The sequence below is a fragment of the Alosa pseudoharengus genome, unplaced genomic scaffold (genome assembly GCF_046254945.1).
Source record: "Alosa pseudoharengus isolate Yale_2024_CS ecotype anadromous, Long Island Sound unplaced genomic scaffold, YU_APseudo_1.1 YU_APseudo_1.1_scf_11, whole genome shotgun sequence".
NCBI lineage: Eukaryota > Metazoa > Chordata > Actinopteri > Clupeiformes > Clupeidae > Alosa > Alosa pseudoharengus.
Window position 1 is genome coordinate 17,976,620 of NW_027468576.1, and position 70,688 is coordinate 18,047,307.

At 44.5% G+C, this 70,688-nt stretch overlaps 4 protein-coding genes across 5 annotated transcripts in view; 3 read left to right on the top strand and 1 right to left on the bottom strand.

Moving 5' to 3' along the window:
* Positions 1–3,493: 3,493 nt before the first annotated feature.
* exoc1 (exocyst complex component 1) lies at positions 3,494–23,452 on the top strand. Of its 2 annotated transcripts, XM_076278209.1 has the most exons (19): positions 3,494–3,646; positions 4,153–4,287; positions 8,095–8,225; positions 8,327–8,486; positions 9,628–9,815; positions 10,686–10,913; positions 11,518–11,650; positions 12,218–12,327; positions 14,107–14,256; positions 15,086–15,194; positions 16,784–16,828; positions 17,844–18,016; positions 18,356–18,457; positions 18,679–18,755; positions 19,375–19,603; positions 20,113–20,296; positions 20,748–20,947; positions 21,501–21,695; positions 22,523–23,452. In XM_076278209.1, exons 2-19 carry the CDS (start codon positions 4,164–4,166, stop codon positions 22,673–22,675), a joined length of 2,691 nt encoding a protein of 896 aa, XP_076134324.1. In that variant the 5' UTR covers positions 3,494–3,646; positions 4,153–4,163; the 3' UTR covers positions 22,676–23,452. The 2 variants fall into 2 exon arrangements, with proteins under 2 accessions (XP_076134324.1, XP_076134325.1); XM_076278210.1 differs by lacking the exon at positions 16,784–16,828 and having other exon boundaries at positions 15,086–15,192; positions 17,842–18,016.
* A 388-nt stretch (positions 23,453–23,840) lies between these two features.
* Positions 23,841–28,347, top strand: chst14 (carbohydrate (N-acetylgalactosamine 4-0) sulfotransferase 14). Its single transcript, XM_076278211.1, has 2 exons — positions 23,841–24,250; positions 26,093–28,347. Exons 1-2 carry the CDS (start codon positions 23,960–23,962, stop codon positions 26,918–26,920), a joined length of 1,119 nt encoding a protein of 372 aa, XP_076134326.1. The 5' UTR covers positions 23,841–23,959; the 3' UTR covers positions 26,921–28,347.
* A 459-nt stretch (positions 28,348–28,806) lies between these two features.
* On the bottom strand, positions 28,807–47,558 carry cep135 (centrosomal protein 135). Its single transcript, XM_076278212.1, has 25 exons — positions 47,032–47,558; positions 46,370–46,518; positions 45,976–46,166; positions 45,462–45,629; positions 45,036–45,265; positions 44,712–44,840; positions 43,640–43,855; positions 42,214–42,279; positions 41,559–41,709; positions 40,731–40,969; positions 40,319–40,474; positions 40,052–40,195; positions 39,630–39,707; positions 38,707–38,858; positions 37,568–37,683; positions 37,160–37,314; positions 36,513–36,568; positions 36,001–36,169; positions 35,357–35,467; positions 33,630–33,815; positions 33,028–33,237; positions 32,482–32,684; positions 31,102–31,206; positions 30,685–30,843; positions 28,807–29,489 (listed from the first exon to the last, which is right to left on the bottom strand). Exons 2-25 carry the CDS (start codon positions 46,480–46,482, stop codon positions 29,468–29,470), a joined length of 3,525 nt encoding a protein of 1,174 aa, XP_076134327.1. The 5' UTR covers positions 46,483–46,518; positions 47,032–47,558; the 3' UTR covers positions 28,807–29,467.
* An 18,863-nt stretch (positions 47,559–66,421) lies between these two features.
* Positions 66,422–70,688, top strand: part of cracd (capping protein inhibiting regulator of actin dynamics) — a 5,747-nt gene continuing 1,480 nt past the window's right edge. The window contains exons 1-5 of the mRNA XM_076276796.1: positions 66,422–66,478; positions 66,804–66,983; positions 67,293–67,490; positions 67,810–70,198; positions 70,453–70,649. Of these exons, the coding sequence (XP_076132911.1) occupies positions 66,437–66,478; positions 66,804–66,983; positions 67,293–67,490; positions 67,810–70,198; positions 70,453–70,649 (3,006 nt within the window). The 5' untranslated portion in view covers positions 66,422–66,436. The remainder of the gene's footprint in view (positions 66,479–66,803; positions 66,984–67,292; positions 67,491–67,809; positions 70,199–70,452; positions 70,650–70,688) is intronic.

Below are 70,688 nucleotides of genomic sequence, written 5' to 3' on the forward strand. Positions count from 1 at the left end.
TGATTTAATGACATTAAATAATGTACTAGTTTAGCTCACAAGGGGGATAGTGGCCTATGCCAATGGTTCTTAAACTTTTTGTTCCCCCAAATGCAAATGCAAATCCCCCTTCTCTCCAACCGGCAAAAATTTGTTTTACTTTGGAAAATGCTGCGAGAGGCATTGGTGGCAGAGGTAGAAAATGTGTTCTTTCATAGGCTATGTCAACACCAAAGTATACCGTCAATGGCAGCCTTTAACAATCTGATTTATTATTTTACAATGGATAACATTCAATGTATAACTGGCGCTCCTGTGACAAAAGAAGGCTGCATTGTGTTCTGTCACTGGTAAGCTCACACAGCATCTTTAAGCTGATCATTGCAAGAGGCACAGCCTAAATATTTGCATAAACAGAGCATCCACTTTCAGAGGAACATTATGGAAACACTGTAAATTGTAAGCCTACATCTAGGGCTACTGAATATCCCAGTTCTATGTTTGTTTAAAAACTTTTAGTAAAATAATTTCGCGACCACTCCCATAATTTTGGCAACCCCCAGTTTAAGAACCACTGGCTTATGCCATTATGGTTTAATTTTCAATAAATTATACATAATAATTTTCTGTGCTCTGCCATTTTATGTTATTATTTCATATCAATTTCTACCAATAATGTTCTGTAAAGCTGAAAATTAGAAAAATCCTGCCTATAATGAGAAAGGTTTTTGTTGTGCCCAGTTCAAGTGCTGCAATAATCCTGCTTCGTAACTGGCATGTTCTCTTCATAGCAGATGTCTTGAATCTGTTGATCTGTTGGTTAGGCTATGTCATATTTGTAACTCTCAATCTGTCCATTTCTTTCAACAAAACTCGCCAGAAGTCCTCATTTTTCAAAAAAATCTTCTGGGGAATTAGGCTTGGGCGATGTCACCTAAATTGGCATTTGACTATGTGTACAGTAAAACATCGTGATGGACGATGATATCGTCGGGGGCGGGGGGGGGGGGGTTTCGTGTAGTAAACAGCCTATAGGTATGTCTGTACAGAAATACATTTATAATGTTCTACATAAAAATAAAAAAAATGCTATTATATAGGCTATACGGCCTGATGAAAGTGGACAGCTAAGAGAGACATACTGACCAGGCTACGAAGTTGTGTGGAAGATCTAATCCAAGAAAATTGTTGTGAAAGACGGATAGACAATCAATCTGAACACTTGCGTGTGCACCAACCAGCGGAATATTACACATTGACAGACATCGCTGGACCCAGCAAAAAAGCTACTTAAGACTACTATGTGGTCACTCATTTAAAATATTAGTACTATGCAGCATCCCACGTTATCAGGCTACCGTCTATGCTGACTATAAGGGCGGCGGGAAGTGAAAGTGAAGGGCTGCAATCGCGCAGTCCAGGCTATAGGAGGGCGAAGTAAAAACACTTTTACAAATAACGAATCCCGATTACCACTCCGCTGCTGTCTGGGACTTTTGCTAAATGCATGAAATACAAGCCTTACAGTGAAAGACGGATAGGCTACCTTCTGATCCTATAATTAACGAAAGAAATGGTTTATTTTAACACAGAGAAGAAGGACGCATTTGGCGCTCGCTGTAGCCTCGCAAAAATATTTGAGCGCTAGAATGTCGTAGCCTAGTCGTAGCCTAACAATAATAAATCTATATTTTCTGCTAAAACATTAGGCTACATATTACGTCCAATGTAGGCTACAGGCCTGCGAGACATGTAGGCTACTAAAGGACAATTAGGCTACACATTCCCGTCACAGTCAGGAATTATTTGAATAAGAGGGTAAGTCTTTTATTTTACAAGACGGTAGACTAATACGTGATAACTGTTTGGCTGACAGCCTTTAAAGTAGGCTCAATTTCATTTTCAGGGAAAGGTTTTTTTTATGTTTTAGCCTGTTACAGCAAGAATTAGTGACTGGCATGTGGGGGCGTGGCATCACGATGGTTGCTTTCCATCGTGATGCCTGTCAACCATCACGATGGACGATGATATCGTCCATCGGCACAACCCTATGGGGAATTAGATAGGATGATACATTTGTTTTACCCATAATTCAATTTCTTATATTTGTTTTACCTATTTTTAATAGGGGGAGCTTTTAATCAACTGGGACCTGAGTACTAAATTTGCGCTTCTACATGAAAATGTTGGAATGACAATAAAGCTTTGAATCTTGAATCTTCAACTTTCTGTGACTAACACCCCCACTGCTGGAAAATGTTGATAGGGGAAACAATGATTTTAGGCCTACTAATTGTGCCACGCCCCCCCCCCCCCCCCCCCCCCAATCTGAGCAGTCTAGATGGGCCACAGATGAGCCTGTGGGCCACAAGCTCATACAGTCACTTAAGACACAGGTTATTTGTTTTTCTAAGAAGCGCAATAACCCTACAATACAAGTTACTCTTTATGGGCAATCAGTTAAGCAGGTTCAAAATTTTAGGTTTTTAGGTGTGTGGATGGACTATAAACTGACATTTAGAGATCATATTCAGAAAACTGTGACCAAGTGCAAGAAGGCAGCCACTGTTATGAGATGCCTGGTAGCAGGGGCATAGCACAAGATCCTGGGCCCCTGCATAGGCAGTCCTGATGGGCCCCCATGTTCCTCAACCCAAGTAAAATAAAATATATTCCAGACTTTTCAAGGGCCCTCTCTCCCCTTGGGCCCCTATAATCAGTAGAGGTTTTACCCCCAGTCAGACACCCCTGCCTGGTAGGAAGTGGTTGGGGGGCTAGCATGAACTCTCTTATTTATGCTGCCATAGTCAGATCAACATTGGATTATGCATGCATTGTATTTAGTTCAACTGCAAAATCTCACTTGCAAAAGCTTGACCTGGTCCAGGCACAAGCCCTCCGTCTGTGTTGTGGTGCAGTCAAGACTTCTTCAATCCCAGCTCTCCAGGTGGAGGTTGGGGAGATGCCTTTATCTCTGAGACGTCTACAGCTTGCCATGGTGTATTGGGTAAATCTGCAGGGGCATATTATTAAGCATGATCATCCAACCAAACCTGTGTTGAACTCTAGCTGGGAACATGGAAGGAAACAATTTAGCAGTTTTGGATGGGTGGAAAACAGTCAAGCTGAGAAACGGGTCTTTTAAAACTAAGTCACAGCTGTACAGTGGCATTACCTGTTATTTCCCTTAGGAGGGCTCTGGGCCTAAGCGTCTAATTCCGATTTGAAGCTCCACCCAAACTGTGATGGCGGTCAATAAATTTAAAGAAGAAGAAGAAAACTGTCACTTATAAGTTATAAAACAGCTAGCCTATCATATGTTATATTTCTATCTTTGCTGGAGGCTTGCTATAGACTCCTCTCTGGCAAATTCTACTATTCTGCGTTTTTAGTTTAGCCAGAGAATGTCTAATAAGTTTAGCACTAATTATTTTCCTTCTCTTCTTTTGCTTCACCATCCCAGAGCCGACTCGACGTGATGGCGTCATGTGATAGTGTCTCCGGAAACAGGAAGTAGCAGGGCTAGGACACAGGACAGCTGTCTGCACAAAACAAAAATCATGAACTTACACTAAAGGGCTATTCTGTAAACATAATTTTAAATGGACGAGAAAGAAAATACAAAGTGTAATTAATACTGAGCTAACTGGTCGTCAAAACATTTAAGGTAAGTTGACTGCGATCCAAAAGCAAGCATTTTCCCGTTCTGTCGGATAGAAGACACCTCCCTTTTAGCATAGCCCGTTGCAAAATGCTTCGCTTTCTCCCCAGCTAGTCGACTTCATATAGTTGAACTGCAGTGACTGATAAAACAAGCAGTTTATAGTAAATATCAAGTTCCCTTGTACTTGTGAAGTAATGTGCATTTCTGTTATTTGAGTGTCAAGCTCTTGGGTAGGCTAAATGATTGAGGCCATCAAAATGCTTATGCGTCTCTCGCTAGTTAGCTAACTTCGGACTGGTAAATAACAGAGCTTACTTCTGTCAAACATCGGCTACGTCAGTGACATATTTTTCTTTTGCCCGCATGTTGTAGTCAAGTTGCAGAATATTAAACCATCTCTCATTGAAAGCATCGTATTCTGTTTCTTATAATTGCGGTAAATGTTAATGGCGCTCGTTTTCAGACAGTTTACATAGTGTCAATCCCCCCCACCCACCTCCGTTTTACAGATACGACCAAAATGACAGCGATCAAGCATGCCCTCCAGAGGGACATTTTCACTCCCAATGATGAGCGTCTTCTCAGCATTGTCAATGTGTGCAAAGCAGGCAAGAAAAAGAAGAACTGCTTTCTTTGCGCCACAGGTAAAATACCTATCATCTTAATCAGATTCTCTGCTGGCCTATATTAACGTCTTATATGGGAGAGATATATGGTATGTAATGTTTACCTCTAGAGCCCAGATTTATCATAGGCCTACTTTGCTTGACAGCAAGAAGTTGTCCTGGAAGCTAAGAGTCGTTCCATCTCCTTTCACCTTTAATCCCAGTTGTGTGTGTGTCTGTGTGTGTCTGTCTCTATGTGTGTGTGTCTGTCTATCTCTTTCTCTGTGTGTGTGTGTGTGTGTGTGTCTGCCCCCCGCCCCCCCCCCCTGACTACACACACACACACACATACATATATAGCCTACCATACATGTACACTAAAAAAAATAAAACATTGTATATTTACAATACATTAGTGTCAGGTTATGGCATAATGATATATATTTTGCTGCATCTGAAGGACCCTCTCCTGAGAGGATAGCCATTTTTTCATTTTTGTTTAGCTCTTTGAAATTTGGGTAGGTTGTTTTAAATTTTAGGAAAAAGGGTTGTCTTCATTTTTCATACTTTTCACAGTATAGAAGAAAGTGCCCCTCAACCTTCCCTGTCTGGCAGTGACCACATGTTCCTTCTTTTGGCATCCAGGTCTTTCTATGCCTACCAGTTTCCACTGCAAGGGTGTGGTCACTGAGCCTGTACTTGGTCAGGATATGCCTCTGCTTTGTATCTCTGACAGAGATGAGATGCTCTGCCAATTTATAATCTCTTTTAATGGTTAGATAGAATTTCATCCTACTTTGGCTTGTAGTTTGGTTTCTCCAATGTTCCAAATAATCTTATTTTGCTTGTTTGATGATTTTATTGACACAAATTTGTAGTTTGGAAGCAGAACTGGTCTGAGCGTATTGTGTATTAGTTGTTGTTACGGAATTAGTGAGCTTCAGTACCAGCTGGCACAGGTCACTCTTCTGGGTTCAGTTCCTAGGTTTTTAATGCCTCAAACTGGAGAGTGTTTTTGGGACTAGATTTCAGGTGCAACCAGAATTTTAGGGATCTTTTTTTGAATAGGTATAGCCAACGGGTAACGGCCTAATTCTGCTCTACATGCGTTGTTGGGTGTTTTAGTTTGAACTTTCAATACAGTTCGGCAGAATTCGTCATGTAGGGCTTCTGTAGGATGCTTGTCCCATGTGGTGTAGTTCTGCATACTGAATGGACTCCAAACCTCACTTCCATATAGCGCAATAGGCTGTATTATACTGTCACATACTTTGCACCAGATACTGACTGGTATATTTATATTGTAAAATTTGGATTTGGCTCTGCGGCCTTTTTCTTTTAGTGCATTCACTGCCATGCTGAAACTTACTAATGCATTAATGACCAGACCGAGGTAAGTACACTGCATTGTGTGTAGGATGGTGCTACCTAGGGTGAACATGTGTCTGTGTTCCTGACATCTGGGTTTTTATTTGGCAAATCATGATTTTTGTCTTTGAAAGATTTACTGTCAGGGCCCAGGTCTGGCAGTACTTCTCTAGCAGGTCTAGGTGCTGCTGTAGGCCCTGTTCTGTTTGCGACAGGAGTACTAGGTCGTCTGCAAAGAGCAGGAATTTAACCTCTTTTTCTTGAAGGGTTAGTCCAGGGGCTGCAGACTTTTACAACTGCACCGCTAGTTCATTGATGTACTGTAGATGTTGAACAGAGTTGGACTCAGACTGCAGCCCTGCCTTACACCACGTCTCTGTGGGAAGGGTTCTGTTTGTTTTTTGCCAATTTTCACTCTGCATTTATTGTTTGGATACATTGACTTGATCATGTCATATGCTTTACCCCCTACACCACTTTCTAAAAGTGTGTAATAATCCTTTTTTGAAATCAATAAAGCAGGTAAATATTTTTCCATTTTTTGTGTCTTTTACATGTTTATTGATAAGGGTATGTAGGGTGTAAATGTGATCTGTTGTGCGGTGATTTGGGAGAAAGCCAATTTGATTTTTACTCAGGGTATTGTGTTCAATAAGGAAGGTTTGAATTCTGTCATTCAAAATGCAACTAAATGCCTTCCCCAGATTACTGCTCACACATTTACCTCTGTAATTTTTTGGGTCCAATTTGTCTCCACTTTTATGAATTGGGGTGATAATTCCTTCTTTCCAGATTTCAGGGAAACAGCCAGAACTTAGAACGAGATTGAACGGCTCTCTGCAGCTCAGGTGTGCTGTATTTAATGGCCCTTTCCATTAGACTTGTAAATCATTGTACACCCACCCGTACAACATGTACGTTGCTAAAGGAATGCGTTTCTCTTGAGCCACGAGGGGCATTAGCAGGAGGCTAGTCATTGTTATTGTTTTGTGCTACATGTAGCCTCTAGCTAAACGGCTGGAAAACAAATTGTTACATTGTATTGCACGCACAGCAAGACCGTGCAATGCATGAATTTGTGACCGGATTGAAGCAGCAATGTAATCTAATGTGTAAGAGCATTGCATCAACATTAAAATGACCAACAAAAATACATGTCATCTCAACTACGGACGCAGTCATGTTTGTTGTAAGGTTGTACGTCCACCTCGGGGTACCCTCAAGTACTCCGAGGTAAAGGGGGCGTGCCTGCGTGAAATGCCGCAAGAAAGCAGGGTAATTTACACTTTCCAACTCGGGCGACGGATTTACAAGTCTAATGGAAAGTGCCATAAGCATCTCACTCCTGATGCTATCAGGACCACAGGCTTTATTGGGTTTTAGGGATTTTAATCTTTGTGCCAATTCTTCACTCGAGATGGGGTAATCGAATGGATTTTGATTGTTTTTGAATATTGATTCAAAGTTTTGTGCTCAAAGTATTCCACATCTCCCAGAACTGATTTCCCAGAACTCGATTTCATACAGTAAATTGTTGGTGTAGCTTTGCTTTTTTCTTTTGATTGTTTGTTTGTAGCTTTTCAGGGTTTTAAAATATTCCATCCTCAAGTCTGTGCTGTGAGGATGGTGGTGTTTTGAGGTTTGACAGTTGTTTTCTGCCAATTTTACATTCTGTGTCACCATTTTTCATGCTTTGTTTTGTTTGTTTTTTGGCTGTCTTTTTGTTGTTTTTAGTTAGACCAGCCTTTTTTGCAACCTTGTGAACCCTATTCTGCTAGGGGGATATAAACAGCGCAGAGATAGGTTGTTGATTTGGAGATACCTATGGAATCATGCAGTTTCAGCCAGATGCGATTTACAACTGAAATGTGTTTGTCAAATTTGGTTTTGCACCACACCAAGATACCACCTGAATCTCTGCCTCGGTGTGTTTTTCTAGATTTTACTGAGGGCACTATAATATAATTATTTGGTGGACATTGAACTTTTTCTCGACACCAAGTTTCAGTGAGTATCAAAACACTTGAGCTACACCCCTGACATGTCTGGATGCTATTAGTAACAGATATTAACTGTAGAAAATGTGAAGGCTACAGGTGAGAGTTTTCCAGATATTGCTGTTTAAAAATGACTTTCCAGAGTATGATGCCTAAAAAATGTCCATACCCCTCATTCAATATTTTTAATAATGACAAAACTTTTAACAGTTGTGACTTATACATTTTGGATTTTTCTTATTAAGAAGTGTATCTTTTTTACTAGAATTTTTCCAGGAAATTCTGAGATGGTCAGGTAGGAAGATTTTTTAGAATTTTTGGCATCTTGGCGAAGGTGAAAGGAGACGGAATGACCCCTAAGCAGTTTTGCATTCTTTATGTAACTTAAGCCATGCACAACCCAACAGGGACAAACAGCTTGTTCTATGACAGACACACTCCGTTTCCACTCTCTGAATCCACTCTCTGTCTTGCATTGCAGTCACCACAGAGCGACCGGTGCAGGTGAAAGTGGTCAAGGTGAAGAAGTCGGACAAGGGGGATTTCTACAAGCGCCAGATGGCATGGGAGCTGCGGGATCTCACCGAGGTGGATGCCAAAGATGCCAACAAGGTCTGAGGTCACGGTTCAGAAAGATCCCGCACATTATATCTCTATGGGCCTATCTGTCATTCATTTCACCTCTGTTGCGTGTGTTGTTTTAAATCTTCCAGGAAAACCCGGAGTTTGACCTGCACTTCGAGAAGGTGTATCGATGGCTGGCAAGCAGCACAGCGGAGAAGAACTCCTTCATCTCTTGCATCTGGAAGCTCAACCAGCGCTACCTCCGCAAGAAGGTGGAGTTTGTCAATGTCAGCGCCCAGCTTTTGGAAGGTGGGACATGCCCAGACTTTTGAAATGATATTTACTGTAGACTATGTCAGGAATGACAGGCATAACACTAGTTAGAGAAGAGTTACATAAGGAAGCCCTTATAGTGCTTTAACCTAACCTGCTACTGTGTTTTACAGGTGCTGTATTGCACCTTGAGCAAGTTTGATTTAGGAAATTCCAGAATTATTCTCCTCTATTCATTCATTCCAATACTACAAACTTGCTCTTTTTTTTCCCCCTTTATTCTTCCTTTAAATAGGGTCTCTCTGTGGCTCTTGTGCCTAACATCTGCCCTTTTCAGCTTCATTTTAGACTCTATTGGACCTTTTTATTCTGCATTGATTTGTTACGGGTTGCTCAGACACCCGTTCCTCTGTAAAGTTCAGGGGCGGAGGGGGGGTTGCATGATTTGTGCTCTGTCAACAAACTCATTGATGGCTCTAAAAAGGCATATCTGAACAGAGGCCCTAACCATTTTTTTAGCCAACATTGTTGCACAAATCAGGGTGAACCAACATATTTCAAATTTTCTTCCTGCAGTAGGCTCTAAGGCATGGCAGACACCTTAACGCTTCAGATATTTCCTGTTGTTTGTTGTGTGATGTTGCTGAATGAACTGAAGCATGGCTCTGTGTGGCTTGTAAGGCTTAATCTCTGTTCTGTACTCTTCTCTCTAAAACCTCTCACTGGCCAGAGCTTCCTAAAGCTGAAGGTTGGTACTGCAACTCTTTACTTTTCCCTCCGTCATTGCCCCGCCAGACCTCTCATACTCCCCCACTGCACTGCCTCTCCCCGTTTCCATAGCATCTCCATGTCCGGCCATCTGTCCTAAACCACCCGTTCACCGACCACACCGCACGCCATACAACCATAACAGCACTGTGGATGATTGTTTTGTGAGGGCGTGAGTGGTAAAGGTCTGTGTGTATGGATCTTGGTTGTTGTAGCTTCTGTGCAATGTGTGTATTAATTGTGTGCGTGTGCTTGTGCTTGTGTGTGTGTGTGTGTGTGTGTGTGTGTGTGTGTGTGTGTGTGTGTGTGTGTGTGTGTGTGTGTGTGTGTGTGTGTGTGTGTGTGTGTGTGTGTGTGTGTGTGTGTGTGTGTGTGTGTGTGTGTGTGTGTGTGTGTGTATCCCCCCCAGAGTCCGTTCCGAGCAGTGAGAACCAGAGTGTTGCGGGCGGCGACGAGGACGCCCTGGATGACTACCAGGAGCTGAACACCCGTGAGGAGCAGGACATCGAGGGCATGATGGAGGTGTGCGAGTACGCCATCTCCAACGCAGAGGCCTTCGCTGAGAAACTCTCCAAAGAGCTGCAAGTGCTGGATGGGGTGAGTGGAACAAAAGCCCACCTAGACCTGCTGGCATGAGCAGCAACCACTGGCAAAGGTGATGGCATCTGGGTAAAGCCATCACATGGTGAAATCAAAAATGATTTATTTCTGCTCCGTTTCAACCCGCTTTGGTGAAATTTCACCAACTTAAGACTCCGACACACCATCCCAGCAACATTCCGGATACAGTCCCTTAGCAACATCCTAGATACCATCCTTGCAAAATCCTGGAAGTTGCGAGCGGGCATCACAAGGCGGCGGAATTTCACCATGTGATGCGTTTTCCCAGATCCCATTACAAAGGTGAAAAAAACACATCCAGGATAGTGGCGCACAGGCAAGTGAGGGTTTGAGGTGTTTGGATCAAGGATGAGAACATGGGGGCTGAATCCGCATTCAGTCAGAAAGGAGGAGGCAAGCAGTGTTCTAATGAAAAGATACCATGGGATGTTAATGAAATCCAGCGACTTGTAGCTGTTATGAGCCAAATAGCTCTTGGCAACACAAAATGTCATGGAACAAAGGTAAACTAATTTCAACGTTTGAGGCATCAAGCAATGGGCAGCAAGTGAATCACTGTAAGTTTGAATGAGGCTTTAGAGAGGGTAAGTGTTAGCTGTAGGAGAGGGGTAAAGAACAGGCCTAATAGGGATTATATAACTATGTATTTATGTAGATTTGAAATTTGAGTGGCTTTTGGCTGCTATGATTAGGCTGTAAGTTGTCATTTTCAATCTGCTCCATCTTAGCTCCTGTTTTTATTGACTCCTCTCTCTTACACTCTCTCTCTCTCTCTCTCTCTCTCTCTCACACACACACACACACTCTCTCTCTCTCCCTCCCTCCCATGGACCTGGCTCCCCTCAGGCAAACATTCAGTCCATCATGGCGTCAGAGAAGCAGGTGAGCATGCTGATGGATCTGCTGGACGAAGCCCTGAGGGAGGTGGACACCATCGAGGGCAAGCTGAGCAGCTACGAGGAGATGCTCCAGAGCGTCAAGGAGCAGATGGACCAGATCTCCCAGAGCAACCGCCTCATCCAGATCAGCAACTCCAACAACGGCAAACTCCTGGACGAGATCCAGTTCCTGGTGGTGAGGTGTTGCTCTTGAACTTGGGGGAGGGGAAGGGCAGGCACTTTTGGAATATGCTTGTAGGATGTAGACTCTCATTTGCTGGGTTTTTTCACTCTGGTTTGAATGTTAAAATGACCTAGCCAGTACCCTAGTGTGCATGATTTATTGCAAAGCTTGCTAGTTAATATGAACATGCATCAATCTGAGAGAAGTGGTCTTGCATTTATCAATATTATGTAGGCCTGTAGGCCTGTAAGCAACTGTATAAGGAAAGGGATTCGTAGCCAAAGGCTAAAATTGAACCCAGCTACAATTTGTAAGGTATCACCAATATCAAGTTAATGTTACAAAATGTATGGCTACATAAATTCTTTAAATGGTTCTGGTCAACAATTAAATATCTAAAATTTCACAATGGAGGATGTTTTAGTTGGCTAATTTTAGAAAGTGCGCTGCAGGCGCCTATGAGGCACCGCAGGCCGCAGGCTCCGTGTTGGAGACCCCTGTTGAAGTGTACTCTTTGATTCTCTGTTGTCCTACAGAAGCAGGTACAGGCACATTTGTCTCTTTATTGTTGTTTCCTAAAATATTTCCAGTATCTACAATCTTTGCATGTTTGCAGAACCACATGGACCTGTCCAGAGGACACATTCGGGCCCTTCAGGAGGGTGACCTGTCCTCCCCCAAAGGCATCGAGGCCTGCATCAACGCGTCGGAGGCCCTGCTGCAGTGCATGAACGTGGCTCTCAGGCCAGGTGTGTCTACCTCTCCCTTCTACTGTCTGTTCTCTCCCAACCCTTCAGCAGGGGAGTTTTGAACATTCTAACAGAAGATTCTAGACTGCAATAATGTAAGGTTCTAAAATTCCATGTAGAATTCGATGAACCCAGATATTCTTAGGCGGGGATCACGTCAGCCAGCGGCAAGCGGCAGCATCAGCAGCAAACGTAACGCAACGCTCAGACCATAATAAGTTTTATCTCGTTCCTAAGCAACACAAACGTTTGTCAATTGAATATGCTCACGTTGCGCTTTGAAAGTTGAACCAAGTTCAATGCTAAGTTGTTCAACGCTAGCGTTACGCCAGTGTTGCCACGGTTCCACTGCCGAACCATAGAGAACAACAGGAAACCTGCCGCTTGCCGCTGGCTAATGTGATCCCCGCCTAAACACCGGTATGACGGTACCGGCTGTTAAAGGATGTTTAAGGGTTAAACGGCCAAAACAACATGCCGATTTGGGGTTATGGTTGGGCTTTATAGTATTTGGCAATGGTGTGCTCACGTGTGTGGTCTGTGTTTGTTAAAAACGGCTTCCTGTAGGTCACGATAAGCTGGCTGCGGTCAAGCAGCAGCAGATGCTCTTCAGTGAACTGAGAGACAATTTCGCCCGGCGCCTCACCAACCACCTCAACAACGTGTTTGTACATCAGGTACACACACACACACACACACACACACACACACGTGTGACCTTTTCATCTGCCACCCACTGAAATGGTATATGAAGAGAGAGTATCGTCTTTTATAGAAGCTACATTCCTTCATAGCTTCATGGGTCACTAGCGCTACCAACCACCAACCAGTCACTCAGGTAATTTGACTATGTACAGTATCTGACCAATTCCACAATGTCCTGGGGCACTTCAAGAGGGATGAATTTAGTCTTGTTTTACAATGTAAGTGTATACATATTTGGCGCTTGAATGTTCCTTGTTTCTTCATTGGTTGTCTGTACTTCTGTCTTTCTCTTTTTATTGGCTGTTTTTCTTCTCTGTCCTGAATCTGATTGGTTACTTGTCTCCTGCTCCCTGTGTTTTGATTGGCCGCCTTGCCTCGCTCTGTTACCCCACATCACGCAACTCTGTGCTCTTTCTCTCTGTCTCTGTCTCTGTGTCCCTCTGTCCCCCTTGTCAGTTCAACCACTTCAGTCACTTCAAAATGACCATCCCTCAGTTCTATAGGTCCTCCTGTCTGTCACTCCCAGTGAGTACACCTGTCCAGCACCCGCCCCCTCCGACGTAACATATGATCGCACTTCCTCCTCGTCTAACCATGCCCACCACCCCAACCCAAACCCCTTCATTCAATGCCCTGGTTTCCCCTGAAGAGCATGGCTTGTGCTCATGAAGACCTAACTTGTTCTCCTCCATCTAAGGAACTAAAATATTTATTTAAAAAAAAGCTTTTTTCACCTGAAGTCTTTAATTAACCCAAACGTGCTACCCCCTCTCATCGTTGTCAACTCATTTTAGCACCATTGTAGCACCCCCTTGTGGCTGGGAGGTACAAAGCACTGCGCTTTTTTGTGTGCATTTCGAATGAGTTTAAGGTATGATTTGCGTGTGTGTGTAAGAGAGAGAGAGAGAGTAAGGTGTTTGCACTTGGGATGGGTTCGACGCTCTGCCTGTGCACCCAGCATGTTGCGTTCTAGCCAGGCAAGTGCACAAGACACCTGTGACCCAAAGACCCGAGGAGGACCCATCATCCCAGCACTGCTTTGTTGAACACACCCTAGCCCTCAGCTCTTGCTCTGACTGTGAACAGTACAAAGACAAGTGCTGAGAAATGAAACCATGTGCAGTAGGTTTCTATGATTATAGATGTCATAGGGTTCACTGTTCCCTTTTTAGTTGGTTGTCATCAGGAGGTTACTTTATGATATTGTGATGGTGTCTAGTGTGACTAATCAGCATCTTCCTGCACCAGATAAAGCTTTTGACCAAACCAGCTCTTTAAGTTTCATCATAACACCAATCCCTAGCCTTGACATGTAGTGTGCGTGTGTGTGTTTGTATGTGTGTGTGTGTGTGTGTGTGTGTTTCTTTGCATGTAATTGGTTTGTTTATGGATATGGATATGGATATCTGGGTTTGCTACTGGTTTTGGATCTGATTTGCGTGTATGTGAAGATGGCTGATGGCAAGGATTGTTTTTTTATAAAAAGGGCAGAAGCTTCTGCTTTCTGGTGTGTGTGTGTGTGTGTGTGTGTGTGTGTGTGTGTGCTGGTTTGTGTATTTGGTATAGTTGTGTGTGATGATGATGTTTGGGTTTTTTGTTTGTGTGTCAGAGTGTGTGTGTGTGTGTGTGTGTGTGTGTGTGTGTGTGTGTGTGTGTGTGTGTGTGTGTGTGTGTGTGTGTGTATGTGTGTGTGTGTGTCTACAAGCACAGGCGCCTGTTAAACCCTCCCCCCTCCCCTCTCCTCCCCCCAGGGCCACGACCAGAGCTCCACGCTCTCCCAGCACACGCCGGACCTGGCACTGCCCAAACACAGCCCCCTGCACCGGGACCTGCTGCGCTACGCCAAGCTCATGGAGTGGCTCAAGAACACCCAGAGGGAGAAGTACGACGGCCTGTCCAGGGTAAGAGCCTTCCTCTTCCTCATGGCCTCTAGCTCACAACCACCATCCTCATCCTCAAGATCGTCGTCATCTTCGCTCTCGTAGTCATCTTCAGATCCCCTACAAGCCTCAGATATTGCAGTCAATGATGTACACAGTTCATTTATAGCCATCACTATTAAACATACTTGCCATGGTTCGGTATGAAGTGCATTTCATCCCACACACCTACCTCCAATATGCTTTCAGAGCATTCAAAATGCTAAAAAAATACTTGACAAACCAATGGGCTACTTGCACGAAGGCCTCTTATATGCTTGTTTGTTTTCCGGTGAAGCCAGGTGTGTTTGAACCTGCCACTATGTAATTACTAATAAGTGTCACAGTCAACAGACCTAGTTGAGTGTTCAGCACCTGGTGATTCAGCATGTATCGATAAAGAAGGATTTATGAATGTGTTAATTTTTTTATTATTGCGCAAACAAGATATTCCGTGTCAGAGTGAAGATGTAAGGAGCAGAATATAACAGAAGATGCCGTTACAACATAGTTAATGCTCAACCGGAAAAACGAACGAGCGCACTGACAGCCTTTTTGTTAAGCATCCCATTTGAGCCGATGAGCTTCCCATTGCCTTATGAGCTTCCCATTGCCTTATGAGCTTCCCATTGCCTTATGAGCTTACCATTGCCTTATGAGCTTCCCATTGCATTATGAGCTTCCCATGGTTTGTAAACTTGGAAATAGTAGCACAACCGTTTGCCTAGCATTTCTCCTCACTTTGTGAGCAATGATCTTTTTCTTTAGTTGTTGCTAATGTTTTATATTTCCTTTGTTTCTCATATTGTAGACCTATGTTGATTACATGTCCAGATTGTATGAAAGGGAAATCAAAGACTTCTTTGAAGGTGCCAAAATCAAAATGGCTGGCACTACCAAGGAGGCGAAGGGGAAGTTCGGTAAGGATTTTAAAATGTGTGTGTGTGCGCGTGTGTGTGCGCGTGTGTGCGCGTGTGTCTGTTCACTTTGAAAGTGTTTGTGTGTAGTCCCCCTGCTATGACGTAAAGAACCCACTATAATGTGTCATCAGACGCTTTATGTTTGTGTGCTTTATGTTGCCATAAGTGGTATGAGTCAGTGTGTTTTTCTTTTCTTTTAACATATGACACATTGTTGTTCATCGTCTCATGCAGTCCATGTCTGTACTTTTAGTTATAAGTGCTGCAGTGTACTTATGTCTGTGTTAGTGAGTGAGACAGTAAGGCAGCTGTCTGTGTGCACTGTGCTACATGTCTGTAGCTGGGCTTCCATACAACGATTTATTGCGCTTTTTGAATATTTAAATCCTAAAGAAATCTTGACTTGAAATGTTTGAAATGCGCATAATGGCTTTTAAAGCAAATAAAGTCCAATTGATTGACCAGAGGAGGGTGGATTAGCTCACGATTTGCTAAAGGGGGTAATGCCATCGAGGTTGATAGCAACGGGTTTTAATCGCATTAAATTGCATTCATTGCAATTTTATTAGCCATTTCCATAAACATCGCCTTAAAACTTTAACAACCTCTAGTTTGTATCGGACAGCTGTTCATAGATCCTCCTTTGATTTGGAGTTTCCATTTCCATAACACAGCAGATGGAAGTGTTTTTTTTTGTGATTTTGATTTACTTTATTTATTTATTTATTTATTTTACAAATTGTTCTTAAACCATGCGACTGAGTGGGATGGAACCCCAGCTGATGTGTCTGTCTGTGTCTGTGCATTGTGCTGTGCTGACATGCCCCGCTTGGCTGCGATCAGGAGGCTACATGTATTGGAAATCTAGAATAGGAACGGAAGTGGGAGTAAAGTTGCAATATGTTGTTTTTGTTGTCAAAACAATTATCAATAAGTTGGACCCTGTACGATGATAAAAGGCCAAATCTCACAACGCCTGAGTACATCGCATAAATTGTATACATTATATACATTATATACATTTATTATAAATCTAAACCTACCTAAATATTCTCCTTTTCTCAATGCAAACTTGATATTGCAACTTTGAATACATCTAGCATTCAGATATTTTTTTACACAGGTTTCATTTAGACAGATATCACCATTACATTTGATATGACTTTCTCATACCCACACCCAATGTTTCTGTAATGCCACAACAGAAAAACCAATACATCCTTCAGCTGTCTGCAACCGTTTTACTGGGTGTTTGTTTTCACCTGCACTTTTTAAACAACTCTCTATCTCCCCCTGCTGGTAAGCTTTAGAATGGCAGGAGGTTTATTCTCTGCATGCTGTATTCAAAATTTCCGGTGCATCTTTCTTTTTCTATTATTACCCCTAAAAAAAAACTCAGAGGAAAGCAACCTTTTTGGCCACTGCAGCGCATGTCAGTGTTCGACCTATGACCTATAACCTTTTGACGCGTGTGTCCCCCCCCCACCCCATGCCTACCTACCCCTTGCCACCCACCCTTCCCCTCACTGCATGCCCTATGCCTAACGAGTCTCTGTCTCTGGTGCCTGCCTTTTCTAACCTTCTGCCAGCCACGCTTCCGCGGAAAGAGAGTGCTCTCAAACAGGAGGTCGAAAGTAAGTACCACACACAAACACGCTTCTCTCTCACACAGACACACACACACACACACACACACATACTTTTCACACACACACACACACACACACGCACACACACACACACACACAGGCTTCCGAACACACAAGCATGGTAAATAGTTACCGGTTTGATAAACACATTTAAATTCATCTCTACCCCTTGAATTGATGGTACCAAAGACAAATCGACTTCACTGGAGGGCTCTTACTGTAATTGCTTATTTTCTAGACAGAGTTATCACAGAAATGCAGAACATAACTGTCGTATATGCTTTATGTATTTGTCTCTGCGCCACACCAAATGCGCAGACTTTAGCCTGTAGAATTAGCCAGTGCTGCCAAACAAACATGAAATCACACACTGAAGTGTTTGTCTGTCTGTGAGACACCATAGATATTACTCACGGACAAAGTCTAGCTGGTGCGTACTCTTTATCTATGTAGAATAAGAAACCATCCCATACACCACAGGTTTACCAAATATAAGCATACGCAAACCAATTCTAAACACTCTGGGCCCTTCCTGTCTTTGATAACCAGATCAAAGGGCATGCTCTTAGCACATGTGGCTCAGCTGTCAGGCACAGGGTTCAGTCACGTGAATGGCAGACTAACATCAAAACACCTATGAACGTCAGGCTCTGTTTGCTTTCAACTATTGGCAGATACATAGAACACATCTCTACTCTATTGTCTTATTGGTTTTAATTGTAATGATATAATTATCTATAAACATAGTCGTTGCTTGCTTCTTTTGGTGATAGATGTTTGATGAATAGCCTACTGCAGCAGTTGATTGCAAATGGAGGGCGTATTTTCAAAGGTGTTTTCAATTAATTTGGTTATAGAGACTGAGCTAGCAATATCAGACAATGCTAGGACAAGCCTGGCTTTATCTGTTATCTTATATTTCTTAATTCTACTCTTGTAAAACCCACCTTCCGGGCTTCTCTCAGAGTGTGACTTGAGTTGTTGTTCTTCCCCACCCACGGCGTGGCGAGCCTGCACGGCAGTTCGGGTAAGCTGACGGGCTCCACATCGAGCCTGAACAAGCTGGCGGTGCAGAGCTCCAGCAGTCGCCGCTCCCAGTCCTCCTCCCTGCTGGACATGGGCAACATGTCCGCCTCCGACCTGGACGTAGCCGACAGGACTAAGTTCGACAAGGTAAACATACCATGCCGTGGCTTTGGTCTTTCTACCAGGTTTTCATACACATTGTGTGTGTGTGTGTGTGTGTGTGTGTGTGTGTGTGTGTGTGTGGTTGTTTGTGTGTTTGTGTGTGTGTGTGTGTGTGTGTGTGTGTGTGTGTGCGCCCATATTTGGGTCCAGAACTACAGTACCAGTTGCTAAGCATCCTTATTCTGAACATGTCTCATCATGAGTGGAAACTACCTGATATCTGTGAGTCAGTGACAATATGAGTCAGTGTTTTCACGGAGGCCATAAAGTGAATCGGTGTGTTCTGTGATGCACTCTGCCCACACTGTCCACTCCTCCCTGCAGATCTTTGAGCAGGTCCTCAGCGAGTTGGAACCTCTGTGTCTGGCCGAGCAGGACTTCATCATCAAATTCTTCAAGCTGCAGCAGCAGGTTCCCCTGGCCCAGGTGTGTGTGTGTTTCGGTTTGTCTGTCTATCTGTGTGTGTGTGTGAGCATGTGCACATACGGGAGTCCATTCCTGCGTGTGCGTTTGTGTGTGTGTGTGTGTGTGTGTGTGTGTGTGTCTGACTTGCATTTCTGGAAATGAGAATAAGTTAGGCATTAGTGTGTCCCCAAATTATAACCAATAATATTCCTCATTCGCACCACCATACGGCTCTTCTTTAGGCCGAAGTTGATGACACTGATGGAAGCGCTTCCTCCAGGGCCTCTGCCAATGAGCACAGGCACTCCATCTCATCGGAGTGAGTAACACGTACACACACACAGGAACACACACACACAGGAACACATTTTCGCACACATGTACACATACACACACACACACACACATAGAGGCACGCTTGTGCACACATATCTGAAGCCAAAGTGCCTCAGTCAGTTGCAGCCACCTCTAAGGCCGTTTGACTAGACACACACACACACACACACACACACACACACACACACACACACACACACACACACACACACACACACAGCTGGTCCTCATCACATATTATCTCCACACTTGGCCCAGCAAAATGGGATCCCACTTCCTTATGTCTCTGCTGGGTTCAGAACAGCACATATGTCTCCTCATATGTTTCTTGTTGTTGTCTTTCTCTGTTCTCGCTGGGGCGGTTAGCACAGCTTATCAAGGCTATCACTCTGGACTGCTGCCAGCTGTGTGTGCTGTGTACTACTTCTGTGTCAAACTGGACCATTATCTTTATGTTTATGTTTACTTATTCCAAAGCGAAATACAGCAATCACTGCTTTTGATGCAATTTAAATTTCATCTTTGTGTGTGTGTGTGTGTGTGGGGGGGGGGGGGTTGTTCCTACCTACCTGCTCCTCGTAACGCAACCTCTCCTCCACCAGGCGAGATATGGTGCGCCTGATGATGAACAAGATCTTCCAGAGCATCGAGACGGAGCTGAACAGCCTCATCGCGCTGGGCGACAAGATGGACAGCTTCCACTCGCTCTACATGCTGGTGAAGATGAGCCACCACGTGTGGACGGCCGAGAACGTGGACCCGGCCTCCTACCTCAGCACCACGCTGGGCAATGTGCTGGTCACTGTCAAGAGGAACTTCGACAAGTGCATTGTGAGTATCCTCTCCGTGTCCCTGCAGCATCGGGTCAACTAACAGGCTTTTGGCTGTATGGCTTAAGTGCAGACCAGTGCCACATATCCTCTTTTTACGATTGTTTTTAATTGTAAGCTTCATTGACCTTGACTGCAAAGCGCTTTGGTTGTTTTTTTAAATGTGGTATATATAAATAGATATGACTTCACTTGACACACAGTGTGCAGTTGAAAATGTGCTGGAGTTCTCAGTTCTCTAAAGACAAACCCTATAGCCTTCGCATATTTGTGTATTTGTTTATTAGTTGACTTTATTATTCACGTTCCCATTCGCAGTGTGCAAGTGTGCTAGTCCTCCTGGGGTGAAGTTAGTCTTTATTGTTGAACTCATTAGAAGTACCATTACACTGGATGACTGGAGCTACTTCCAGATGCAATGTGTGGTTACATTCCATGCCAGCATAGCATCTATTTCGACACCATTAGTCCTTGCTGTCTTGTCAGGGTTTTCTTTCCTCTCCTCCTCAGCAATTGCAGATCAGGCAGATGGAGGAGGTGAAGATCTCGAAGAAGAGCAAGGTCGGCATCCTGCCCTTCGTCACGGGCTTCGAGGAGTTCGCCGAGCTGGCCGAGACCATTTTCCGAAACGCCGAGCGGCGAGGTGACCTGGACAAGGCCTACAGCAAGCTGATTAGAGCGGTCTTCCTGAATGGTGAGGAAGATGGGCATTCATGGCAGAGCTGGACGGAGCTAAGCCTATTCTCTATGATTAGACATATTATTCATTATGTCATTTCACACCTATTTAAGTGCACAGTGTACATCTGTAAGTCAAGTACAGTGATTCAGCTGAAAACGATCAACAGTCACATTTGCACACGTACTGTGCTGCTCCCATATGGACTTGTGTAGTAAATATTTTCACTAGAAAAGATAAGCCTACTGGTTCTCGGCAGCATCGTAGGGTTTCGATTGAGATCTTTTGCATGTCTTGACCCCCCTGGCGTGTGCGTGTGTGTGCTTGTGTGTGCGTGTGTGTGCGTGTGCGTGTGTGTGCGTGTGTGTGTGCGTGTGCGTGTGCGTGTGTGTGCGTGTGTGTGTGCGTGTGTGCGTGTGTGTGTGTGCGTGTGCATGTGCGTGTGCGTGCGTGTGGCGCCCTGCAGTGGAGAAGGTGGCCAACGAGAGCCAGAAGACCCCGCGGGACGTGGTGATGATGGAGAACTTCCACCACATCTTCTCCACGTTGTCGCGCCTCAAGATCTCGTGCCTGGAGTCGGAGCGGCGCGAGGCCAAGCACAAGTACACCGAGCACCTGCAGTCCTACGTCATCACCTCACTGGGACAACCACTGGAGAAACTCAACGTAAGACAGAGATAGAGAGAGAGAGAGATAGAGGGAGAGAAAGGGAAGGGGAGATGTAGAAAAGAGCAAGGGAGGGAGGGGAAGATTAGCAACATCACAAGCCTAAATTAGCCTAAATAATAACAGTGCTTCATGACAGTGGTATTATAGAGCCTAAATAATAACAGTGCTTCATGACAGTGGTATTATAGAGCCTAAATTATAACAGTGCTTCATGACAGTGGCATTATAGAGCCTAGGTAATAACAGTGCAGTGCTTTATGACAGTGGTATTATAGAGCCTAAATAATAACAGTGCTTCATGACAGTGGTATTATAGAGCCTAAATTATAACAGTGCTTCATGACAGTGGCATTATAGAGCCTAGGTAATAACAGTGCAGTGCTTTATGACAGTGGTATTATAGAGCCTGATGGCAGATGGAATGAAAGACCTGCGGTAGCATTCCTTTTTACAAGATGGATGGTTGACAAATATAAAGGCCTAGTGTCTCATTGGAGTATTATACATGGAGTGACTGTTTTCTGTGTTGATTGCTGGTGTGTGTTTACAGCACTTCTTTGAGGGGGTGGAGGGGCGTGTGGCTCAGGGGGTGCGTGAGGAGGAGGTGAGCTACCAGCTGGCCTTCAGCAAGCAGGAGCTGCGGAAGGTCATCAAGGAGTACCCCGGCAAAGAGGTGAAGAAGGGTCTGGACAACCTCTACAAGAAGGTGGACAAACACCTGTGTGAGGAGGAGAGCTTGCTGCAGGTGAGTTCAGGGGACGTTTAGATACTTAGGGCCCGAGTTTGAAAGTAATAAGTCCCTGTGCACACTGACTTCTCCATTGGGCGGGTTCCGTTTGATGCATTTAGTTTAAAGGTATTGCTTGTCAATGCTATTGATTGGCTTAAACCAAACCTTTCATAAATCAAAGCGAAACTCTCACCAAAATGCACACAGGGTTTACTAAAAAGAAAGGTTTTGGACAACTCACTTCTTGACTAGCAAGATGGCGCGAGCAGAAAAACCAAGTGAGTTGTTCAAAACCTTTTTTTTAGTAAACGCTGTGTACACAAACAATGTTCTCAATGATCGAGTTCATGTGTAGAGACACTGGTGATACTTCGATCAAAGTTTCATGTTGTGTCGACCCTTCTTAGTGTTTAAAAAATAGAGATTTTGATGCGATCATGCATCAATAGTAGTGCCCCTAGGACTCCCATTCAAAAGACCATTTGATCTGAAAACGACAATACGGTCAAGCTTAAAAGTGGCGCTTCCGACGAAATTATGCTTTTAAACCTAGTTTGTATTTTGGCAAGAGTTACACTTTAACTTCTGTCTGTCTGCCTACTTAGTGCTGTTACACCACACCGCTTGCTTTTCTGCACGAGCAACACTGTGCATGCACTTCTATTTTTGCGATAACGTTCTCAAACTTGGGCCCTTGAGGTGACGGCTTAAGACATTTGTGTGTGTTATTTTTGTGATGTGTTCCTTTGCTTTGGGTGAATTCAATTATACAGGAAATTCCATGTCAGATACTGTATGTAACTTGTGGTGGAGGTTGCTGTAATGTCTCTTTTCTCCATTAGGTGGTGTGGCACTCCATGCAGGATGAGTTCATCCGGCAGTACAAGCACTTTGAAGGGCTGATCGGCCGCTGCTACCCCGGCTCTGGAATAACCATGGACTTTACCATTCAGGACATGCTGGAGTACTTCTCTAGCATCGCACAGTCTCACTAAATCTCACTTAGTCTCACTCACTCTTTCTCTCTCTCACACACAGTCTCTCTCTCTCTCTCTCTCTCTCTCTCTGTCTTCCTCGTGTATTGCATAACACATACAGAACACGCTCAATGCAAACACAGAATGGTGTGACCTTGAACCTCCTTTAAAGAAATGGAAGGATACAGGTTGATATGAGTTAAAGAGTTAGACTGTAAGTACTCTACTACATCTGCCTTGTATATACTTCAGTGTCTAATGAGTTTCCTGCTTTAGAACCCATTGTGTAAATTACTGAATGTTGTTGATGACCGTTTAATTTTTGTTTTGAGTTAACATTGATTGAACCCAAAATCTCTTGCAAACTGACTGAAAATGAGTGTGTGCTCATGTGTGTGTGCCTGTGTGTGCCTGTGTGTGTGTGTTTGTGCGTGTGTGTGTGTGTGTGTGTGTGTGTGTGTGTGTGTGTGTGTGTGTGTGTGTGTGTGTGTGTGTGTGTGTGTTACATTGGAACACTAGTTTTGTTCTTTCATCACTGCAGGAAAAATGCTTCAGCGTTCATTTTTTGTCACAAACTCTTCAGTTGATCGTATGGTTACTGATATTATTGTATCTTGGTGTGCCTGCACTGTAAATCAGGAAATGGACTTCATCTGCAAATCTCTCTAAAGTGACTGATTAAATATTGCTTATTCTGGTTACATCTTTTGCTTAGTTTTGTTATATGACCCTATGTGCTATTGCTAAACAAAATAATGCCAAATGTCAAATAAATAATGTCATATTTGTCTGTAATTTGTTATTTAGTGTTGTATTTTATTGCTGGTGGCATTTGTATTACATAAAATATGGATATTATTCAAAAATAGTATATGTTTGAAATAGTTTAAGGAGTTTGGATTTTCTGCTTTTAAGAAGCCAGTTTGAGCAGGCTGAACATTTTATCTTTTAAGACAACAGAATATCAATAGGTATTTGCATAATGTATTGGAAAAACTCCGTGTTTTGGTTTTATAATTATAACAGATTTTAGTTTTGAGATGTCAAGACAAACGTTGTGCGATTTGGCAGAGGTCGACTACTAGACAAATCATTGGGCAAGGTAGGTCCACGTCTCCTCCCACTAAGTCTGTCCACACACTACAAGTCCCACAATGCATTTTTTGTGAGTTTCCCCTGAAAACCCCATGAAATGCACTGAGAAAGTGGAGTTGCATCGGCGGAGTGAACGTGATGAAAATGTGTTAGACTAGCCTACTTCTTTTGTTTCCCCAAAAGGACAGGATAAAAACCGATACGAAGATGCCGGTGCGTAAGCAGGAGTTTGTGAAAAAGGGGGTCGGTGGACCTCGAGGCAGTTCGGTTATAAACTTTAGACCACTAGTAAGTGCGACGTCTCCGCGTCGGAGTTCAGCGGTCTTGCCTTCAGTGCTGACGTTCGCCGTTATCGTGGCGTCCGGAGGCCTTCTCTTGATGATAGAGAAAGGAATGCTGAATAATATGGAGACTCCGCCACCCCGAGGGAACGGCAAGAATGTAAACTATCTGCAGCAAGTTAGGCATCATGATTCAAATGCGGACGTGGAATCCCAAGTGAGTATATTTTCCATAATGATTTCCCCAGGAGGATTGTTTGCTTTAAACCGTCTCAGACAGATAATATGCTATACAGTTTTACAAGTAGCTCAGAGATCAAGTTGGTTTGTGTCAAGTGGTTAATGCAGGGTTTGAGGATGTGTTTTGACTTGCCAATCCGTTTCTCCGCATTTGGGTAGTAATTTAGGAATACATCATAACAGGTTATAGGTTTATGGACTTGCTTTTTCTTTAATCTATGTGGCATTATGTTATGTAAACATATGTGCCTGTAGGCTACACTAGATTGGTGAGCCTTCATAAAGTTTTAGCCAATTTGTGTGGATTTACTGCACACGTAGGCCTAATCCATGCAAATTCCCAAATTCACGAAACCAGTTCACAAACAGTTCACTTGTTTATTTATAAGTCTGGCTAGGAGGATTGGAAGATGTAGCCAAGCCAAAGCAGTGTTTGTAAGGAGAACAGTGTTTCTTTTACTGAGATGAGATGCAATGATGCACCTTGAATCATCCTGGCAAAGTAAGGTTGTAGTTGGTGGTTTTTCTAGGGGGCAAATTTGGTAATATAATGACTGGGGTAATAGATCAACACTACTTCATGGGTCTTCTGTGTATGATTGGGTATTTGAGGCTATAGTTTCCAAAAATGGCCCAGACCTGACAAACAAAATGCTGAAACATACTGTAAATCCAGAAATGTTGCCTGGTCAGTGAAGAGGTATTTGATACAGGATTAGAATGTGCTCTAAAAATGCTACTGATCACCTGAAAAAACAGAAACGTGTTACTACTTCATACATATATGGCCTATAGGTTGCCTATAGGTAGTTCAAAAGTTTGGGGTCACTTTCCTTGTGTTTGAGGGAAAGCAACATTTTTGGCCATATAACTAATACTAATCCAGAAAAGCATAAACGTGTCTAGTTTGAGGGACAAATACCTCACAGGTTTGACACTGGCAGCTTCATTAAATAGTACCAGCTAAACCCCATATCAACATCAAAAACAACAGAAGAGATGACTGAAGGATGCTGGCCTTCTAGGCAGAGCTGAGATAAAGCGAGGAGGAGGAGGAGGAGGAGGAGTGCACACCCAAGTAGAGGGGCTGGCCAGGAGGTTATCAGAATAAGGACGGAGTAGCCACACACTCTCTGATCTCTTTACATTTTTTATTCAAGACCAACGTTTCGGCAAACAGCCTTTATCAAGGCTTAAAGCAGAGTTGTAAAGAAAATAAAAATAAAACAAAAATAACACAGTCGGCAGAGGAAGACTGAAACAAGTTAACGTACAGGCAAATCTAAGGCAGATTACAAAGAAGAACATTTGTGAGATGGAGACCAAAATACTAGAGGAGTTTTTTGGAGGGGGCAAAGTGGGGAAATGTGTACAGGAAAAGGAATCTTGATGAAGATCTTGAAAGCTCTCACTAGTTTGCAATGCCATGGCACAGTGCTTGATTAGAACCAGTTCCCTCCAAAAAGAGGACAGTGATCCAAAGTATATCTCCAAACTATGCAAGAACCATATAGTGAAGAAGCAGTCATATATATATATATATATATATATATATATATATAGTAATTAATAATGAATTAATTAGTCGTTATTCTCAGTGACAATAAATTTAATATCTTAGGGGTGTTGACTAAACAAGGCATTTGACCATTTTATGACATTTCATAGACCCAACTGCTAATTTATAAACTGAGAAAATAATAATCAACAATGGAAACAGTGTTTAGTTAAAGCCTGAATGGAAATGTGTAATTTCAGGCCTACTGGAAGTTTTAAAAGATCAGCTCCAGTAACCACTGTCCCCCTCCTTGTCTTTCAGATTATGCAGGAGATCCGTAACCGCACCATCCGCTCCATGTGCAGCCAGAAGAACATGCCCCACAACGTGTGGTCGCTGAACGCCCTCCAGCGCAAGACTCTGCTGCAGCACATCCTGGTGAGCGAGGAGCACCACTTCCTCTACTGCTACGTGCCCAAGGTGGCCTGCTCCAACTGGAAGCGCATGCTGAAGGTTCTGAGCGGCGCCCTGCCCGGCGTGGACGCCAAGGGCAAGATGGACCACCGCGCCGACCTCCTCTTCCTGTCCGACCTGCAGCCAGAGCAGATCCGCCACCGCCTGCGCCACTACTACAAGTTCATGTTTGTGCGCGAGCCCATGGCACGCCTGCTGTCGGCCTACCGCAACAAGTTCGGCGAGATCGAGTCGTATCAGAAAAAGTACGGCGCCGAGATCATCCGCCGCTACCGCAAGGGCCGCGCCAAGGACACCAACATCGCCGGCGACGACGTGACGTTCACAGAGTTCGTGCGCTACCTGTTGGACGAGGAATCGGAGCGAATGAACGAACACTGGATGCCCATGTACAACCTCTGCCAGCCGTGCGCCATCACCTACGACTTCATTGGCTCGTACGAGCGTCTGGAGGACGACGCCGCGCACGTACTGGAAAAGGTGGGCGCGCCGCCCCACCTGCGCTTCCCAGAGCGCCAGTCGTGGTACAAACCTGTCACTAAAGAAACGTTACATTATTACCTGTGCGGCGTACCGCAGAAGCTACTGCGAGAGCTTCTGCCCAAGTACATTCTGGACTTCTCGCTCTTTGGATACTCCCTCCCCAACACAACCGCAGAGTACTGCAGACACTAAAGCAGGGACGGACAAACTTTCCTAAGTATTATTTTCAGGTGCTATTTTAATATGGAGCCCTGTTACACTCCCCACTGTATTATTTTATGTAAAGGATCGGGAAACTGACAGGATGTGGTTTAGATGAGGTTGAAACCACTATGTGAACAGGGAATAAGACAGACTCGACTCATCTCTGTTCAAGGATCAAGGACCCTAGACAACTCATGGGGAACCTTTTAAAAACCCCTCTGGATCCAGACCCAAGTGGCGTCTGTCCTTGATTCTGACCAGGTGGCTCTGTGTTACAGCTGGTCCAGGAACAGCTGTAATGTGAGGAACATGACGGGCCTCAATTTAATCTAATGTCCGGCAAAATGCAAAGCCAGGAAACGAGCAAAAGTGTCCCATGAGCTAAAGATGTTGTTTGGTGTGCGGAAGCATTTGAGCTGGTGTTTGTGCTTAGGATCTTGCTCATGGTACCAAATTATTAAATTAGCTTTAGGGACGTGTTAGACTTTGCATTTTGCCCATCATTTAACTTACAGCCCAATGAATCAGTAGATGGGACAGATGTTTAAAAAGACAGGAGAAAATAATCTGACGCACAAGTCGGACACAGTATTAGTGGCAGTGCCAGTATCTGGTGTTAAAGCTGCTGTAAGTATGTTAGCAGTTTCTGATGGCTTCTGCCATAAATTCACTTCGTCGTTTAAATGTGTTGAGCACACTCCAAATAACTGGATCAGCGGCTAGCTACATCACCTGTCCTGGATTGGTTCACATCCGGACTTACTTTTACCATTTACTTGCTGATTGAATAGCCTTTTTATAGTAATTATTACATGATGTGAAAACAGGTTTTTGTCATTGTATGGCTTACAGCAGTTTTAATTGTCCATCTTCAGCCTAGTTTGCAACTAGACAGCTTTAGTTTGCACTTGATTGAGGTTAACTTAAAGACTGTGCAACACATCTAAGAAATTATCTGTTGGTCTTAAATGTATCACTTGTAGCTGTTGCTGCAAGTAAATGCACTTTTCTCTGTCTGGCTACAGGGAACACAGAATACATTGTAATGCAAAAGAGCTCTTGGTTTATGATTATACAGTGGCAATCGATATTGTAAATATTGTAACTTAACAAAAATTAACCTTGTAGTCTACTATAGGCGTCACACCTCTGGACACTTCTTTTGATGATCATCTTTTGTGTGATATCTCCCAAGTCAAACATTTTGGAGCAGGGCCTGTGTTCCTGCGGTCATTCGTTATTTAATGTCACTCTCTCAGTGGACCATTGTCCCAACATCTGTGAAAAGCGTGAGTCTCTCACACCCAGAAACACCTGCATAGCCAGACCAGCTGGTAGCCAGGATACACACTGTACTCTTCTTCCACGCTTTCCCCACATCAAGTGAGATCCAATAAACACATTCCTGAATTTGACTGGTGTTATCTATGCTAAAGTTTACTGGAGTGGAATAAGCAACACTACTCAATTTTAAAGAGGCAGCATTTTGTTAGTAGTGTTGCTGGAAATGACAACAAAATCTCTGGGATAGAGGAGCCATTTATAATGTGGTCACTGCAGCCCCCCCCCCCCCCCCCCCCGAGAGGCAGCCAGCTCATTTGGTAGGAAAAAGAAATATGAGGATCAGCTTTGCAGGCTTGTCAATCCGACCTCAATGTAGCCCCAGCAGCATTCATGTGGAATGAATTTTGCAAGAACTGGCGGTGCCTCAGTTAAATACCCAAACACTGGGTGTTGCCAACCCGGCCCAAAAAAGCTGTGTGCTCAGCAGAAATGAGTTTCGCCAGAAGAAGCCTCTTCCTCGTCCTGACTTAGATTACCGTAGACAACGAAAGAAATAACCTTCTTGTTATAAAACCACACAGACTACAGGAAACAAAGAATGCTTTTTATTCACACAGAATAAATTAATAATAAAGATGATCCATAGAACCACTTCATGTGCACCCAGACAAAATAAAATTAAATAACGAACAATTCTGAAGTATTCAACTCCGTACTGCCATCTGATACAAACTGGCCAGTAGCATAAGGTATGGCAACATATTTGGTAAGTCATGCTATTATGCACACAGTAGCCAAATAAGTAGTATAATTAAAAAGCAAGACCCCAAAAGATTAGGATCAGTTCATTGAAGACGGACAGTTAAGTACAAATACGTCTAACAAATATAGAATTCTTATTTATAAAAGAAATACACATATTCACACTACTGTAGACAATTAGTGCCACTGCTTTGATTCCTTCAAACGACACACATAATTTGACATTCATGTGCAAAAGGTGATGCGCTCTAGTAGGCACTCGGCATGATTGAGCCACTGCAACCCTCCCGCTGAGCTGCCTTTCTGATGGAGTAGGAGTGGAGAGGCCTCCATCACCTCCGGAGTGGGTTTTGGTTGGCCACCAGAATGTGCCTCGTGTTTGGGTGGACAATCATGGCTTGGCGGGAGATCACTCCAGAGGGCCCCAGTTCCGCATTTCAAGTATAAATGTAACGTTCTCTTCGTTTCCTGAGGTTTGGCTCCTGGTTTTCACTCTTTGAAGCTCACGCTTCTGGGGGAAAAAGGCAGAACATTACAGTTTTTTCTGAATGCTTAAACACATTTTTTGTAACTATGGCTTTTTTTGCAAAACTCTACACACAAATGGCAAAACCACTCACTGAGTTCGCAAAACAAAAAGCACAAACACTGCTTTGCACTCAGTTTGCAATTTTGTAACACACACTTTGCACAACTGTAGGCACAATGGCTATTATTTACACTATTTTGCCAACTCTCTGGCACACTTTCTCATGTGAAAACTGTTTTAGATAATTAGTTCACTTTGCAATCAGCCTAAGCACTATAAATAAGCCACAGGTAATGTACAATGGGTACAATGGAGTGAGCAGGAAGAGTGAAAAGAGAAAGAAATAGCCCTTTTACAGACAAAAAAACAGTCTACATGTGGGGATATTGTCATGTCAGGTCTGGATACGTCATTCCAGAATATATTTTTCCCGGTGCCTTGGACTAGGACATTGCATGTGATGTAGACAGTATTTTGAGAGAGACGACCCGATGTAGACTGATTTGTTTTGTCTCAGTGAAATGCTATTTTGTGTTTTGACTTGGAAAAACACACTTGTGTTTGTTTTGATGTGTGTAAATAAACACTAATACTTGAAGTTTGGATCCCTGTATGTTTACAGAACTATGACAAAAGTATGACCTCAAACTGACATAGTCTACCTTGTGCACAGAGAAAGCAAAAGCCAGATGTGTTTTTTATTCATACCATCAGTGTGTAGTTGGCACATTGTGTGCTTACTATTGTGATGGCTTGTGTTTACTGTTAGATACGAAAACACCATTTTTACGAAGGTGTGAAGAGTTAAGCAAGGTGTGTTAGCTTTTGCAAGAGAACTACAATGTTTTGCTGATTGGGTGAGAGGTTTTGCCATTTGTGTGTAGAGTTTTTCAAAAAAAGCCATAGTTACAAAAAATGTGCTTAAGCAATCAGAAAAAACTGTAAATCAGATAAAAAAAAAAAAAGAGTTCAACAGTTTCTTTGTGCCTGAGAGGGAGATAGCTGTTTAAAATTATTTCCAAGATGCAAGTGCAACCGGTCAGTAAATACAATCTCTACAAGAGCCCCTGCTCTACAGAATATGTATGTAGGTCACTCCAAAAGGCACCTGGGCATTTACTCTGGGTCATGTCTTGTCCAGGAGGGATGTTTAGGTGGGAGTCTTCAAAAGGCTTACTTGTCTAGCGGTTTGTCGGCCGTTCGTTCAGGCGTGCGGAGGATGGAGGAACGCTCAGGGGAGTGTGGGCGGGGACTCAGCGAGGTGCTCAGAGGGGAGGAGCTTCTCAGAGAGGAGAAGGACACACCTTGCCTGCGCATCTCCTGCACGGCCCTCTCCCTGGGGGGACACAGGATTACTTCAAGAAATGTCAGGGCTCAAAGCAAGGAATATTACTGTGCCTGCAGTGATTAGAAATGGTCAGTCAAAGCTGCTATAATGATCTATTTTCAAATCTGACATCAGGCACAGTGGCTGAGAACTTTAGCACTGGAATTAGCAGACATACTTAACTAAATATTAGGAAATGTGCAAAACTAATGAGGTGCAGTGCATTGTGGGTAAGCAGAAGGGCTTCGAGGGGGGTGATGGACAGACCTCTCAAAGCGCTCAGTGGTCAGCTGTCTCTTCAGAACGTCCATCTCCGTCTGCAGCTGGGACAATTTCCCCCGGAGCTGAGAGACTTCCCTGGCATGACCCGCCCTGTACACACACACACACACACACACACACACACACACACACACACACACACACACACACACACACACACACACACACACACACACACACACACACACACACACACACACACACACACACACACACACACACACACACACACACACACACACACACACACACACACACACACACACACACACACACACACACACACACACACACAACCTCTGTGAGACTACCACTCAAATAGAACTCGCCAATTACCCTTTCAACAAAGCAAGGGTCTATGAAAGATTTACTGCACAAAATGCAAGCCTATGATTTGCTTGTCAGTAAAGGATTCCCTTTTATAGCAGGCTCAGCCTACTTTCCACCTCATCATGACCCAATATCATTATGATTTTAACCATGGAGCTAAGATTATAAAAATAAATATCATCAAGCTTTGCAGAATACTGTTTCAATAGCATACCTTCTTTAGGATTGGTTAATGTAATGTACATGCTCCAGGGATACTGTTAAATATGATCATACTTGGTCTTTGCTTAGAATAACAACTTTACCTTGAAGGTACTACTTAGACCACAAGTATGCCACCATAGAAACATACAGTAAGCATTTGCCATTGATGTCTACAGCACATGTTATTTCACCCCGTTGGGTTTACATTAAATACAGCCATATGCATACTACTGTCTGTAATTATGCAGACAAAAGAAGACATTTTAAAACACAGACATGCACAGTCTCCCTTTCTTCCTCCCACCAGCTCACACTAACGTATGAGGGGGAGAGAAGTCCTAAATATGGTTCCCTTGTTATCCTTCCCTCTGCTGCAGTTCATCCTCTGAATGGATGTACTTTTGTCTCTTTCTCTCTGTCTCTTTGAAGTCTCCCCCTAGTCTCCCAGTACACTTTTTGAGAATCCTACATACTGACTGTCTCCACTTCTCTCACTGTGAAATGCTAACGCTGCTGTTTTAGCCCACTCGGTTTCTGCTGCCATAGCAAGGCAAGGCAGGTTTATTTATAAAGCACATTTCATATGCAGAAGCAACTCGATGTGCTTTGTATTACAGGTACGGATGAAAATACGGATAAGATGTTAACCTCCATGTGCAATTGGTTGGGGACTTGCCACAGAAGCTGATCAGCAACCAAGTCTCTGTGAAGGCATTAATAAAGCGAAGCCGACGCACCTAATAGCCCAGAAATGCACTCCACTATCTGGACCCCTCCTGCGTTATCCCATACTGGTTCCTGTGACCCCTGACCCCCCCCCCCCAGGCTTACGTCTTGCTGTCGGCGAGGGCCAGCCTGTCCTTGAGTAGCTTGAGCTCCGCCTCCCTCTCGCTGGAGCTCAGGTGCGTCTGGAACTCCTTCTGCCGGTTGGTGGAGAGCAGCGTCTCCAGGTTGCGCACCGTCAGGCGCTCGCTGGCCAGCTGCTTCTTCAGGAGCTCCCCCTCCGAACGCACGTCCTCCAGCTCCCCCAACACCTGAGGGAAATGTGGGTCAAAGGGCACCGTGGTCAAGGATACCACAACACTGCATAGCACAGTGGGAAACATGGTGATGTCCCAACGTTTTTGAGACGTGTTGCTACAACCAAATTCAAGCTTTTTTTAGCTTTTTTCCCCCTCATAAAATAGTACTTTTTCTCAGTTTAAACATTTAATATTTGGTCTAATGTTCTGTTTTTCGTTATATAACTTTTCTGAAAATGGGGTTGTAGACATATAATTGCATACTCAACAAAACAGTTATATATGTATTTGTACAAGTTAGTGTACACTGAGTACCACATATATGCATATGTCTGTATGTGTGCGTGTGTCTCACCCTCTCCAGCTCCATGCTCTTGGCGGTGAGCTGGCGTGCGGTCAGCTCCTTGCTGGAGTCCAGCTTGACGCAGAGCTCCCTGACGGCGGCCAAGTCGGCCACCACCGAGCCCTTCTCCCCCCGCGCCAGCTGCATCTCCTCCTCCAGGCGCGACATGCCCCGGGCCAGAGACGACACCTGAGCCTCGTACGCCTGCAGAGCGCTCATGTGCTACACACGGAGCAGAGAGAGACACAGAGAAACACCAACAGCAATTTATCACAGCTCAGAGATTAAAGCTACAAGGGGCACATTTATTTTAGTTGAAAAGGGGCTCCAATGCCAATGTTAAATGTGGTAATGTCTCCCTAAAGGCTTTTCTGAACAAGGCTTATGAAAAGCCTGCACAGCACTGCAGAGATATTCTCTTTTTATTAGCTTTGGGCTCAGAGGCACACACAAGCTTTCAGACCTTCAGCTGAAATAAATATTGTTTTTATAGATTACTGTTATTTGGGTTTAATTTCAAGACGTGTCAAAAGGGTGAAGAGGGTCTTAACAACAAATGTGCCGCATCCAAAAATGTGTTAGTGTCTCTCTGTTTGTCTCTCTCTCTCTCTCACCTCCTGGATCTCTCTCTCCTGGTGGCTGACTCTCTCGCGGAGGTGCCTGCGCTCCGTGTCTGCGGAGAGCAGCTCCAGGCGGATGGAGTTGGTCACGCCCTCGGCCTGCTGCAGCTGCGCCTCCCGTTCCTCCGCCTGCGTGTGGGCCATGCGGAACCGCTCCAGCATCTCACGGTTCTCCAGCTCCTAGAACACAGGAGCACAACACCACCATTATGGGTGTGTGCACAGATAGCTGAACATCTGGAAGACCATTTGCGACTTGCACTACTCCACTTGTACACTTGCACACTTTGCAACTTGTTGTTGTTGTCCTGTTGTCCTGAAAACACTTCTGAACACACTTCTGCTGCTCTTACATAACTTGCACCACTATGCCACTTGCATACTTAGGTCAAACAGAATTACCTCAGCCATTTATTGGCCTGACTTTTGCACTATTATATTGACTGTCTACTGTATGCACAATTGCACAATTTCAACTCAAATTTTGCTGCTCTTATTTTCTTCACTGTATGTGCCTTCTTATTTTTACTTTTTATATTGTTTACTTGACTGTTATGTTTGTCTGTGGACCTAATTGGTAAAGTATGTCTCCACCGTGGGATAGTAGGAAACGTAATTTCGATCTCTTTGTATGTCTTGACATGTGAAGAAATTGACAATAAAGCAGACTTTGACTTTGACATAATTAATATCCCTCTTTGGGAGATCATGAAAAAATACAAACTTCAGATTGTGAGAATGTAAATCACTACAGCAAGTAAAAGTCGGGAGGAGAAGGGAAATGAGTCAAGACATCACATAGCCTCATTAACAATATACATGACCAAGGCCTAATGCAGCAACCCATTTGTATCGTACACTCCCCCGCCCAGGTTGTGCTACACGCAAACGTGACGTAATGTAGCACTCATAGCGTTCTCGTTTGTCTTTGTGGGGAAGAACATGGACGCCACCAGGGCAGCAGCTGTCTCGGTAGCACTGGGCACTTGCCTAGAACACGAGAGCAAGCTTGTGGCTTATCTAAACAAGCTATGGGATGATTCACACTTGCGTTCATATTCCACCTTCAATTTCAACAAGTGTTGTCGCATTTTTCTCGAGCCACGAGGAGCAGTAGCAGTAGCAGGCTTGTTATTGTTATTGTTAGCTACATTAGCCTCTTTAGCAAACCAGCTCGAAAACAAAACTTTACATTGTATTGTGCGCACAGCAAGACCATGCAATACATACATTGTTGACTGGATTAAAGCAGTAATGTAATCAAGTGTGTAGCAATCAAGCATTTAAAATCGGCATTAAAATGGCCAACATAGTACAAATACAAAGAACTACATCTTAACTACCATCAATTACGGTCGCAGCCATCTTTGTTTGTCAAGTCGTAAGGTTCTCCTCGGTGTACTCAGGAGGCCCGAGTGGGACAGTTGATTTTACGACCAAAAGGGGGCGTGTCTCGGTAAAATGACGCAAGACAGCTGGGAGATTTCCCACTTTCCAACTCGGACGATGCAAATGGAATGCAGCATAAGTTCCTGACTTCTGTGAATGTGTTAAGGTTTTAGTGGCAGCAATAAGGTCACTTCTGGAGTGTTATACCACTGACTATCAAGACAATGCTTACTGTTTACCACATCATGCCACTATGCAGTGTCTTTCACAGAAGTTCCAACCAAACAACTTCAAATGCAGGGGGTTTCTTTGGGCTTTATTAGTGATCTTACTTTGGCAGCCATGAGGTTCTCTATGCGTGCCACCTCAGAGATGTAGGACTGGACCCTCATCTTCAGCTCGTCCTTCTCGTGGAAGGCCTCCTCCATCTCAGCATGCACAGCCTGGACAACACAGAGCAGAGCAGAGCAAGGCACACAAGTAGTTGGGGGGTGCCACAGGTAAGCAGGGGATCGTGTGGTTCCTCATTTCCTGTATTACTTATCAGTTCCTGTGTGAATTTCCAGTGCTAATCTCATACTTGCTATTTCTTACCATGTGTTATGGGTGAGAGTGAAAGTGTTGTGGGCACATGTGTACGTGCGTGTGTGTGTGTTTTCGGTGTGTGTGTGTGTGTGTGTGTGTGTGTGTGTGTGTGTGTGTGTGTGTGTGTGTGTCCGTGTGTCTGTGTGTCTGTGTGTGATTGAGAGAGAGAGAGACAGACTGAGATTACATTTGTCACAGACTCTCCAGTTGATCTTGTAGTTACTGCTATTATCTTGATATATCTGGGTGTGTCTGCACTGTCAATCAGGAAATGGGCTTCATCTGTAAATCTGCCAGAAATGCTCCTCCGGGTACATCTTCTGCTGATTTTTGTTATATGACCCCATGTTTGCATATGTGACAGTGAGATAGGGTGAGTCAGCCTACAGACCTGGTTTTCTCTGGTCATGGTGGCCAGGTCGTCCTGCAGTCTCCGGTTCTCTCTCAGGGCGATCTCTCGGTCGCGGCCCACCGCTGCCAGCTCCTCCTGGCTAGAGTCCAGCTGCCTGCGCAGGCTGGAGATCTCCCGCTCACGGCTGCTCAGCGCCCCCTTCAGTTGGCTGCAGGGATTACAAGTGTGCGTGAGCACACACACAAACACACACACACGTTATGGTTTAACAAAATCATATTTCTCTTCCCCGGTAGCTTCTAAGACACATTGACCATGTCTACTGGAGTATGCGAATGCTTCCATTTGTATGCACTTCAGTGTACAAATCAAATAACTAATGTCATACGTACTGTGACAGATGTGTTTGGTTAGTGTTTTCATCACTCATGAAGAATTATGTGCCAATAAGTAATTTATCTATAAGAAAAACAAACTGCACCGCTGACCAATTTGGGCAAGGTCCAAAAGCATCCAGTTTTGCTGAGAAAATACTAAACATAGACACTTACTCTAGTGAGTTCTCCATATCGGCAACAGTGAGTCTCACTTCCTTCAAGGTCTTCTCCTGTGGGAGTAGAATGGCGCAATTAGTTCCCTACTCAGAAAAACAAAAACACCACCATTCTTCCCAGAACTCTTAAATCACAATTTATGCTGTGCCTCAAGAAAGCGTTCACTTCACATCTATATATTAAGCAAGTAAGTTTATCCAAAGGGACTTGCCGTTTAATACAGAACAGACACAGATTTACATGGACGTATGTGCTCCTTGGGTACTGATTGCCGAGCTACACTTAACAGAGACTGGATGGGCACCTTTGTGGAGAGCATGTCCCGTGGAAAAATACAAATATAAGACTGATGTATACGCTCTGGAGTATACAGTCTGGTGTACACACAACACTCTCTGTGATAATAGTGTAAGTGTAGCGATTATAGTGTAAGTGTAGCGTTGCAACATGTGCTCTGTAAACGCTCTGCATCTGCTCCGAGCTCAGTGTGGCCTGGCTGTGAGCCTGTGACTGCGTTGCTCACTCTAGCAGCTGAACTAAAGGAACGCGTTGCCCTGTGAGCGGAGCACTACCTTGCTGTGACTGCGTTGCTCACTCTACCAGCTGAACTAAAGGAACGCGTTGCCCTGTGAGCGGAGCACTACCTTGCTGTGCAGCTCGTCCTGCAGCAGAGCCATGGTCTCGGCCTTCTGGTCCACGGTGTCCTGCAGCACGTCCTTCTCCCTGTCCAGAGTGGCCAGGGCTGACTGTAGCACGCTCACCTCGTCCTTCTGAGACGAGCCATGGTGACTCAGATCACCTGGACACAGACACAGGCACACACACACACACACACACACAAAGAAACACACACACACACACACACACACACACACACATACAGTAGACAATGTTTAGTTTCACTTTCCACCATACAGGTGTACAAAAACCCATATCCAAAACATAAAAACCACTCCTCAGGCATGCATTATAATAATACTGAGGGACGTGTGTGTGTGTGTGTGTGTGTGTGTGTGTGTGTGTGTGTGTGTGTGTGTGTGTGTAAAACTCACTGATGCGGTCCTCCAGTCTTTCGATCTTCTGATGGGCAGCCTGCAGTTCACTGGTCTTCACCGACAGCCTGTGCTGAACGTCAGACAGAGACTGCTCCATCTGCTCTTGTAGCAGCCTGAACACACCCACACCCACACCCCCCCACACACACACAATGTTGGTATAACCCCTTAATTAATGGATAGACACCTCTCACTTTGATCGGAGTCAGCGGAGAAATATTTGTGTAATTAGTGGGCTCATCAAACACGTGACAGGGTTCCCACTCTAAGTCAAATGTAAAATTCCATGACTTTTCCCTGACAAAATAATGAATTTCCATGACTTACTACTGTATATAATGAATGGTAAAATATACCGATCAAATGACTTCAGAGCAGCCGCGTATCGTTCAAGAATCTTACTTTTTTAGAGCGGAAGATGAATAAACAAAGTTGGCCTACTCAAGCAAGCAGTAAAGCTTGAGAGAAAGTGGAATAGAACATTATGTCCAATATTCCAATATATGGTTTAATGTTCTGCATTTCTCATTAGTGGGTCACTTTGATACTAAAAGTATGATTCTATGTAATGACTGTATGATATCTGTACTGTCCCTGTATTTAGAGATAAGCGGGAATATTATGTCTTTGCACTGTTTCACTGTTCTGCACGGCTGCGTCAGTAGCTATCTGCTCCGGATTGCCAGGTTGCCACTAATCAGAGTCTGATTCAGTGTAGTCCACGTGAGATGGGATGACCAACGCCATCTCCCGTCAGCCTGGAAGGATACTTAAACTCTTTCCTTCTCTAGTTAGAGAAGCTGATGGATCTTTAGGTGAAGTCATGCTGTCTCTCCCTTGATGCGCATCATTGTAAATAAACTCTGTTCCTGATTTTTCATACTATTGGTCTGACTGGGTCTCTATTAAATCTATGGTATCAAAATTACCATCAAGCTAATAACCAGATATACACATCTTTTTACGCCAAGTGCACACAGTTGGTGCTCGATTTGAGACGACACGACCCTGTCAACTACACCAGTAAGACCATAGTGCCCACAGTGCACTGCATGAAAGTGTACTGACAGAAGTACGCGGATTGGAACAGAGTGATACACTCACTCACTGATACACACGTACGCACACACACACACCTGAGCGCCCCACTCTCAGCCCTCTGCTGGGCGGTCTCCTCGGCACTCTGCACCATGACTGAGGTGCGAGCGCCTAGCTCCGCCTCCACTGTCTCCGCCCTCTGTTTGAGCATGCTCACTTGAACACGCAGGTCCATGCGCTCGCGCTCCAACTGCAAACACACAAACAAGCACTGAATATTATACAGGTACAGGTACTGACAGTGCACTGATTATTATTCAGGCACTGCTACCATGGTAGTAGCAGGACAGTCTGATGATGGGCTCATTTATGGTTTTTAAAAGATGGCACTGTTTGCAGTGGTGAACAGTAACTAAGTAGATGTAATTCGTAACTGTACTTAAGTAACTTATTAATGTATCTGTTCTGTACTTTACCAAAGTCTTTCTATTGGGTGAGACTTTATACTATGACTCCAATACATTTCAAAGTAAAAAAATTCTTACTTCACATTTAGTGAAACTTGTCATTCCTTTTTACCAAAGCGAAAAAAACAAATGTAGGCTAAGATAGGTCAAAGCAAGTGCACCGTAAGCGCACCAATCAGGGCTTAGTGCGCGATTTGCCTTGAACATCTTTCGGTTTTGTTGAGATTTGTTGGACCATTGTGCGGTACATGGAATTCATCACAAGCCCGCTGCAGCATTTTGAGGATGCTCATGCCTAGCACTACATAAATCAATGGAAAGGATGGAAGAAACGGCTGACACTGACTTGCCTGAACACCCCTGGCCTTATTTGTGCAAACTTTCTGAATTAGTGTTACAAATTACAAATAAATGTAAAATGACATATTAAGCAAGACCCATATGATGTGAAGAGTAAGGTTATATGATCATATTATCTTATAGTGCAGTAGAACTGCTAAAAGCAACTACTTAAAGAAATATATGGTTTATTGTGAATATCTGATGGATATTACTGTTTGAATGGTGCTCTCCAGGTCCAATATCCTCCTCTCCTCCTGTTCCCTGTCTGTCAAAGCAGTCGTCTGGGCAACCTGTACAGTTTGACAAAGATTTGTTACATGGGAAAATGAACATAATCTTTGAAAATATGGGCCCCGACATAGTACTGAACATTCACTCGCTATGCTGCTTTTGAGAAGTGAAGCATTTTAGAAATTATTTACAGAATTATAAGTAGCAAATCCTTGAAGACTATTTGGACCGCAAATCCCTGCAGACATCCCTGTATTCTGACCGCAAATCCCTGCAGACATCCCTGTATTCTGACCGCATTTTACACACCACTGAATTCACACAATTATCACCAGGCGGTTAACCAAGTGAAATGGCACCAATTCTATCTGACTGAGGGAACGCACCCCTGCCCAAGACGCACCTTGAGTCTCTCCCTGAGAGTGTCTCTCTCCGACGTCATCCTCTGCAGCTCTGCGTCTGCCTGCTCCCTCTCCTCTCGCAGTTGCTGCTGCAGCTCGGGAGACGTACCGCTTTCTCGCCGCACGCGCCTGAGCTCTTCCTGAATCTACACACACCCACAGAGCAAAAAAAAACACAGAAACATTCACACTTGTTAATGTTCTCAATACCATCTAGATACTGTTCCGAGCCGGTCTGTCCACATGGCATGTTGACTGTCCTCTCTCACCTGCTGGTACTGTGCACTGAGCTGGTCCCTCTCAGAGGTCAGGGCTTTGACCTTGGTCTGGATCTCCTCCATGTGCTTCTCAAAGCCCAGCAGGACAGCCTGCAGGTCGTCTCTCTCCTTCACCACACGGAAGATGTCCACTTCCCCACTGTCCCCCTGTGCCCACACACACACAATCACAAACGCACGCACACAAAGAGTAAACTGTCTGCAAAATGACTAACTTCCTAGAAATAGATGAATAATTGTACAGACTAACAAATGACTACTTTGTTTTTTTATACTCCTTTCCTGCATGTGTGCGCATCTACATCAACACTTGTAATACTAGTTTTCATACTCCATTCTAACATATCTGCGCGCTTCCATGACTGTATATTTTGTGTGAGGGTGTGCTACTGGACTTCCTTACCCGTCCATGCCAGCTTGACCTGGTCCTGGGGCTCCTGCCCCTGGCTGGGCTGAGGGAGGGGCTTCGGCTGGTGCCCCCGCCCCCGCGGGTGCGCCGGTACTTCTCGGCCTCCTGCCGGTAGTAGTCCCGCTCCTCCTCCAGGCTCTTGACGAAGGCGTCCAGGCGGGAGGGCGAGCGGTCTTTTCCGCAGATGCCGTAACGCATGCGCATCTTTTCCAGCTCCAGAACGAGGTCCTTCTCTGGAAACGACAACAGCCAGGAATTTCATTTACAGTGACTTTCCAAGCTCAAGGTCACAGTATCAAATCAAAGGGGAAACAAAACAAAAAAAACCTACATAAAGATAAAAAAAAAACTAGATAGAGATACAGAATTTATTCAGAATACAGAATTTATGAGCTCAGTTCATATGGGCTATGCACATTTAATAACACTGCAACTTCATATGGATGTTATATTACAGAGTATTATTTTTAGAGTTAGAAGGATTCATAGTTAATAGGATTAATGTGTTCCAAGTTAGAAAGTCTCAACAAGCAACAACATCTTTTCTTATTCACATAAAGGGGGGGGGGGGTAGTGTGATGCTCTCAATATGTCTTAATATTTCCTCTCTCATTTAGTAAGCAAATCTCTTATACAGCATTCAGTCTAAATTATGATATGGACAGACATTTGTGAGGAGATGCTATTCTACCCCCTTAATACAAACTGCTTTTTCCCCCTCAGTACACCTGCAAAATGAACATAATAGCCAATGGGCAGCTACAGGTGTCAGGCTATATGGGCAGGGGGATAAGGTGGGGTTGGGGGGGCTCCACTGCTCACCAGCCAGGGTCATCTTCTCCAGTTTGTCCTGGAGCCTCCTCTTCTCCTCTTCCAGGAAATTCAGCAAGCCCTCCATCTTCTCGTTCTGCTCCCTGGAGTCGGCCAGCTGGTCCCTCACGCGGTCTTTATCGTGCTCGCCCTCCAGTAAGTCCTGCCACAGCCAATCACAGCGCTTAGGGCCGCCTGCCAGGACCTCTGACAACCAATCAGAGGGTAGCAGACTCTCTGCCCAGTAGTGAGCAAGTGAGGTTAAACTAAGCCACTGCTCAGATTAGCCAATAAGATGCTTTAGAGGGGAATTCCACTCAAATGCAACTAGGAAATAAAAATCCCTGTTATTCTCATGCATGGCATGTTTTTAATACATTAACCTGCTAAACATACAACTCTAGATTTTTCAGTAGAGCATGCTATTCCTTCATGTGAAAATACTTCACTTCATCATTTTGCCACTCTTGCTAAGACTGCTTCTATAGGACACATATACATGAACAATGACTTTTAATGTTATCTCTTACACTTCATCGAGACCCACAGATAATATTGAGATCTCTTTGTATTGACGCGGCCTGCATGCGTGGCCAGATGGCGCGTTTCACACACCATTTAACATGACAGCATCCGAGCGGCAGGACACCGGTGGACACAGACATACCCTCTTCAGTTTGGAGACGACTTTCTCCAGGTCCTCGATCACGCCCTGCTGCCTCAGGAGCTCCCTCTGAAGGGTAGGAACAGAGAACGATCAGCAGGACCTCTGGGGCATGGACACCTGTCCACAGTGGCCTTATGCTCAGAAGAGGGTCATACACTGACACTTAAGTAATAAAAAGAACTGTTTTGTTTGATACTCTCAAGGACATTTCTTTCCTAAATAGTAGTAATCCCTGAATAGTAATAATGCAGTAAATAGTAATAATGCAGTAATTTTACCTACCACCAAATGATGGACATCATAATAGTCCTCAATACAGTACAGCAGTCAACAACATAACAGTAGCCTAGCCCTACAGTATGTGTGGCTCCTTTAAGTGAACCTGACGTCAGTGAATTGCGAGTGAGCGGCTAGAGAGTTTCATTTAGGACTAAACGCTCATAAACGGCTCAGCTTGGAATAAGCTATAGTATAGCGACCAAATCAGAGTTTGTGAGGGAAACTTCAACTGCGGGTAACTGAATAAAGCTGCAACTCCTCAGACTGTATCTTATGTCCATCTACTCTGTTGCGCACAACCTGCTGCAGCAGAAATGAAAGGCGTTAGCCCCGAAGGTTTTAATAACTTATTATGATGAACTGTCTGGAACTGAAGCACGAATGGTTAGCATATTTCTAGGTAATAATACAAAACCCAAGCTAAAGTAATGCAAATATAATACTAAAAAACAACTTAGAACTAGGCCTACTTATGTACTCGTCCCACTAACGAGTTTGTTTATTTGTTTCCCCGACCAGCGCGGTAAAGTGCAAACACACCAGCACAAGACGGCTCTAGGTAGGGCTGAGCTCCGCTCTGTTAAGGTTAAATGGCGGATCATTCACGAGAGGATTTTGAGATGCACAGATTCCCAAATGAACGCATATCCACAGATTTTGTTAGAGTGGTGAAATACATTCACACCGCTGACATTATATTGAGGAAAAAGTATAGCCAACCAAGCTCAAGTAGGCTAGCTCAGTGTAGCCAGACGGACCTTACGTAGGCCTATATTAGGACTTTAAAAAATATCGGCGCAAATTATCGGCCAGAATTCTGTTATCGGACCGATAATAATATTTTCATTTTTTCACTTATCGGCTAATAATATATCGGCCGCCGATATATCGTGCATCCCTAGTGTTTTACGCCCCTAACGTCATCTTCCAGGCAGTGCTGCATGGAAGGCACTAGGGTTAGGGATAAGGTTAGAGTTAGGTGCCTTGTCAACGGTCAACGGTCACAGCGCTGCCTTGAAGTTGACGGTGGGGGCTTAAAACACCATCGAGCCAACTTTAAGCCCTGCTCCACAGATTATAAGAATCAAGCCCCTCTTCCCTCCTCCCCTACACCACACTAGATGCCCCCAGGTCGGGAAAACGTTACCTTGGCCTCCTCCAGCTCCTCGTCGGCCGTCTCCAGCACCAGCTCCTTGTCCTTCTCCAGCTGCTGGGCCAGCTTGTCGATGTGGGTGAGCTCCTGGCACAGCTCCTGGTTGCGCACGCTGAGGTTGGCCGCCTCTGCGCTGGCGTCCGCCTTCCTCTGCTGCAGGCCCTGCACTTTCTGCTCCAGCGTGCGGTTGGTCTCCTGCAGGTACTCTATCTAAAGGGCGCCCCACACAGGGGTCAGAACAAAGACAACGTGCCATCAGCATCACTGGAGTATACAATAATAAATCTATTTGTTTATGTTTTCTTTATTCATTTCTGTTGTATTTGTTATGATTATGTTATGTTTACAGGACCCTCATTAGCTGCATGGTTGTGTAGAAAGTAAGTCCAGCAGAGAGAATCCTCAAAGACCATTTCACATTTACATTTATTCATCCACATTAATAAATTTTTATCCAAAATGAATAATTGAGAAACAATAATCAAGCCTAGGCAACTTAGGAGAGTTTTTGAAGTTCAAGTGCAGAGAACTCATCCTAGTCAATCTGTCAAATCACAGCAGACAGAACTGAGACCCCTAAACCCACAGGGTGTTGTGGGTTTAGGGATATTGCAAGTGATATTGTTTATCTTTATCTTTACTACCATTAGGAACAGCTGGGGGGTTCAGTGTTTTGCATAAGACTCTTTTGACTAGCAGCCAAATGCAGCCAGATCTGAGCTTCTACCTCAGAAGTGGCTGCTCTTTGCCACCAGATGGCGCTGGATGCAATCACCTCCCATGGTCATGTGTAGTGAGACTGCTGGGATTTTGGCTCGGTCGTCGGCATGCGTGATGAGAGCGTGGCATTGGCTTGCCCACTGAATGAGCCTTCTGAAGGCCATGTGGGATCAGCAAACGGAGAGGTTTCAGCTGCCCGAGTTTCACATGTGCTGTTGCCAACAAGCTGCTTAGTACCTTCTGTGTCAGCTAAAAGTTCAAATCCATTCCCTGCCAGTTCATGCAGAGCTTTACAGACGCACTGTAAGCAAAGGTGCATAAACAACAACAACAACAAAGTCGGTACCTGCAGGTTAAGGTGAGCGATGAGCTTCTCGTTGCTGATGTTCTGGGCCTCCAGGGAGATGACATCGTAAGGGCGCCCTCCATCCAGGGCACGATTCAGACGCTCAATCTCTTTGTCCCGCTCCTCCACCTGGTAGTAAACAACAGTCAGCCCAACTACTTTTTCTGGTAAGTACATACTGTATGTATATGTGTATGTATGCGTGTATGCGTGTGTGTCTGTCATTTCATAATTCCATGCTATAATACAGCAATGCTGTACTACTAAGTATCATGCAAGATATTTTATGGACATATAATGAGGTATGGGTGTTGGATTGCATACTTGAGTGTTGAGGTGTTTAATTCCCGCTTGCGTTCTCTCCAGGTCCACCTGGAGCTTATTGACGTCCTGCTGCAGCTCCTGAATACGGTCGTCGGCCACCTGTAACAGGTCAGCGATGTACGGGTCATCAGGCTGCGCCACCACTGCCGGTGTGGGACCCAAGGATGGAGGCAAGAGCTCATCTATCTGCATCCGCTGCCGTCTGAAAGGAATGTTGCGCTTTTTTCCTCCTGTCCAAACATAGTGCCTAGAGTCAGTCCACTTCTAACTGTGATAGAGAGCATTTCAAACACAAAGCACTGTCAAGGACATACATTTGACCTTATACACATCTGGTAGTACTACACTAATTTGTGGAGCTAAAAGGCTCTGTAAATGGCTGTGTTTGACGGTTTGGTTTTGTTTTATGAGGGTTAGTGGGCAGACCTGGCGTTTGCACCACAGCCTGCATGTTCTTCTCCTGCAGCTGCTGAATGCGTTCCGTCTTAACCATGTTCTCCTTTTCCAGGGAGCGCACCTTGTGCACATACTGGTTGTTGAGAAATTTCAGGTCTGACGTCTCATGGTCGAGCTTCCTTATGTAGGCCTTCAGCTCTGTCAGGGAGAAACTCTGTGTAAGACCCAGATGACCTCAATCCCACTACAATTTCTGTGATTTGCAATGCACAATGCATTACAGCACTGCCCGATGCAAAGCGCAGCAGGCTGTCAGTGCTCATGGAAATGCACTTGACACAGCTGACACTTTCATTAGGAAAAGGCATCACATATTACAGCTTATACAATCTAAAAATACACAGCTGACTAAATGATTCACAAATGAAAACCATTTATCGTGGTTGGTTAGTGGTAAGTATGATGGGGAGAGTGACTTATTCCTTAACAGGAAGTCAGATCCTTGTTGAACATGGTTCAATTGGTTGAGGTGTTCACTACATACCTCTGCTGAGCCTGTCCTTCTCCTCCCTGAGCTTCAGAAGCCCCAGGTGAAGCTCATTGTTCTCCCGTACCAGACGTGCATTTTCGGTCTTGTAGGGCTCCAAGAGAGCGTCCAGATTCCGACTTTCCTTTTCAGTCTTGCCGGCTGAGAGCTTGGAATTGCGCAGACTCTCAGTGGTGTGCACCAGGTCACTAGAAAAGACGAGCAAGTCATTTGGATCAATCAACTGTATTTAAATACAGAAAAGTGTCAAATAAATCCCACATAGTTAACGTTACTGTTTGTGAGTCTGCCTTACAAACAGTGCCTTGTAGAACAGTTTACTGACAAATAAGCAAGAAATGTAGTTGTAAACAACCTTGTGATATTGAGTATTGAGCGGATTACAACTTACCTGAATAGTTTCTCAACTAGAGGCAAGGTATCGATTCCCAGCGGCTGCCTGTATCCAAGCTGATCTAGCCGTTTCCTTAGATTGACAAATTTCCTCTCGGCAGTGGTACTCATTGTTACTGGACAGTCAATTCAATCAATGCAGCAATTCTGTGTGGATGTTGAAGTTGTGTCATATCATCTTGCTAAAACCTCAACAGCTAGCGCGCAAGTGACTAAAATGTTTGTATTGCTAATTGTTGTGGCAGTAAATACTGTTTGGATATAACCTAAATCCGTCTTTTGTCAGCTTGATCGAGTACATGTTAAGTGTCATTTGGTTTGTTGCCATAAATCATCATTAGGTTGCCTTGACGTTTTGTTAGCCAATCAATCTGTCATCAGAACGGTGCCTGAAAAATTGGTTAGCACTGGCCAACTTGCCAATCGTAAACCAAGTAGCTACAGTGTCAAGAAACTGATTATGGCGTAGCTTTACGTTTGAAACTGGTAGATTAGTCTTAACGTTACGGGGTGTTAGCAATGTCTAACATAGGCTGCCAAACAAGCTAACAGCACACAATAGGCTTGTGTTTATGTTACAAGACTTCGCTAGCAAGCTAACTTGACTTTGTAAGATGCTAGCTTTACTGTAACATTAGTTGCAGTCAATGTGTTACTCACGAAACTGATAAAGTGGTGTTTCAGACGGGAATGTAGTATCAGCTGTCTTTTCGGGGCATTTCTCCTCTGTTGTTTCTTCATCCAAACGAATGCGACGAAGGATACATTAGCACTTAACTTTGGTTGACGTTCCTTGAGCTGATACGTTGACGTGGTGATGTCTGGCTTGGAAGGCACTGTAATCAAAACTTCTGTCTGTATAGATCTAAAGTCAACTTTGCAACATCACCCACGTATCTAACATAGTTGATGAACATGCAGGTGTTTGAGTCAGTTTTGCTGCTCAGCTCACGATCTGATTTTGGTTCTAGTCACAAGCTAGTCCTTGTACAAACTTAACTGATACATCTGCTGTAGGAGAGCACTGGGCGGTAAAGATGTTTGAAAATGGCGCCGAAGTTAACAGACCCTGTGCCACCAAATCTCCATGGAGACGGCTATTAAAGGGTCCTGGGTTTTTCAACGATAATTATATTCACATACAACTTTCCGATTCCAAATATATGCAGGCAGTAAACGCACCAAACGCAGTCTTTTTCATCAAACTTCCTGTCTAAATTAACAACACAAAGACCACCTGGTAGTTAACATTGTGACGCGCGGGCCTTTGGCGCCTCCCTACGGACACTGTGCAAAAGGATGTAAATTATTTTTTTTCTTTACAGTCAGTGGCTCATGAATTTGTCGAGCACAGGCAGGCAGGCAGGCTACCCATGCATTTGTAGAGACCTTCAGAAACCACTTGGGATACACACTGGTTCCGAGTTCCATGGTCCAAATTGCCTCATGAGCTAACTTATAGGCTACCCGCTTCATGAGCGAAGTAGCCTAGTCATGAAGATATCGTGCCATAGGGTAGGCTTACATGCTTGAAATAGCATGGAGCAGTATTTATGCGAGAAAATAATTAAAGAAAGAAATAGCATGTAGCCTAACCCTCAGTAAAGTAGCCTGTAGGCTAGCAATGCGTCCTTTATTACACATAATCGAATGATTCAATTTCTAGGCTGGATAAACATAGGACAAAATAAGAAAATGGTCCATATGGCTTAATCTGTCCACCAGTGTCACAAATGTTATACTGGGGTAGGATACTCTTGCCCCATGTGCAAAGACGAATAGCTATTTGTGCATAGGCTATGACATCTGCACATATTCGCTTACGTCCAAAAAAATAAGTTTTAGCCTAACTGAACAGGTCGATTACTGATCACCTGTCGATGGTTTCTGACACGAGCATTTAGGCTAAACGAGTGATTTTGCAGAGTCTGCGGGCAGACGCTTTCTTTGCCAAAAGCGGCCTCATCAGCCACACCCTCCCCGGCTCACGTGCAGTTGTGCGGGAAGCGGAGCCTCCTCGCGGCAGTCAGCGCTCTGGACGACTGCTCATGCATGCCTGTCCGTCCGACGGCAAAAGAGCGAGCGCTCGCAGCATCAGCAACACACAAAGGAGGTCGGGAGCTGCGCGTGAATGGGGAGAGCCGCGGGTTACCAGACACCTAGGAACACCTCATCAGTCTTAAGATCTCCAAGGTGGTAGGGCTCTATTCTTCATTTTGTTATTTTTTAACTGATATGATGATGGCTTTGTTTGTAAAATTGAACTTGCCTTGGTAGGCTATTTGTTCTGTATGAGAACAAGGGGATTGTGCGTTTTTTTACACAGACGTGCGCGCTGCAGGAGGTCAATGATGATCGATGTGAGGATTGACATTTTATTTTATATGCATTATATTGCTCTTTAAAATAGGCCCCTGCATCCTATAAACCTGATTTATAAACCTGATACAATTTTCATTGTAGCCTGCATAGCTTAATATTATGTTATTGTCTAGCATTTATAACCGACATTGTCCACCAAACATCTGGTTCAGGTTCTGTCATTAGGCTGATTTCAAGCGTCTTCTTTATAATTAGTCTTTAAGCTATTCAACCAGTGTTCCGATTCAGCCATATTGGCCCGTTTTCAATGATAATGCCAACATAACGTTTGGTTGAGGGTGTTATATGTTGCCCCCCTCAGCCATCGTGTCGCCGACACCCCCATGCTCTCACGGGTATCACTGGCTGCGTTTTCTGTCATAACGTATAGCCTATGCTACCTGTGACACACAGTGCATGCTGTTGTTTCAAAGATGTGAGCAGTAACATCATGCTTTTCAGGCTTGGATATCATTGCATGGCTACCAATGTTCATCTTTGATTTCTCAAAAAAAAAAAAAAAAAAAAACGGTATGTCTCAAATATTCGAGAACCCAGACATGCTCGCACTATAGGGGGTCTTCGTCATTTGAGAGATCAGAAATATCCGAGATAATAGCTGACGCAGTTCAGGTGCACATTCCCTTGATGGGGGGGAGGGGGGGGCTGTACAATGTACACATATCTTTATAAGCTGCCAGTAGTCAGGTTTAAAGGAACTGGAAGCCTTCAGGATAGCAGCCCACCTCTCCTGTTCTTTATGAAATATGAATTTCACACTCATTCAGCTCTTGTGCTGAGCTTCTGAGAGTTTATGAATCCCACAGACTTAACCCTGTTTTGAGTAGGCTGCATTGATAACGTCCTACACCGAACATCAAGGGCATTTTTAGAGGTGGAGTGGTTGAGAGCCCATTAGACAGAGTATATTGTTGACATCAGGCAGCATATTTGCCATCACAGGTGCTCTTAGGGGCTACTCAACACGGTCACAGTTTCATCTCCAAAATAAAAATAGGATCACTGTTCTAGAGTGTTCTAGAGAAGAGGTTAGATAGATCAGAGACTGATCAGAGTCTGATCAGAGTCAGACTTAAACAAACAGACATATAGGATAGATAGATAGATAGATAGATAGATAGATAGGCAGGTGGTCAGGATGGATGGATAGATGGATTGATAGAACTGGTCTTAGAATCAACCAGCTGACACAGCTTTACATGACAAAGGGGACAGAAATAAAATACAGCAAATCATGTAAATGAGCATCTTCCTGAGTTAAAAGTTTGCCTTTTAGCCACCTTTAAAACGTGTGGCTTCAACTCCATCTCAGGCTGAAAGATCAGCCTCAAAGAACAGCCTCACTTCATTCAGCAGGTTCCATCCATTCTTTAATCTTGCAGAAGGAACTAGTGACCCACTGCTTCAAGGCCTCACTCCCAAGCCCCAACGTTAATATTTCATGGGAAGAGGAGATTAATATTAATAGATGAAAAGCGCTGCATCAATACAAGCAAGCCAGTGGAGGGGAAGAGCCTCCTGCCTTTGACCTAAGTGTGGTCTGCTGGTGTGACAGGTGTTGGGACGGGAAACAAACATGTCTGAGGCTGGGCCAGGATAGAGGGGTGTGTTCGAACAGAAGACGGAATAGCTTGGGACTGGTCATTGGCAAGGTCTATTGCTTTTTCTCAAAACAAAATAGAAATTCACGTATAATTCACGGCATGCCTCAGTGAATGTGAATGACCTGCATATGACTAATACTAACTGAAGGTATAATTTTATGGATCAAACAAAGCAAAACCTTGGTCCTAGTTGCTCATTAGTTACAAATGGTGAGTACATCATTAGATGTACAAAACTTGTATAATCCACATACATTTTAGAAACAAATTTGCTTAGTTGATGTTTGTTGCACCAAATGATAAACACAAAAAAGAAAAAGGGTTCAATAAAATGACAGGTGTTCAATTCAGTTGGATGGAATTCCTTTGCCGTGTAGAAGCTATACTGAAGGTAGAAGGTTGATGGCTGGGCCCGTCTGAGTGACCCACTTAAACGTATGTCAGTTGGCTGAACGTTGCCAGGCAGAACAGAGTCAGATTAACACAGAGATCAATAAGTCATTGTGTGAGTAGAAGCATGTCTACAACACCAAGTGAAGGCTTAAGCCATATACCTCCTTCATAAATGGCAAAGTATATTATGCACATACACACACAGGCATGCACACACACACACACACACACACACACACACACACACACACACAATCACACAAAAGGCACATCAATATATGATGTTCTCCCTACTCACCCTAACACCTTAAATATGACAATTCACCATGACGTCACAACAACGTTCTTTCGGGTGGCAAAAGCCGAAGCGTCTAATTCAGGAGATAACCATAAATAAAGTGCCTAACCTTGGTCAGATGTAGCCTTGGTAGATGTAGCCTAAAGGCTAGTCAAGTTAGAAGTGGCTACTCCGCAGGCAGTCTTGCTATCTTCTCTGTAGCACTACTTTTGACGACGTCCACTCGCTTTAACCTCCTCACCCACATTTTTTTTTTTCTGAAGGAAATCGATAAAACCCTATACCTTTTGCTGTATATCTGGCGGCGCAACCCCAAACACAACACGTTTTGTCATCGTTTCAACTTTGATCAACAACATCTCTTCAGGTCACTGGAAGCCACTCACGTTCTGCCACCCGGAAGTATTTTGATGCCTATTGTTTACAAACATCCTGAAATGCTGTATAGACTGGCCACTTTTATTCAATCTTCTATGCATCAGTTGATATGGATTCATTTATCCAGCCAATGTTTTTATACATGCTCCCTGTACACTATCACACATTTTGTCCACCCAGATGCCTCCATACTCTCTGGTCATGGTCAGTATACCCCAGAGCAGTGTGTGTGTGTGTGTGTGTGTGTGTGTGTGTGTGTGTGTGTGTGTGTGACTGGTCAAACGGTCACAGAGGTGGCTGCAACTGACTGAGGGACTCTGGGCTCAGAGGCCATAACTCAGCTGGAGCGAGAGGACGACACAGTAACGGCGTAGAGCGCAGCAGCAGACATGCCAGAGGAGAGGAGGAGATAAGCATCTGAAGCAGCCAGGCCGAAGGGGCCTGGCAGAGCCGCCACTGTCCGCACAAGACCTCTGAATCTGCCCTCAGAGAGAGAGAGAGAGCAGTAATGTGATTTTGAGTGTGTGGAAGAATGTAAGCAAGGCAGACAGAACAAAGGGGGCGAAGGAAGCCAGTGCTGCAGAGAAAGAAGAAGAAGATGGAAGGAGTGATAGAAAAAGAGGGACAAAGGCAATTATGTAATGCAGCTGAACAATCACATCAGAGAAGATTTAATAAGGAAGAATGTGCTAGCTAGATGAAGAGAGTTTTTGATGCTTTGACAAGTTAGGGGAGACAATGCAGTTTTTTTTTTTGTTGTTTTTTTTTAAGTTGTAATCTGTGAGGAGAGAGAGAACCAAAGAAAACAGAGACAAAGAGAAATCACGAGGATGGGAAGGACAGAAAACATTAGTGAGGAAGAGCGTTCGACTTCCAGGGAGGGCGACAAGGGCACGGACAGAGACACATGGCCAGTATGAGCGACGTGTTTGTTTTGTCGTGTGAATGACGGCACGAGAGCATGGGTGGACAGTGCTGCTCCTGTTCCTCGTCTTGAAATGATGAGTGTGTATGTGTCCCAGAAACACAAAGAGGCTACTCTCTCATCACAGCCTTTGCGTTTGTTTGCCCCCGTCATGATGGAAGAACAACATGTCTGGAAACACTGTGTACTGGCTTGGCTGACTGACACTAGTCAAAGACAGTGAGGCGGAAGAGGAAGACGAAGATGAGGAAGACAGTTACATTCACGCACAGGGTAATTACATCACCAGATCTGACCCAAGATCTCTCGTTTTTTTAATCAGCCCCTGAGCTGTAACTAACGTCTCTCCTGATTCTTATCTGCGACGCTCAGTGGAATCACAGGCTCATTCCGTTAGCTTTGTGTATTTATATAGAGAGATCAGCTCACACTGATGCCACTGATGAGCATGAAATCACAGGTGTACTTTCAAATGCCTGGGTACCACCCCCCACCCCATCCCCCTTTCAGGAGGGATATAATCCACAGTGTAGATATATGATCTGAAAGACCAGCACTCCCTGCTAGGGTATGTCACAGCTGATGTTTTTTCCCCCTGAAGTTGTGATTTGTCCCTAAGGCAATGGCTATTATTGGCAAACCGCGCTGTGATCGTAAGTTGGAATGTCATCTTCCCGCGTGGCCTGTGCAAAAAAACGTCATGAAGCATCCAATGGCATAAGGACCACAATGCAGAGAGGAGCTTGTTGTTGACCTTTATCAAAGCTGTCAATTTTCTGGATTGAATGCAAAGGATGGCTCCGGGGAGCACCTCTGCAGCAGCTAGTGTTTCAGCTGGGAAGAAAAGTGGGCTTGAATTTATGGCCATGCAGCAGTTTCACTGTGATATGGCCGCTCTGGACACTGATTCAGTTGTGTGTGTCTCTCAGAGATGTGTCTTTTTTAAACCCGGAAGGCATGACAACCGTACCCAGCTATCGATAGGCAGGCTGTATGCAGACATGGCTGTGATTTTACCACTCTCACACAGACATTTGTGAAACACCTAATTTGAACTACAACAGTGTGATTGTAAAACAACCAAAACCAGAGTGTCTTCAGGAAGCGTAGATGCTGTGATTTGGCCGATTCATACTGACCCCTTGCTCCATGTGTTCTGTGGAATGTGTTTCCTGACTCCCATTGCTAATATCTTCTTGAATGTGTTTTTCGTGGGAGTATCGCTGTTGTTATTATTAAAAGCGGTCTGCTGCACAATCTTGTCCGCGCTGGCAGCATGCAGCTAGAGGGAATCTCTCGTTTCTTTGAAGTGCAATGCATCTGAAGAGCAGCCAGGCTTCAGGCCTGCAGCCAAGAGTCAGGGCTAGCAGATCACTGGAGTCCCTTAGGGCTGATTACCATAACTTCTGTCAGACAACTCAATGAAACTGCACCATCCATAAGGGACTGCATAGCCGCAAGAGACTGGCTACGGTGCAGCTGGCTGATACAGCATGTGAACCCACCCCATGGACCAAAGTGCCATGGAGGTGGTGTTTTAACCCACATTTGAACGCACGAGGAACTACATTGCCCAGACTATCCATATTCTCCTGTATGTAAGCCAGTAGGGAAAATATTTACAATATACGGCGAGTAGGCTAGGTAAAGATCACATATGTGTATATTTCTATTTTATGTTGAGATATAGTTTTCTGAAATATGCACACGTCATTGGTAATATTTGCCCAATAATACATGAAAAAGGATGGTTTGTTATGGGATATCAGGCCCAACTGCTGCAGAGCTTTTCATCAGTGCTGTAAGTTAGTCGTTAGTAGCAGGCCCTAACTGCTCACTTTTTCACAGTTTACTCTGTGTTGACTACTTAGCATAATGTGAGAGATGTGTGTAACAGTAGTTGCCAGGTTACAGAGGTGGCACTAGCCTTATGCAATCTTTGCCAATAAGTGCTTTAGGTCACAACTGAAGTATGATTAATATATTTTATGATAAATATTGCATTTGTAATAGTTGATACTTATAATATAGGGCTTAAAGGATCCATTATTAACTTTTGACACTAACTATATGGAAATGATTTGAATTATACTTCTGCTATCTAGTTATGGACGGCAATATGAAAGACGCTCATACACACACTTACAGTTAATCAACAATGATTCTCTTTGTGCATGTTAGGGACTTGGAATTGATCAATGGTGCACTGTTCTCCCCTGCACTGCTTAGCTGGCTGTCCAACAAAGTGTATCTTTGTTAGCAGTAACAAACACTGCTATATAAGTGTCCATACTACCTCACCAAGACCGTTTTCTCTTCCTCTCTCTCTCACTCTCTCACTTTGTGTCTACCCAGTCACACACACACACACACACTCTCTCTCTCATGCAAACACGCACACACTCATTCAGACACTCACACACACATTCATAACATCTAACAGACTGCATAGTTGACACATTCTTCCCTGCATAGTCTTTTTTTTTATTCATGTCCATGGCCACATGCAATGCCAAACTCACTTGCAAGGATATACACATTGATATATTCTGACAGACTGCATACATATCTCTATATATAGCAATCTTAACATTATGCACATGGGAACGCATGCTCAAATATGATACACTCAGCCAAAACCATATCAATTATTAACCAAATGTCATCATGGATTTTTGATGGCTTTGCATGAAGATAGACCAACAATAATGGAGCGAGTAGCTACCTATAATGATGTTTCTTGATAATATGTACTGTAAAACACATACACATACAAAGACCAGTGAAGAGTGTATGGAGATAAAGTTTGTATATACAAAACGAGGTGCAATAAAAGCTGTTACAGCAAATATGCAAAGTGTACAATAGTTATAAAAAAAACTGCATAACACACAATAGTGCATACATTTGTAGTATGACCATACTACAAATGACAGACTACAGACTGGATGAGCGTTCACACACACTCACGCAAATACACACACACACACTCTAGCTCGCACTGCATCTGCGCAATGTGATACCTGACTCCAGGTAATGCCCCAGTTCCACAGTAACAGCAGGCAAGTTGAACAGCCCCACGCACAGTCGAGCATACCGTTAAACACAAATACAAACACGGCACGCACACTATTCTATACTCTGGATCAAAACTACAACAAGGTAAGCTTGCATTCTCACACAGTACAGAACAGATGTATAGATTCAACATTTCTCAATCGTCTTCAAAAGTATCTTCATAAGTAACCACTGTTTATTAAACTATACATATTCATATAATCAAACTAGGAGTCATGTACCTGTCAATGCTGACTATTTTAGCAGAAAATGTGCATTCTTTGCATTTTATGAGTGTGACAGAGGACATGATGTTGATATGGTTTTAGTGATGCTGGGTGCACGGGATCTTGTGGAAAATGTAACCCTGATCACATTAGCTGGTTCTCCTTCAACCCCCTACCTACACCCACCCCCCCCCCCCTCTCCTGACCTCTCACGTTCACGCTGTTTCTTTCATCACTGCCTGCTCTGTACCGTCATTCATTCTCACCCGTGACGGGCGCTGTGTGTGACTGCCATAACAGGGAGCCTCATAGATGCTAGTGCAGAACAGTACAGTTGCTGTGTTATGCAGGTCTACTTTGTGTATTATGACTGGGGTAAGGTGTGTGTGCGTGTGCGTGTGTGTGTGTTGTTGTCATATAATACATCCGGATGACATTTGCATTTGCCTGCATGCGGCCATTGGCCAGCATATTGACATCCTGGCATTTTCAGTGATGTGTACTTTGCCTTTCCTGGGAGGTTTTAGGGAGGCAGTAAATGATAAAAAAAAAGAAAAACCTCGCTCATCCCACCTCAGTGACACAATAGGTTTACTACTCATGCAAGTACGTACAGTCTTCATCTGTACAGCTTAGATGAACTGTTGTGCGCTTTCGGTAGGATTGTCTAAATGCTGATCAAGGGCAAAGTGTGGACTCTCCTCATATTGCTTGAAGTGGAACCTGACCCTCGATCAGCACTTAGAACGACATTTCCATCCATCCTTCATCCAAGTCTGCAGCTCACTTCTTCTGATTCAATGAAAACGTTTGGCCCTGTTTTGCAGTCTCGAGATAACCATAAGATAATCTGTTGAGATACTTTGTGTCATTTTTTTTGTGTCTTGTATTTCTCCAAAGCCACTGACTGAGGACCAGCATCGGGACTCGTGAAAACAAATATAGCAAAACAAGAACAGACAGAAAGCACAAGGTGCAGAAGAGCAAGTCAATGTTTCCTAAGGTTTTACTGCAGTGGTGTGCAGCTTTGTCGAGCTGTGCAGCTGAATTAGGTAAAGAGTATGATAAGTATATGTGTACTACCCATTTAGGCTAAGCTAAGTCACTGTGTGCTGGCACGCTTTTATCCAATGCCGCCGGTAGTAAGCTGTCACTTTGCCACACAAATAAATACAGGATTATGCCAGTTACAGTGACTTAATCCATCCTGCTAATGTGATTAACTGTGGCAGTTCATCAGCCAAGTCATATTCATTTAGCACAGGTGATGCTATGCAATGCTAGCACACAGCTTTGCTATATATATATAAGTTAGGACGCTAAGCTTTTTTTTTGGTTTGTTTGTTTTTACTTTTCTATCATTTCACAGGGTGACAAGACTACTATTGGTAAGTAAGAGGGACATTATATATTAGGTGTGACTACTAAGGTTTTACAAATCTGAGGCAAAACACGTCTTAGCACCTGTTCATACAAACAAAGAGACCAAAAATAGGCCTATAGCCTTATCAAGGTCTGATAAATAGTTCCAGTGCTCAAAAAGGTCTCTGCCGAGATAACAGTGTGCCGAGTACTCTAGCAAGGTCAATATTATATGTATGTAATAATATAGTGGTTTGAAAAGGTCATAAGCATACCTGCACTGAAAGTCTTCCTCTTAGTGACCATGCACCTTATTGGAAAGTAGATATACAACCACTATGGCTATGGCTGGTTTATGGCTATCCTTCTAGAAAGTTTGATGAAGGCCTATTTTTAAGGTACTTGTGCAACGGATGGCATATTGTTTTCATCCATTTGCATTGCACTGTTCCCCCTCTTAAGTCCTTGTGCTCTGGTCACCCTAGCTGTGCTATTGTGCCTTAATCAGCAATTAAGCCAGTGCAGCCGGCACCAAACAATTAGCTCCACTGCCGAGCAACAGCCACTAACCCACAGTCTCATACAAGTAGCTAATGATCCATGCTGACTAACCACGACGTTGCAAGACATTTGAGACATGCCATTGAGCGTTGGCACATTGATGCAACACTGTTCTAGTACTGCGCTTAGTGACTGAGGTATAGAGCCGTCCCTCAGTGTTAATGACTATTCTTCCTCTTCACGCAGCCAAATGTCAAGCCATCCGACTGTTCACGGTCCATTGTTGTGCTGTTGTGCATTGGAGCACAAGCACTGTGATTATGTCATCACAAGTGGCTCCACTCGGGGGTGAAGATTCAGTCCCTGCTGCTGCTAACCCTCTGGTGCTGCTGCATCAGTGCGGTGGTGTGGCCGGCCGCTATGCTTTGCTACGCTACGCTTTTGCCCCTTGCGTTATAGTGGTGGCGACATCAGGTTTTCTGTTGTTGTTGGTTCCCCCCCCCCCCCCCTTTTTTTTTTGCAATGCTGAGTCGTGCCAGGAGCCCAAGCAGCACTGCAGTATACCCCTGCGTTTTGTGAAAGGAATGGTTGCTCCAGTCGATGCCGTTTTGCGAAGGGCTGCTGCTGTTGCTGCATTCCTGCCCGGTGTGGAGAGCACTTACTGGGATGCTGTCTGCAGCTGTCCCCCCCCCCTCACCTCACCCCCATCCTAAAGGCGTCTCTCTCTTTCTGGCTGTCAGAACAGAGCACATTGCTCACCCTGTGCTTTGCCCATCCCATCTGCAGCTCAGCTAAGGGCTTCATTCAGTGTACTGCAGCCACACACACACACACACACACACACACACACACAGACACACACACAGACACATACTCTCCATACTCAAATGCTATATACTGAAACATATGGAAAACCCACATGTAGATACATACAGACCAAAACACACAAATGCATATGCAGTGGGTGACTTATTTGTTCATGAAAATAAAAGCCAACAAACACACACACACTCTCTCTCTCTCTCTCTCTCTCTCTCTCTCTCTCTCTCTCTCTCTCACACACACACACACACACACACACACACACACAGAAAAACACTGATTCCACTGTCCCCACAGACAACCCAGAGCTCAGACGAACAGAATAGTGTGCAGCTGTCAGATGCTGTCTGGCTGAAGCAGACAGCAAAACAGGACTTTAGTTCCAAAATAGACACACAACAATTGATGCGTCTGTCACAGTCACGCATTTAAAAAACAATACTGTCTCAGCAGCTCTGCTTTTAGAATGTACTTCATTTCCATTTTGATGGCTACCAATATTCCTCCCGCTCTGTATACAACTTGTGAGGCTTCTCTAAACAATCAAATTTGCTGCAGAAATGTGCTGCTGGTTATCCAGGCCATATGGAGCTGATCCCCTGTTGGATCAGATGATGAAAGTGTGTTAGGCCTGCATTATGGTGAGTGATGAGCTCGTGCAGTAAACATAAACCCCTAGTCCCCTGCCTGAAGTGGAAGAACTCGGGTCTGTGGGGACACAGATGAGAGAGAGACAGAGAGAGAGCCGTGCATGACGATGACAAAGAAGATGATGATGATGATGGTTATAGGACAGTGAAAGGGAATGGCATGGGCAGTGCTGGGAGAATGCAGATTGTGTGGGGTGTCGTGCGGAGCCTGTGTGTGTGTTTATGTGTGTGTGTTGTGTTTTGGTGAGTGTGTGGAGTGTTAGAGGAAAGCTGGGTGTGGGTATGGGAGCAGCAGTGCCTCTGGGTGCTGTATGAAGCAGCCATCACTTGCAGTATTGCTGACTCAGGCAGACGTCTATAATCTAATGCAGGGCTAATGGAGGAGAAGGCACGGGGGGCTCCCTCTGATGTTATGCACCTCTTTTTCCTTCTGTCCCTTTCTTCTCTAGCTCTCTCTCTCTCTCTCTCTCTCTCTTCCCCTCTCCTAATGTCTTGTCTCACTATCTTTCTGTATCCCAATTCCCCTTGCACTGTAAGATGGAAAGAACATGCACACAACCACATGCCCACCCAGGCACACACACGTTGCAGTGCAGTTTATCCACACCAGCCTCACAGGGTCAGCCAGCCTACAATCAACCAGCTCCCAGTGACCACGTGCCACCAAAGACCAACAGCATCCAGTCCTGAATGGACAGAGGTTGTCCATGTGAGGACAATGAAGGGCAAAGGAAAAGAAAGAGGGATGTAAGGGACATATGAAGAGAGGGCAAGAGAACAGGAATCAGGAATGATCTTAAAAGAGGTTTGAAGGGAACATCTGGATATCCTATAGAAAAAGACTGATGGAGAGAGAGAGAGGCAGTAAGGGGATTACATATAGTACAATGAGAGTGAGAATGAAAGAGAAGGCTGAGAGGGAATATAAAGAGAGGGTTACTGAAAGAAAGAGAGACAAAAAGGTAGATAGAAAGAGAGAAGAGAGTCCACAGAGGTGTGCCATCTGCACTGCAGCCTTCTGAGTGTACTCAGAAATGCCCCCTTTCATGTCAGCTCACGTTTCCCCTGCACTCTGATCTCCTCTCCTCCCCTCTCCTCTCTTATCGTCTCCTCTACTGTCCTCTCCTCCCTTCTCCTTTCTCTCTTCCTCTCTTCTCCTATCCTCCCTTCCCCCCTCTCCACTCCCGTCCTCTCCTCCCATCTCATCTCCCCTCCTCCCCTCTCATCCCATCTCCTCCTCTCCCCAGTACTCCTGCTCAGTCCTTTCAGGAGTCATCTCTCTCTCTCTCTCTCTCTCTCTCTCTCTCTCTCTCCCCGATCAAATCAAATCCAATCACAAACCCTTTACTGGCATCAAGGAGTGAGATCATCGGTGCCAAAACCTGCCAGTCTTGGTCATACTCACACACAAACACACACACATTTATGCATCACTGTGGAGAACATCCCTGCTCACGCCTCATTTTTCCCCAACTTCTACCACAGACAAAGATTGCCATTACTATGGCGACGGACGCCAAGGAAACTAAGCACGAGGCGCGTTTAGACGTAACCATATCCGATGGCCCAGGTAAACAGAAGAGAGAAGCCTTTTGGGCCTCCCCTTAAAGAGACAGCACCACTTTTGATGACACAACAGCAAGACCACAGCATTCCTTTGGAAGACGCCACTGTGTCTGTTCTGTTGTTGGTGCTGTTTCTTTAAGATGCTGCATGGTGTGGAGGCAATGGGTTGTGATCGGATATCCTCACACAAACACCCATTGGTAAAACGTGTGCTGTGTAAAGGCTTTCACTGTGTTTGCATGTGTGTGTTTTTGTTAGTGTGTGTGTGGGGTGTGGGTTTTTCACCTTCAGCCTCAAATCTTTTTCTTAAATATAACCCTTTGTGTTGTTTACTTCTTTACAGGAATGATAATGCCAAGTAAATACAACTGTAATAAGCCAGAGAATGTTTTCCAAGAATTCATTTTTCAAGTCCCAGGGTAGGGAAATGTTCTCTAGTGTCTCTCTTGTGGATCCACAATGAATTGTTTGAAGCCAAAAGGATAATAGCCAACAATTTCTGAGCAGCCAGAGTACACTCAGACTGCATTTCAGTCATTGCATTCATTACATTGCCTGTATAATCAGAGTGTGTTGTGATAGGGCAGAGTCTGAGAGTGGCTGCCCTTTCATGTGTGTGATTGGCAGGCAGCAATGACCTCAGCTACCCTTAGGTGACATCACTCAGTTCAAGGTTCACTTAGGGTATTACAACTAGAATCTGGAGGCTTATGAAAGTGGGACAGTGTAGTCGTTCTTTTTTTGTGTGTGTTGTATCCAAACATGCTGTGTTGCGTGTGTGGGCGGTCAATGCCACTCTCTGTTATTGTTCCTGGAGAGTGCCCCCACTCTACAACTGTAATGTGCCCACGGGCACCTCACATGTGGGTCAGTGTTTAGAGCAGGATGTTATTTAGTGCTGACAGTATGCCAGAGATTGATTGGCCACGTTTCATCATTGTTGTAACAGCAGCTCCATATTTTCTGGGCGACTGAGAGCTGGCTGGTTAGTGCATGTGAGTGAGTTTGTGTGGAGGTGGGGTGGGGTGTGTGTATTTGTGTGTGTGTGTGCGTGTGTGTATGTGTGTGTGTGTGAGAGAGAGAGAGAGAGAGGGATTGGCATGTCTGTGATTTGTGTGCTGAGTTAAGGGTGCTGACAGTGTGAGTTTAGCATGAGGAGGAGTGGAGTGCAGGGTCAAAAGGGAGACTGATGTCTCAGGGGTTTGGGTGGGGGCTTGTGTGTGTATTGTGTGAGTGTGTTTGGTTGGTTTGGTGACGAGCAGGTCACACACGAAATGAGGAGGAGGCAGTGTGAGTGTGTGTGAGTGTGTGTGTGTGGGGTCTCGGCAGAGCCGTGTCTTTTGCGCTTACATGCTTGACTGGCTGAGCTCGCCTGTGGCAGTGGATTGTGGGTCAGCATAACAGAGCACAAGCAGGGAACAGGCTGTGACATGGATGGACAGACTGCGACAGAGAGCAAGAACACTGCACCATAACGGCAGTCTTGAAGTACAGAGAGAGAGAGAGAGAGCAAGAGAGGTGGTGTGTGTGTGTGTGTGTGTGTGTGTGTGTGTGTGTGTGTGTGTTGTGTGTGTGTGTGTTAGGGTACAAACACTGTGGAAAATGTCCAAATGGTCCAGGTTCTGAGGAATGATGAATTATGGGAGAGAAATGCTATTAGTCAAGTGAGAAATCCCCACCAAGGGCAATACTGTGCGATCCATTCTGGGCTTGGAGTAGCTCTAATAATTGGGGTTGATGAATTGTTAGGTGAGGCCATAAAGAACTTTTATACTGCTGGAATCTGTAATGTGGCTCCTTGTGGTGGCGTGTCATTATGAATGCCCCCCTGTGTCCAGATCTCACCAGCAAGAGTACATTTCTGAAGCATTTACGATAGGCAAGCTCTTAAATTATAGACAGGCTTTCTCATCAGCATTGTGAGAGTGATATTGCGCAAGGTGAGAAATGCGTTTTTCTGGTGTATGGCCTACTCTACTGCCGATTATGTGCACCATGTGTCACATCATCATCATTAAACATCTGGACAAAGAAGAGTGTAATTATTCTAATTTGAATACAGCATTTCACAAATTCTGATCAGGCCCCAACACGAGCATCCTCATGTAAAAATATAGAAATTATGGGAATTCATTAAGCTTTTGCATATCAAATGTATTTAATATTTTCTATCAAAAAAGTGCAAGAGGAGACATAAACACAGTCTTTGTTGAACACACACACACACACACACACACACACACACACACAGAAGAAAAAAGGCGCGCACCCTTTTTGCCCCCTTTTATAGTTTCCCACAATGGGCCATGTGACACTCTGTGGGTGAAACTCCACACGCGTTTCTACTTTTAGTCTGGTAAGAGATACCTCTGGTGCTCAGAGTGCGGAGAGCGTTTGTCTTCACTGGCCGGTGTAGTGTGGCCCTGTAACCTCAGACACATCACCAGGGCCCTCCCACTGGTTCTTACTGGACTCTCTCTCTCTCTCTCTCTCTCTGTCTCTCTCTGTCTATCTCTCTGTGTGTTTGTGTATGTTTGTGTGTGTACATATGCGTGTGTCTGTGTGTGTGTTTGTGTGTGCGCGTATGCACACGTATGTGCGTGTCTCTGTGGGTGTTTGTGTGTGCACGTATGCGCACGTATGCTTGTGTCTCTGTGTGTGTGTGTACGTGTGTGTGGGTGCATGCGTCTGTGTGTGTGAGAATGCACATCACGTGGCTTCAGCAGCACTCTTCACTCCATCAACTCACCAGAGTGGCACAGTCATTAATACAGAAGCATTTTATTGCATGCTGGCTTACATAAATCCCACCAATGCACACTGCAGCGAGAGGTTTGAAGTCTGTAAGATGAGACAGGGACTTAGGGCTGCGTAGAGCTACTGTAGCTGGATGGAACTGAGGGAAATGGATAGCAGTGCAATTTTGGGTTGTTGGTGATCTGAAATGATGATACCCCATTGTTAAGATTGGGCCATTGGTGCAAAGTTCGCACAAGGGCAGTATATATGGTCCACATGTGGTTTTAGGTTGCGGCTGGTAGAGAAAAAACCCATAATCATTTATCCTGTACGGCCATGGATTTTATGCTATCCTTGTTGCATAACTCTTAGAGGACCAGTAATTGGAAGTTCAGTTTAAAGCAGTTGAGATACTACAGGGACACAATCATTCCCACACTCATTAACGTGATGGGATATGTGAAAGGAGGAAATCTCTTTGAGTGAGCGTTTTTTTTTTTTATTAGAAGCATGCATCTTGTGGAAATTTTAAACAAATTTGTCCTCGAAAGCACACGATCGCTTTTGGCATGAGTATTTTTTCTCTCGTAAGTGACTGTAATACTTGCCCGTAAAACGTCCACAGCCTCATGCGGAAATAAAACATAAAACCAAAGGTCCTTTTCTTATCTGTCATTGAACATAATGTGGGAAAGTATAATTCACATTCAGTCTGCCAGATCATAGCCATCTTTCTTACAGAGGCACTTATTTTGACAGGTAAGGCATTGCAAATATTTCACACTAATCATTTTACATTTGAGGTATAGCTATAGCCAGTTCTTGTTCATGTTTTCCCTGTTGGAATTACTTACTGATCAATCAGATTAGTCTGTTGACGTCATTGGAATTAGTGTAACCTGTAACTTTATCTCCTTGTTGCAGTCCTGGGGATTCACACTAGACTAGAGCATTTTTTGTTGCAATGCTAAATCTTCAAACTAATCAAGGGATTAACACAGAACTTTGTGCTGAGCCAGAGGAAACAAACTGCTAGTTCGTAGGTCTAGGGATTAGTCTTAGGCATCACTGCGGGATCACTCAAGGCAGATTTTTAGTTCAAATGCTTCTTACTGGAGTTGTGGGTATTCTGCATGACATCGTCCATCTCTCCTCTTACTTAAATCACCTGCCATATGAAAACACTGTTTAGTGCCACTTACTGGTTGTGGGATTCATAGTCAATAACAAAGATTCGGGTGGTAATGGCAGTGCATACTTCTTACCTGTCTGTCTTGCTTGTTCTCATGGTCAGATCAAAGGACCTATCACGTTTTGATCGATGTTGTATCTTATCTATTTGACTATATTATACTCCTTGTAAAGATTGTATCTATTTGAATACCCCACACCCCATAGAGTCGTTGCAAGGATATGCTCAGGTTTACACAAGTGACGTTTATTGAATGATTCACCAGATCCTTGTATGCAGCACATTACAAATGTCAATGAGAGCAAAGGACATAGATTATGTATCTCTTGAGTGGATTATCACGTTAAAACGACCAGTGGCCATCTTGGTGATATGGTTTGTGAAAAGTGACTGTGAGAAACTGATTCAGACATCTGTCAGCAAGAATTATGCAACGTCTGTGGCGTGGCCAGCCACTGAGTGAGAGTAGAAGTGCCTTCTTCAGCCAGTAAAGCGGCGTCCAGTGGTTATGAGGTCGATCTCTCCCTCCCTTTGTTTGTTTGTCATCGGAGGACTGTTTGGAAGTCTCTTTGTTCTCATCCAGATGTGATGAATTGAGTCTCTAGTTAGCCTGTCCTTCAGAACAAAGTGGTAGCAAAACTCCTATTCTGGCATTTGCCTGACTAAACACCCTTACACACCCTCTCTCTGTCTCTCTCTCTCTCTCTCTCTCTCTCTCTCTCTCTCTCTCTCTCTCTCTCTCTCTCTCTCACTCTGTGGTAGAGATAAACACATGCAGTTACACATGAACACGTATTCACACCCCTCTCAGTGTGAATGTGCTAGCTAACACACACACACACACACACACACACACAAACACACACTCTCTCACACCCTTACTCTCTCTCTCTCTCACACACACACAAACAAACACACACACACACATATTATTGAGTTACATTATTAGGCTTGTATCATAAGTAACTTGCCGAGGTGCTTATATCTATATCTTATATCTGCTCTGCACTTGTAGAGAGGAGACGACAGGGCAAATTCCAGCCTTTCCGACGTCTCTTTGGGAGGAAAAAGAAGAGGGAGGGCACTTCTGAGCGGGGCTTTGCCGAAGCTGAGCTCAAGCCTAGTCACTCAGTGGGGGACGTATGCAATGGGGTGGTCTCAGATGATGAAGAAGCAAACCAGCATCTGAGGTAAGGCAAGCTTCACTCTTTGGTCAAAACTGCAATACATGTAAGATTTCTGTATCATATATATACTATGACAATTAATATAAAATTCAGTGAGGTACAATGTGATCATATGTACCATTTCTACTGTTAGAGAAGAGATATGCTACTGTGTTCCGGGAAGTACTATCAACTTTTGTTTTAGTTACAGTAAATTGCTGTGTATAGAAAACATATTGTGAGCTCAGTATACGTCACCTGTTAACTAATAGTGTGACAGAAGCAAAGCAGTAATTACTATTTTACAATCCCGATATCATGATGAAATTCCATTGACAGTGCCAGAATGATTGGTCATCATGGTGACATGTTGAAATTTGTAGATTTTATCACTGCTGCCAATTAGCTGCTTGTTTCTAATAATTTCCTAACAGCCACTAAAAAACTACAATGAATAAAAATAAAATGGACATAAACTACAGAAACACTTTTTTTAGGGGGGAATACTGATATCGCTTGTGGCAGCTTGTGACATAACATACATAAATTATAACACTGGAATACTGGGAACATGTATGGATGAGAACATTTGTTTGTGCTCTGACAAAAAGTATGTGTGTGTATGTTTACATGTTTTCTGTTATTTCCTGTTAAGGGACTCTAAGTGTGTATCTCTGTTTGTGTGTGTGTGTGTGTGTGTGTGTGTTTTCAGGGAAGCGAATCCCTTGGGGTCTCGAGCGTTGTCACATGACAGTATCTTCATCCCTGAGGACTCATCTGAGAAGCCCAACACAGAGCAAAGCATGTCTCAGGAGAATGTCTCGGATAAGGTCCGCAGCCTGCAGGTGAGTCACATGTAGAACTCCTACAGAACTTACACTCGCTCACATACACAAATATACACAAATACCCACAGGCATGTGAACACTGACATTCTAATATACAGTATGTAAATCATGAAATTCATCATGAAACAATTTTAATTTGTACATTTTTGTAAAACGTGAAAACATTTGTAAAACGTGAAAATTGTATACAATTTGAAGTTGCAAAAATGTGTGTTTATACAGTATACTTTGAGGACAGTGTATAGTGTAAAGTTTCAATCATCAATCTTCTATCACTGAATTATCTTTTCGATCTTTGAATTATCTCTTCAATTTAACACAGAGGCAGATAGCGCAAAGTATCAAGTTTGGCCAGAAACCTCCGTCAGTGAGAAAGAGTGAGGGTGATGAAGGCAGTTCCGATGAAGAGGAGGTCCCTAGAAGCCCCCTGAAGGTGATGGCACAGGTGGAAACTGACCCTGCTGATGATGTTGAACCCCAGGTATCTGTATGTTATAGTTATGTCACAGTGTGCTGGGTTGTGAGATGCTTGCAGTAGCTATGACAGTGCACTCTGCTATAACGGTGTAATCTTACCTATGAGCAAATATTCTTACTTATGAGTGTACTATTAACTATGACCACGCATTCTACCTTATGGGTATGTACTCTTAACTATCACCACGCATTCTTACTTATGAGTATGTACTATTAACTATGACCACACATTCTTACTTATGAGTATGTACTCTTAACTATGACCACGCATTCTTACTTATGAGTATGTACTCTCAAGTATGACCATGCATTTTTGTTGCTTGCTCCTCCTTAGGCTGCTGCTGCCCATGCAACGCCTGTGAAGTCACCTCGTTCCAAGCGTGTTCTTCCGCCAGAGGGCACAATCGAATCAATCAATCTGGATGCCGTCCCCCAGTCTGGTCCTCGCCTGGACAACGCAGCAGCAAAACACAAGCTCTCTGTCAAGCCCAAAAACCAGAGAGTGTCCAGAAAGCACCGCAGGTTCACCCAGGTAAAGAGGTTTAATCTACTTATATATTAATTTACTTTTATAGTATATTTAATAAAAACAGTGTTTTATAGTTCTGTTATGACAATTTCATGTAAACTGCATGTAAACTACCCACATAAATGATATGAAAGATATGAAACAGAAGCAACACACTTGTTGCCAGTGGCAAGGGTCTTTCATTTTTTTCAGAAGTCAATATAGAGAAATATTGACCTCAAGTCGTAGCAATGGCCCTTACAATTCAGTGGAAATTTATTTAGCATTCTGAGTTGTGTATTTTGAAATCTGACAATTTTTGCATTTTTAAATCTCCTTCCAGGAGCTTCAAGAAATTGACCTTCCGGGCATCTTGCAGGAAGAAACTGATGCACAGGGAACTGTAGAGGAGCTTAGTGGGCCCCCAGAGCACTCCAAGAAGCAGAAGCTCCAGGACGATGAGCGAGACCAGCTGGAACTCAGGCGAAAGAGGGAGCAGGAAGAAGAAATACTGAGAGAGGAAGAGAGGAAGAGGGCAGAGGAGCTGAGGTTGGCACAGGAGAGACGCCTCAGGGTAGAAGAGGAACAGAGGAAAAGAGAGGAGGAGGAGGAGGATGAGAGACGGAAGAGAGAAGAAGAAAGGAGGAAACGAGAGGAGGAGGAAAGGGTGAGAAGAGAGCTGGAGGAGAAGAGGAGACAGGAGGATGAGGAACGCAGATTCAGAGAGGAGCAAGAGAGGAAGATGAGAGAAGAAGAAGAACGAAAGAGGAGAGAGGAGGTGAGAAAGAGGGAGGAGGAGGAAAGGAGGCGCCTGGAAGCTGAGCGTCTACGCCTGGAAGAGGAGAGGAGAATCAGAGTAGCGGAGGAGGCAGCAAGGAAAGAAAGGGAGGAGGCTGAAAAACGAAAACTACGCGAACTAGAGGAGAAACGAAGGAGAGAGGAGGAGCAGGAACGACTGCGCGAGGAAGAGCGAAGACGACAAGAGGAAATGGAGGCAGAGAGAAAACAACAGGCCGAAGAAGAGGAAAGGAGGAGGAAGGAGGAGGAAGAGAAAGAGAAGAAAAGACAGCTGGAAGAACGGGAGAAAGCCCTCGGGGGAGGAAAGATAGAGTGGAAGAGGAAGGCCGAGGAGATGCGATGGAAAGAGATGGAGGAGCGACAGCCCTTCACCTTCAAAGTCTCCTCCGGGGAGAAGCAGATTTTGTTCCAGAAGGTCAATCTGACACCAGTGACTCCAGGCACAGCCCAGCAGGCCTCTGGCTCCTCTGAAACCGGAGAGGGAGCTAAAACTTCATCATCAGCAGGAGCCGACTCGCCGACTCGCTCCACAATATACGTGCCCCATACAGCCATCCTTGTCACTGGTGCCCAGTTGTGCGGGACTGCCGTCAATTTGGACCAGATCAAGGACACTGCCTGTAAGTCACTACTGGGCTTGGGTGAGGACAAGAAGGCCTTGGGGGCACCAACAAAGACCAAGACCTCTCCGGATCGTAAATCTGGGAAAACGAAATCCCTCAATTTGTCTTCTGCCCCATCAGATCAATCCAGCGCCGCTGTGCTGGCAGAATGGGCAAGCATCCGATCCAAGATCTTTAAAGTTGTGGAAGAGGGGAAATATGAGGAGTATCCAGAGCCCACACAGAGCAGGAAGGAGGACCAGGGCTGGCCCCCGAGCGAGGACCCTGATGGATCGCCGTTCCCCCACCCCAACCTCAGAAAGGCTCTGTCCGCCAGCGCCAAGTTCTCCATCACCCCCGCACGGAAAAAGTTCGGAGACTCCAACAGGAACTCCGAGATCCTTTATCCAGATGAGCGAGATGACAGGAGGGCCGAGTCTGTGTCTCCGGAACCGTCTCAGCCCGGCCCATCGCCCACCTTCTCCTCTTCAAAGGCCCAAACCAAGGGTACCAAAAGTGTCCGAATCTCAGACAGCTCGGAGGAATGCATGTTTGCCAAAGACCTGCCTTCCTTCCTTGTCCCCAGTTCAAGCCAGGGATCCCCTGTACCCCAATCGCCCGATGCAGAACTCCCGAATCAAACTGACTCTGACACCTCCAGCTTGGACCCCAGGGACGAGAGTGAGCAGAGGGACCTGGGAGGTGACGAGCGGCCATCTCCATTCGGGATCAAGTTGAGAAGGACCAACTTCTCTCTCCGCTTCCACAACGACCAATCCACCGAGAAGAGGAAGAAGAGGTACAGTGCAGGCGACTGTTTTGATGGTGTCCCCGGACCCCTCACCCCGATGGACACGGAGGCAGTCTCCCCTGTGTTCTCTGACCGAGCCAGCCCCGCGTCCCCTCTCAGAGAGAATGTTGTTTTCAAGTCTGCAACGTCACCAAGTGTCGGTTCTCAGATGAAACCCAGCAGATCCCCAGTGTCGTCGGTGTGTAGCGATAGCGAGCGGTTCAGCCCCAAACCCCCTGTTTATCAGAAACCCGGCACAGTCCTCAAACCCTCAGATGGGGCCACCCCTCCACACTCCCCGCTCCCCAAACTGGGCAGGATGTCCCCTGCTGGGGACACAGGGGAACAGCGGAAAGGATCACCACATATGTTCTCCGATGACGAACGGGGTTCCGTAAAGGACGATGAAGCATCAACTTCATCCCTCTCACCAAGGATCAGCCCCGGGGAAGAGGAATCAAAAGAAAAGAAATCGTTCTTTCCTTCCATCAGTATCCCATGGAGAGAGAAAACTGACAGGAAGGCAGAGCTTATCCGAAAAGGTATGGCCAACCATGGTCTTAACCACTTAGATATGGACAGATTATTACGGTGAAATTTCTTTGGAACTTGAATGGCACACTTCAGGCCAATATGTTACTCTCTTGTTGCTCATAACATGATTCAGTTTGTGTTGTGTCAGTGACAGGAAAATGTGCCCTTACTTAGAGATTAACAAACTTGACAATAACCAAGGCACTTTGAGGTGGTGCATTTCAATCATGATGTTTGTTTTGTGACCCTCTCCTCCCTGTAGAGAAGCCGTCCCTGCAGAGCAGACACTCTCTGGACAGCTCCAAGGTGCAGGACAAGGACAAGGAGGCCGGCCCTCTGTGGATCACCCTGGCCCTGCAGAAACAGAAGGGCTTCAGGGAGCAGCAGCAGACCAGAGAGGAACGCAAAGTCCTACGGGAGGCCAAGCTGGCAGAAAAACAGGCCCGAGAGAGAGACAGCGTATGTCCCATACAAGAAAACTACACACTACACGCATCC

Excerpts from the sequence above, each read along its gene's own strand:
- exoc1 (XM_076278209.1), top strand. The coding sequence starts at position 4,164 with ATGACAGCGATCAAGCATGCCCTCCAGAGGGACATTTTCACTCCCAAT. Across the intron at positions 16,829-17,843 it reads TCTCAAACAGGAGGTCGAAA|GCGTGGCGAGCCTGCACGGC; the intron begins GTAAGTACCACA and ends TCCCCACCCACG. Across the intron at positions 21,696-22,522 it reads AGGAGGAGAGCTTGCTGCAG|GTGGTGTGGCACTCCATGCA; the intron begins GTGAGTTCAGGG and ends TTTCTCCATTAG.
- chst14 (XM_076278211.1), top strand. The coding sequence starts at position 23,960 with ATGCCGGTGCGTAAGCAGGAGTTTGTGAAAAAGGGGGTCGGTGGACCT. Across the intron at positions 24,251-26,092 it reads ATGCGGACGTGGAATCCCAA|ATTATGCAGGAGATCCGTAA; the intron begins GTGAGTATATTT and ends CTTGTCTTTCAG.
- cep135 (XM_076278212.1), bottom strand. The coding sequence starts at position 46,482 with ATGAGTACCACTGCCGAGAGGAAATTTGTCAATCTAAGGAAACGGCTA. Across the intron at positions 40,475-40,730 it reads GGTCAAGCTGGCATGGACGG|GGGGACAGTGGGGAAGTGGA; the intron begins GTAAGGAAGTCC and ends GTGTGGGCACAG. Across the intron at positions 30,844-31,101 it reads ACCACTGAGCGCTTTGAGAG|GGAGAGGGCCGTGCAGGAGA; the intron begins GTCTGTCCATCA and ends GTGTCCCCCCAG.